Source organism: Elephas maximus, chromosome 1, assembly GCF_024166365.1.
Source record: "Elephas maximus indicus isolate mEleMax1 chromosome 1, mEleMax1 primary haplotype, whole genome shotgun sequence".
Lineage (NCBI taxonomy): Eukaryota > Metazoa > Chordata > Mammalia > Proboscidea > Elephantidae > Elephas > Elephas maximus.
This window is the reverse complement of record NC_064819.1, coordinates 136,488,553-136,560,641: the sequence shown is the minus strand read 5'-3', so window position 1 is coordinate 136,560,641 and position 72,089 is coordinate 136,488,553. Positions and strand designations below refer to the sequence as shown.

Below are 72,089 nucleotides of genomic sequence, written 5' to 3'. Positions count from 1 at the left end.
CTGACCTCGAAGAAAAATGGCATGGGGAGGCACCTGACCTCCTTTAACTTCACAAGGGGGAAGGAGAGTCATTATCAGCATCAACGGCCCAAGGCTGATTGCTATGTAACGAGGTCAGACATCCTTCCATCTTCCAACGTTTTTACCAATTCTGACACCATCTGACCCTTCCATGGCACTCTTTACTTCTCTGCTGGGTTCAATAATTCGTTGCAATGGTCACGCAAAACTCACAGACGGTGTACTCCAGTTATGGGGTTTATTAGGGAAGTAACAGGTTACAATTCAGGATCAGGAACACTTAGGGTACAGTTGTTCAAACAGGACAGCCTCCTCTCAGCTGTGCCTTCAGTCAGGCCTCTCTCTCTGGCCCTTGGCCCAGCCTCTCCCTGCTCAGGCAAGTGTTACAAAGCTCTTTAGCTCTGCCAATAAATGCTTGGAGTCACCGCACTCTGCCAGGAAGCCTCCTGCACAAAGGCACTTAGCTCTCTCATTCCGTGGATCATTGAGTTTAGCTCCACCAGGTGCCCAGAGGCACCCCATTCCACCAGCAATCCTCCTGCCTGAAGGTGCCCAGCTTTCTCACTCTAGGCGGGTCTCAGCTCAGGGATCCTGTGTCCAAAGGATGTGCTCCGCTCCCATCTCCTATACATGGTGGTCAGGTTCACCACCCCACCACCCTGTGCACTGGCATTGCTCATTTTAAGCTTAGTGGGATGGTAAAACTGACCAATCCCCTTGTTAGGGTTCCATACACCTTATTTCAATGGTCCCACCCCACAAGGGTGCCATATACCTTATTTACTTATTGACAGCTATGCAATCCCCTTGGTGGGCCACAAGTAACTCATTTGCATAGTCCCACTTAGTCATTTGGTGGGAGTCAAGAAGTTCATATCGTTAGGAGGCCCGTATTAAGTCATTCATTGCTCCGCAGACCTTAAAATAACCAAGAAAATTCTGAGTCTATAAAATTCTCTGATTGTCCTGAATCTTGACCTGGGCCCCAGACCCCTTAATCTGTGTAATGTCAAGCAGTTCATAGTTCAGTGCCTTTGGCTCGGGAATGCTCTCCCTTAAAAGTAGCCACTGTAAATACAAGGCAGGTACACGAAGAAGAGGCTGCCTTTGTCCTTCCTGCTCACCACTGGAGGAAACGATTGTGTGTTGGGGGTGGGATGGGGGAAGATACTAGCAATAGTTTATGCCAAACCAACAAACCAGTTACCATTTAGTGGACTCTGACTCACGGTGACTCCACATGTGCAGAGTAGAACTGCACTCCATAGGGTTTTCAAGTCTGTGAACTTTTGGAAGCAGATCTCCAGCCTTTTCTTTCAAGGCGTCTCTGGGTGGGTTCAAACAACCACCCTTCTGGTTAATAGTCAAGAGCTTAACTATTTGTACCACCCAATGACTCCTAGTTTATGCCTAGTAGGCCTCAAATACTTGAACTCTTTTTCTCTAGTTTTTGTAAGGCAAAGATTATTATTTTCCTTTTCAAGCTGGAAAACACAGGCTCCCCCCAAAATAAATAGCCCAAGATCACACAACATGTATATGGCCAAATCAGGACTCAAACCCAGGTGGGCTTGGTACTACCCCTCATAGTACCCCCCTAATTTGTTCTCACTTTCCTGCTAGTACCAGCTCTGGTGAATTGTAAGGGTATTCAGGCACCTGCTGCAGTGCTCTTCACATGTCAGGAGCCATCGAATCCAGAGGTGCAAGTTGGGGGCTGAAAGCGTCCACCGCTAGCTGTAGCTCCAGCTCTTGGGTTACAATGTGTATGGTGTGGATACATACATTTGGTATAGATAAAGAGCTGAAAATTACTGCAAGACTGACACAAGAAATGATATGGTAAGTCAAAGGCTCAAAGAAAGGACTGGGAAAGTGCTGGTGCTTGGAGAAGAGGTATTTTGTCTAAGTAACATCTTTTGGTCTGGAAGGCAGAGTGGGAAGCATGGTGGACATTTATTTTTGTTTGAATGTAATGGACAAAATGAATAATCTGTATTAAGGAGGTCCTCAGAGAGTATTATAGACCCTGAAAAAACTTTCCATCACTTAACCCCATCTGCCGAAATTGTTGTTCTTGTTAGCTGCTGTCAAGTCAATTCCAACTCATTGTAACCCTATGTACAACAGAATGAAACACTGCTTGGTCCTGCGCCATCCTCACAATCGTTATGCTTGAGTCCATTGTTGCAGCCACTGGGTCAGTCCATCTCATTGAGGGTCTTGCTCTTTTTCAATGACCTTCTACTTTACCAAGCGTGTTGTCCTTTTCCAGGGACTGATCCCTCCTGATAACATGTCAAAAGTATGTGAGACGTAGTCTCGCCCTCCTTGCTTCTAAGGAGCGTTCTGGTTGTGCTTCCAAAACAGATTTGTTCGTTTTTCTGGCAGTCCATGGTATATTCAATATTCTTCACCAACACCACAATTCAAAGGTGTCAGTTCTTCTTCAGTCTTCCTTATTCATTGTCCAGCTTTTGCATGCAGTGAGGTGATTGAAAATACCATGGATTGATTCAGGTGTGCCTACTACACAAAGCGACATCTTTGCTGCTTAATACTTTGAAGAAATCTTTTGCAGCAGATTTGGCAGTGCAAATCTAATTGCACATTTGATTTCTTGACTGCTGTTTCCATAGTCTGTTGATAGTGGATCCAAGTGAAATAAAGTCCTTGACCACTTCAGTATTTTCTCCGTTTATCATGATGTTGCTTATTGGGCCAGTTGTGAGGATTTTTTGTTTTCTTTGTGTTGAGATGTAATCCATACTGAAGGCTGTGGTCTTTGAACTTCATCAGTAAGTGCTTCAATTCCTCTTCACTTTCAGCAAGTGAGTTTGTGTCATCTGCATATCGAAGGTTGTCAAAGAGTCTTCCTCTAATCCTGGTGCTGCAGTCTTCTTCATATAGTCCAGCTTCTCGGATTATTTGCTCAGCATACAGATTGAATAAGTGTGGTGAAAGGGTACAACCCTGACACACATCTTTCCTGACTTTAAACCTGCTGTATCCTCTTGTTCTGTTCAAATGACTGCCTCTTGGTCTATGCACAGGTTAAGTGTTTTGAAATTCTCATTATTTGCAATGTTATCCATAATTTGTTATGATCCCCACAGTCAAATGCCTTTGCATAGTCAGTAAAATACAGGTAAACATCTTTCTGGTATTCTCTGCTTTCAGCCAAGATCTACCTGACATCAGCAATGATATCGCTCATTCCATGTCCTGTTCTGAGTCCAGCTTGAATTTCTGACAGTTCCCTGTTGATGTAATTTTGAATTATCTTCAGCAAATTTTACTTGCCTGTGATATTGATGATATTGTCTGATAATTTCTGCATTCTGTTGGATCACCTTTCTTTGGAATGGGCACAAATATGGATCTCTTCCAGTTGGCTGGCCAGGTAGCTGTCTTCCAAGTTTCTTTGCCCAGATGAGTGAGCACATCCATTGTTACATCCATTTGTTGAAACATCTGAATTGGTATCCCATCAATTCCTGGAGCCTTGTTTTTCGCCAGTGCCTTCAGTGCAGCTTGGACTTCTTCCTTCAGAATCGTTGATTCTTGATCCTATGCTACCTTCTGAAATGGTTGAATATCTACCAATCCTTTTTGTTTGTTTTTATTGTACTTTAGGTGAAAGTTTAGAGCTCAAGTTAATTTCTCATACAAAAATTTATACACATATTGTTATGTGTCACTAGTTGCAATTCCTATAATGTGACAGCACACTTCCCCTTTCCACCATGGGTTTCCCATGTCCATGCAACAAGCTCCTTCTCATCCTGCCTCCAGACAGAAGCTGCCCATTTGGTCTCATGTATCTGCTTCAACTAAGAAGCACACTCATCATGAGTATTATTTTATGTTTTAAAGCCCAGTCTAATCTTTGAAGAGTGGGCTTCTGGAATGGTTTTAGTTCTGGATTAACAGAATGTCTGGGGGCCACGGCTTCAAGGGTTCCTTGAGTCTCAGTCAGACCACTGAGCCTGGTCTTTTTACGTGAATTTGAGTTCTGCACCATACTTTTCTCCTGCTCCAGCAGTGACTCTCTGTTGTGTTCCCTGTCAGGGCAGTCATTGGTGGTAGCCAGGCACCACCTAGTTCTTCCGGTCTCAGGCTGATGAAGTCTCTGGTGTGTGTGGTCTTTTTGTCTCTTGGGCTAATGTTTTCCTTGTATCGTTGGTATTCTTCATTCTCCTTTATTTCAGGTGGGTTGGGACCAATTGATGCATCTTAGACAGCTGCTCGAAAGCTTTTAAGACCCCAGATGCCACTCACCAAAATGGGACGCAGAACATTTTCTTAATAAAGTTTGTTATGCCAGTTGACCTAGATGGCCCCTAAACCATGGTCCCCAGACCCCAGCCCCAGGTACTCTGTCCCTCAAAGTGGTTGTATCCAGGGAACTTCGTAGCTTTTGGTTTAGTCCAATTGTGCTGACTTCCCCTTGTATTGTGTGTTGTCCTTCCCTACGCCTAAGATGATTCTTGTCTACTATCCAGTTAGTGAGTTCCCCTCTCCCACCCTCCCTAACCTTGTAACCATCAAATAATGTTTTCTTCTGTGCTTAAACCTTTTCTTGATTTCTTATAATAGTGGTCTCATGTAATATTTGTCCTTTTGCGACTGACTAATTTCACTCAGCATAATGCCTTCCTGATTCATCCATGTTGTGTGAGATGTTTCGTGGATTCATTATTACTCTTTATCATTGTGTAGTATTCCATTGTTTGTATGTTCCATAATTTGTTTATTCATTCTTCTGTTGATGGGCACCTAAGTTGTTTCCATCTTTTTGCTATTGGGGACAGTGCTGCAATGAACATGGGTGTGCATGTATCTATTCATGTGATTTCTCTTATTTCTTTGGGATATATTCCAAGGAGTGGGATTGCTAGATCATATGGTACTTCTATATCTAACTTTTTAAGAAAGCGCCAATTGATTTCCACAGTGATTGTACCATTTTACATTCCCACCAGCAGTGTTCCAGTCTCTCTACAACCTCTCCAACATTTATTATTTTGTGTTTTTTGGATTAGTGCTAGCCTTGTTGAGGTGAGATGGTATCTCGTTGTGGTTTGATTTGCATTTCTCTAATGGAAACCCCGGTGGTGTAGTGGTTGAGTGCTATGGCTGTTAACCAAGAGGTCGGCAGTTTCAATCCACCAGGTGCTCCTTGGAAACTCTATGGTGCAGTTCTACTCTGTCTTATAGGGTCACTATGAGTTAGAATTGACTCAACGGCAGTGGGTTTGGTTTTGGGTTTTAATGGCTAATGATCGTGAGCATTTCCTCACGTATCTGTTAGCTGCCTGAATGTCTTCTTTGATGAAGTATCTGTTCATGTCCTTTGCCCATTTTTTAGTTGAGTTATTTGTCTTTTTGTTGCTGAGGTTTTGCAATATCTTATAGATTTTAGAAATTAGACCCTGATTGTATTCAACCAATTCTTTTGGGTACAGTGAGTCCAGTGAGTCTGTGTATTCCTTCCATCTTTTTTTGATGCTTCCTGCATTATTCAATATTTTGCCCATAGAATCCTTCACTACTGCAATTCGAGGCTTGAATTTTTTCTTCAGTTCTTTCAGCTTGAGAAATGCTGGGCATATTCTTTCCTTTTGGTTTCCTAACTTCATATCTTTGCATATTTTAAGAGTTTGTCTTCTTGAGCCACCCTTTGAAATCTCTGTTCAGCTCTTTTATGTCATCATTTCCTCCATTTACTTTAGCTACTCTACACTCAACGGCAAGTTTCAGAGTCTCTGCTGACACCCATTTTGATCTTTTCTTTCTTTTCTGACTTTTTAATGACCTTTTGCTTTCTTCATGTATGATGTCCTTGATGATATTGCATAACTCATCTGACCTTCAGTCATTAGTCTTCAGTGCGTCAAATGTGTTCTTGAGATGGTCTCTAAATTCAGGTGGGATATTCTCAAGGTTGTACTTTGGTTGTCATGGACTTGTTTTAATTTTCTTCAGCCTCAGCTTGAACTTGCATATGAGCAATTGATGATCTGCTCTGCAATCGGCTCCTGGCCTTGTTCTGACTGATAATATTGAACTTCTCCATTATCTCTTTCCACAGATGTAGTTGATTTGATTCCTGTGTATTACATCCAGTGAAGTCCACATGTATAGTCACTGTTTATGTTGTTGAAAAAGGTATTTGAGATACATAAGTCATTGGTCTTACAAAATTTTATCATACGATACCCAGCGTCGTTTCTATCACCAAGGCCATATTTTCCAACTACCAATCCTTTGTTTGTTTCTAATTTTTGTATTCCAATCGCCAGTAATTGTCAATGCATCTTGATTGCATGCTTGATTAACTTCATACTGTAGAAGTTGGTAAAAATCTTCAATTTCTTCATCCTTTGCATTAGTGGTTGGTGCGTAAATTTGAATAATAGCTGTCTGTCAGTTTGTCATACTGTGTGTTGCTGTGATGCTGGAAGCTATGCCATCAGTATTGCAAATACCAGCAGGGTCACCCGTGGTGGACAGGTTTCAGTGGAGTTTCCACACTAAGACTGACTAGGAAGAAAGACCTGACCATCTACTTCTAAAATAATTGGCCAGTGAAAACCTTATGAATAGCAGCGGAACATTGTCTGATATGGTGCCGGAAGATGAGCCCCTCCCATCAAATTGGAAGGCACTCAAAATACGACTGGGGAAAAGCTGCCTCCTCAAAGTAGAGTTGACCTTAATGATGTGGATGGAGTAAAGTTTTTGGGACCTTCATTTGCTGATGTAGTATGACTCAAAATGAGAAGCAACAGCTGCAAACATCCATTTAATAATTGGAATGTGGTGTGTACAAAATACGAATCTAGGAAAATTGAAAGTCATCCAAAATGAAATGGAATGCATAAACATTGATATACTGGGCATTAGTGAGCTGAAATGGACTGGTATTGGCCATTTTGAATTGGACAATCATATGGCCTGATATGCTGAGAATGACAAATTAAAGAGGAATGGTGTCACATTCATTGTTGAAAAGAACATTTCAAGATGTGTCCTGAAGTACAAAGATGTCAGTGATAGGATAATATCCATACGCCTATAAGAAAGATCAGTTAATACTACTACAATTCTGCCTATAGAGAAGGAATACTGACTCTTATTTATATCTTATTTCTTAATCAATTCAATGATTAAATTAATACTCCTCTAAGTTAAAAAATGCTCCTAAATATTTATGTACTACTTTCATGATCATCCTAAACTAGGAAAGTTCCAAATTAAAACTTACAGCTTAACAAATGTAATTTACTCACATTTTAAAATAACAATTTGAATTAAGGAAATTTCTAAAATTTCATTAAGTCACAAATCTAATATATTAAATGCTAAAGGCTTTTAAAAGTAGCTAGAACATTTTCAAAGTACAATGTTGCTGACATTTGAGAGCTTATTCAAATACCAGGTGCTATTTTGTTTGGGGGCCCTGGTGGTGTAATGGTTAGAGCACTGCTAAGTGAAAGGTCCGTGGTTGGAACCCACCAGTCACTCTGTGGGAGAAAGATGTGGCAGTCTGCTTTCATAAAGGTTTACAGCATTGGAAACACTATGGGGCAGTTGGACTCTGTGCTACAGAGTCAGAATTGACTTGATGGCCGTGGGTTTGGGCTTTTTTTTTTTTTTTTAATTTTGTTTTAGATGTATGATCTTTTCAATATTCAGAGCTTCCCCATGAGATAGCAATGCTTTTAACCTGGTTCAACCCAGTTCAAACCCCTACTGAGAATTTGTATTTCTAATACTTCCCAGGCGATGCTAATGGTTCTACCCCAGATATACTGAATTAGAATCTACATTTTAAAAGATCCCCAGGTGATTCTTATGTATAATAAATTTTGAGAATCACAGCTCTGCCGGTGGGTCTTAGAAATGGTTCCTAACCATGCCTGGGAACTTGTTAGATATGCAGATTCTCAGCAGGAGTTCGGACCAGAATGAACCAGTTCAGTGCTGCGTGAGATCTGTCCTCTGATTATTTCCTTGAAACTCAGACACAGAGAAGCTAAGCAACTTGCCTATGGCCACACAGCCAGTGAATGGCAAAGTTGGGATTGCAATGAATGTAGGCTCTTATGCTATCTTGCCCCTTTGTTATTATAGTGAATACAAAACTGATAATTATAATTTCATTTAAAATCAGTTACAGAAATGCTAATATCGTAACTTTAAATTTGTTTCTTCATTGTCTCTGTAGTTATTTTAATACTCGAATGGGATAAAATTCATTTTATATACATTTCTACAGTTGCAGTAATATCACTAGGAAATATTTTTATACTTTCTTTGGGTTGCAGCAATTTTATAAGGCTCCAAAAAGAAAAACAAAACCATCACAGTACAGCCATGTTAGTGGCTAATGCGTTCTGGAAGGAAACTGGACCATTTTTAATAGTTCACGTCTGTGAAACCTGAGCCAGTCATCATTAGGTCAACAGCCTATTTATAGTTAAGTGTAATAGCCTACTCATTGTGTCTCCAACTTTCATATAGATTTAACATAAAATTTTGATTTTAATAATAGATAATTACATGCACATGGTAGAATATTCGGAAGCTACAAAAAGATTTGTAGAGAAAGGTAAATCCACCATTCCCGTCTCAGCCATCTAATTTCTGTGTTGTTGTTAGCTGCCATCAAGTTGGCTCTGATCATGGCAGCCTTATGTATAACAGAACGAAGTGTTGCCCGGTCCTGCACTATCTTCTTGATTGTTGGTATGTTTGAGTCTATTGTTGTGGCTGTTTGTCAGTCTATCTCATTGAAGGCTTCCCTTGTTTTTGCTGGCACATGCTTTATGAACCATGATGTCCTTTTTTTTTTTTAACATACAATATAAATGCTTTATCTAACAGTTACAGATCATTCCATAAGCTAAGTGGTTGACCAGATATCCAGGACCAGGCGGCCTCTCCTCTGTCTCTTGCAGAGTGAGTGTGTTGCCTTTGTGCGCAGGGCCTTTCATGTTGAGAATGATAGAGTGACTCAGGTCATCCATGAAGTCGACACACACCTGCAACACTGTCCATGCAAGCCAGTCCTGCCCAGCACTTTGGTGACTCTGGCTAGCTTAATGTGCTACACACGACTCGTGTCCCTGATGGTAGCTCAGCAGCAGTAGTGCAGAGAGGAATGGTGTTCTTTTCTACTGATTGGTTTTTCCAGTTTCATTGCCCAAAGAAATATTTTATGGTTGCGCTGGGTGCACAGGTGTGCTGTAATCTCTCTCACCGTCTCCATAGCTACTAATGGACATAATAGCTAGTAAAAAGCAAAGTATGCTCTTTAGGGAGAAACGCTTGCACCATGAAGAAACCCAGAACTCTGTGAAGCTATCTTAGTGGGGTAAAGGGAAGGAAATATTCCTGATGCCAGTAATCTAGAATAGCCATCAGGAGATGATCACACATCATAGGCACGAAACAATGAGTAATGTCCATTGTCAGCAGGGGCCTTCTCCTGGTCCCTTTTATTACCCGTTTCCCCTACTCTCTTTCTGTACATGCCATTTGGCAGGTAGACATTGTAGCTTGCTAGTATTTTGACCCTAGGAAAAAGAGACTCTGACATTCTTCTCCCATGGTGTGCAGTGGTGCAGGCATGGATGCAATATAACATCACACCCTGGGACAGGAGTCTAACCTCAGGAAACCTTGGCCGATGATGATGTATGATATCTTGTTTATTCTCTGAGTAATAAACACCTGTTGATCACGCCATTAGAACAGTGTCTGGTCTGTGCTCTGCTCCAAATGGTCTTCACTAAAACTTGTGACTACAGTACAATGTAGTCTGTCTGTATGTGTATTTTTTTTTATATGTGTGCATTTTAAGGGGTGGCTGGATATTTTTGCATTGTTTTGTACCTTTTATTTATTTATTTATTTGGCCAATCTGATCAGCAAGACATGGTTCTCAGGGGAATTTGCATTTCTATTAGCGAGTTTAAGTGTCTTTCCATATAGTTCTAGGGCACTTTTCCTTTTCTGTAAACTGTTTGTATTTTTAGTGCATTTTTTCTATCAGATTGTAGTCTATTTTTAAAAGAAGATTTAGGTTTACAGAAAAATTGTGCAGAGTACAGAGAGCTCCTACATAGCCATCTTCCCCCTGCACACTGTTTCTCTTAACATCTTACATTCCTCTGCTATATTTGTTACAATTGATAAATCAGTACTAACACGTTATTATTATTCATTAAAGTCCACAGTTTATATTGGGGTTCACTCTTTGTGTTGTACAGTCCTGTGGGTTTTGACAAATGTATAATGTCATGAGTCCACCATTACCGTATCATACAGGATAGTTTCATTGCCCTAAAGATTCTCTGTACATCATTTCCCACTCCCTGGCAATCACTGATATTTTTATTTTCTCTGTAGGTTTTCCTTTTCCAGAATACCATAGAGTTGGAATCATACAGTATGTAGCTTCTTCAGACTGCCTTCTTTCACTTAGTAATATGTATTAAAGGTTCCTCCATGGGTTTTTTTGTAGCTAGATAACTCATTTCTTTTTATTGCTGAATAACATTCAATTTTATGAATGTACCATAGTTTATCGGTTCGCCTATTGAAGGACATATTGATTACTTCCAAGTTTTAGCAATTATGAATAAAGCTGCTATAAACACTCATGTGCAGGTTTTTGTGTGGGTATATGTGGACTTTTTTTTTTTTTATTATTCTTCAGTGAAGACAGTGAAAGAGATGATTTGTTGTACACGTGTTACACTCAGCCACAACTGAGAACAAAACTAGTCCAAATGCCATAGGTTCAGGCAAAGGATCAAAAGGATTTATCTGGTACGAGCATGATGACTCTCACGGAAGTGTTCACAGTGATCGGATAGTGATGGAAGTCCTAGATTCATTGAGAGAGTTCTAGACTGCAGCATGCAGTCACCAACTTGTACTAGTGTCCCCAGCCCCCAGCATTCCATATTCCTGCTACTATGGACTCCACAGGTATACAGGCTAGTGGTTTATTTGGGCCTCTGACTCATCTTTCCTCTTTTGCATTTCAGCCTGTGCATTTGCTTCTTTTTTCACTTGGCTGTCATGGTTTGGAGGTTTCTAAAAAGTGGCACTAAGGCCAAGCATGGACATACATTTTAATCTTATTTTTAATTTTTAGATAATTTTAGACTTAAAAGAGAACTGCAAAAATAGTAGAGTTCTGAGTAGATATGTAAGCTCAACAAGGGTGGGAGGGAGTATGGAAGTACACCCATGTACATATATATGTGTACATGTTGCAAATATACGCATGTATGCAATAGTGAGCGCAGGGGACACAGTCATGAAAATTTCCCAGGACTGAGATACTGGGCTTGAGGGCTAGGGACCGCAGTCTCAAGGGGACATCTCGGTCAACTGGCATATCATATCCATATAGACAATGTTCTATACCCTACCTTGATGAGTAGTGACCGGGGTCTTAAAAGCTTGTGAGTGGCCATTTAGGATGCAACAATTGGTCTATACCCATCTGGAGCAATGAAGAGTGAAGAAAGCCAAAGACTCAAGGAAACAAGTAGTCCAAAGGACTAATGGACCACATGAACTATGGCCTCCACTAGCCTGAGACCAGAAGAACTAGATGGTGCCCAAGTGCTCTGACTGGGATCACAATAATAGGTCCTGGACAGAGTAGGAGAGAAATGTAGAACAAAATTTAAACTCATAAATAAGACCAGACTTACTGGTCTGAAAGAGACTGGTGGAACCCCCAAGACTGTGGCCCTTAGACACCTTTCAAACTTGGAGCTGAATTCACTCCCAGAGACTAATTATAGCCATACAGTAGACAGGCCTATAAAATGAACAATAACATTAGTGAAGAATGTACACCTCAGAACAATCAACTATATGAGACCTGAAGGGCAGCATTTGCCCAAAAACAAAGTTCAGAAGGACAGTAGGAGCAGGGAAGTGGGCAAATGGACATGGGCAACCCAGGCAAGAAGAGGGGAGAGTGCTCACACATTCAGGGTTTGCAACCAATGTCACAACAAGCTGTATATAAATTGTTGAATGGGAAACTAATTTGTTCTGTAACCTTTCACCTAAACAACAAAAAAATTAAAAAAAAAAAAAAGCTCCATTACACTCTTCATCCTGCTTCCACTCATGTTAACATCTTACATAACCATAGAACATTTTTCAAAACTTAGAAACTTGAATTTCATCAGTTTTCTCACTAATGGGGTGTTTATATTCCAGAATCTAATTTGGAATCCCATATCATACTTAGTTGTTGTGTCTCCTTAGTCTCTTCCCCTCTGAGACAGCACTTCAGACTTTGTCTTTCATGACCTTGACACTTTTGAATAGTATTGTTCAGTTGTTTTGGAAAGTGTCCCTCAGTTGGGTTTGTCTGTTTTCTTATGATTAGATTGAGGTTATGTGTTTTTGGGAAAGATGCTACAGGGGTGATGCGATCACGTGCCTTTCTTGGCACATCATATCAGGGAGACAGGATGTAGAATGTGCTACTGGTGATGTTAACCTCCATCGCCTGGCTAAGGAATCATTTGCCTTGATTTTCCACTGTAAGCTTACTCTTTTTCCATTTGCAATTAGCTGTTATAGATTGAACTGTGTCCCCCCAAAATGTGTCTCAACTTGGCTAGTCCATGATTTTCAGTATTGTGTGATTGTTTACCATTTTGTCATCTGATGTGATTTTCCTATGTGTTGTATATCCTGCCTCTATAATGTTAATGATGTGGGATTAGCTGCAGCTGTGTTAATGAGGTAGGCCTCAATCTACAAGATTAGTTTGTGTCTTAAATCAATCTCTTTTGAGATATAAAAGAGAGAAGTGAGCAGAGCGACAGGGGTACATCTTACCACCAAGAATGCAGTGTTGGGAGCAGAGCACATCCTTTGGACCTGGGGTTCCTGCGTCAGAAAACTCCTAGACAAGGGAAAATTGATGACAAGGACAGGCAGTAAAACTCCCCCTGGAGCTGGCACCCTGAATGCGGACTTCTAGCCTCCTAAACTGTGAGAGAATAAACTTCTGTTTGTTAAAGCCATCCACTTGTGGTATTTCTGTTATAGCAGCACTAGATAACTAAGACATTTATCAAAAATTTTGGGATAGATAATTCTGAGACTATGCAAATAATCTTGTTTCTGCTTAAACCTGCGCCCACTCATTTTAACACCCATTGGTGAATCTTGCCTACAGCAATAATTACTGTGGTGTTCTCTTAGTGATTTTCTATTTCACTCATTCCTTCATTGGAATCCTTCTATAGAGAAGAGTTGTCACTTTTTCCCAATTTACTTATTTATTCAGTTATTTATATCAGTATGGATTTGTGGATACATTAAAAAAATTCTGGGTATAACTGAATACTATCATGGTTATTTTTTGCTCAAGTTGTCCCAACGTTGGCTATTTCTTTCAGGTTCTGAGAGCGCAATATGCTCTCAAAAAAAATTTTTTTTTTTGAGCAACTCCTTACTTTCTGGCACCACTAGATGCCAAAATCATCCAATGAGATATTCTATATCTATATATGCGTACTTTTATATGCGTACATATATATTTATTTTAATATATGGCAATATATTTCATACATTGTTCTGTATATTTTTTAACCTAACTCTATCTTGGAGATTATTCCATAAAAGTACATATAGAATTGGACCATTGAAAAATGTAAAATAGTATTCTAGTACATAGATGTGTATGACTTATTTGACTGATCTCAGTTGATGGGCATTTAGGTGATTTCTATTGCTAATGTTGTTTATAATCTTTTGCTATTATAACATTGTTATGCATGTGATGGGGCATTTGTTGGAAGAATTCCTAGCATAATGGGTTTTTTTTTTTGATAACCTGATTATTCCCAGAAATGATATATTTTTAAAACTTTTATCATGAAATATAATATACAAGTAGAAAAGTACACAAAACATGAATATACAGCTCAATGCATTATCACAACATGATAACCTGTATGTAACAACCATCTAAAAATCTTGTTGCTGTCAAATCGATTCCGACTTATAGCAACATTTCAGTTAGCAGCCGAGAGCTTAATCACTGCTCCACCAGGACTCTACCATCTAGGTAAAAAAAAAAAAAAGGCCATTGTCAACAAGTACCCCAGAAATCCTCCTTGTACTTCTCAGTCACTTCCTCTCCCTCTTTAACTAAAGTTCTTTTATGGTAATCACTTCCTTGCTTTTCTTTGTAGTTTTATCATCTAAGCATACATTCTTAAACACTATAGTTATATTTTGCTTATTAATGAACTCTATTAGTAAAAGAATACGTATTGTATGATTTCATGTGAAATCACTTATTGTATGAATTTATCCATTTTAATACTGATGGACTTTTGGGTTGTTTTTAGTTTTTGGCTATTTCCATTAGTGCTATAACAAATATTCCTGTACATGTCTCCTAGGGGAGCTAAGGGTATATACTTAGGAGTAGTAAGGGTATATACCTAACTAGGGGTATACACCTAGCAGTAGAATTGCTGATCCATAAAGTATACATATTTTCAACCTTAAAAATGATGCCAGTGGTGATGGTTGTACAACATGGTAAATATAACTGATGTCACCAAACTGTACATATAAAAATGGCTGAAATGTTAAATGTTTTTTATTTATATTTTACCACAATAAAGTAAAAAAAAAAAAAAAATGCTAAAGTACCTTCTAAAGTTAATTTGTCTTTACCCTTTTTCTAATATAGCATATAAGGGTTCCAGTTGCACCCCATTCTTGCCAAAACTTGGTATTAGTCTTAAATTTAGCTATTCTAGTGGGTAAGTAATAGTATCTTGCAATGGTTTAATTTACATTTTCTAAAATAAAATTGAATATACTTTCATATTTTTATTCTTCGTGAAGTGTCTGTCTCTTGCTACTTTTCTATTGGGTTGTCTGTCTTATTCTTATTGTTTTGTTAGAGCTCTTTATACATTTTGGATAAAAGTCTTCATCATATATGTTGTAAATATCTTCTCTGCTCCATGACTTGCCAAAACAATAAAGTTGCAAAACAACTTTGTTGTTTTGTATTAGATCTATAATTTATCTGGAATTGATTTTTCTTATTGAATTCTTCACTGAAATAATTTTAGATTCATTTCAGTTGTAAGAAGTAATATAGAGGTCACTGAATGATTTGCATAGAAAATGTCAAATGGGAACCTAATTTACTGTGAAAATTTTCACCAAGAACACAATAAAATATTATTCGTCTCTTACTCTCTCTCCTACTCACTTACTTTTACTCATTTACTCACTGACTCTCACTCTCACTCACCCTCTTACACACTCTTTCACTCACTCACTCTCACTCACACTGTCATTCTCTTTCACTGTCTCACTTTCCCACTCTCTAAACTTTCTTTTACTCTCTTACTCTCACTTTCACTCTCTCTCTCACTATTACTCACCGATTCTCTCTCATGCTTTCTCTCGCTCTCTTACTCACTCTCTCTGTCAGAACAAGGCCAGGGGCTGACTGCAGAACATACCATTAATTGCTCATATGCAAGTTCAAATTGAGGCTGAAGAAAATTAAAACAAGTTCATGAAAGCCAAAGTATGACCTTGAGTATATTCCACCTGAATTTAGAGACTATCTCAAGAATAGATTTGACGCATTGAACACTAATGACTGAAGACCAGATGAGCTGTGGGATGACATCAAGGACATTATACATGAAGAAAGCAAAAGGTCATTAAAAAGAGGAAAGAAAGAAAAGGCCAAAATGGATGTCAGAAGAGACTCTGAAACTTGATCTTGAACATAGAGTAACTAGAGCAAATGGAAGAAATGGTGAAGTAAAAGAGCTGAACAGAAGATTTCAAAGGGTGGCTTGAGAAGACAAAGTATTATAATGAAATGGGCAAAGACCTGAAGTTAGAAAACCAAAAGGGAAGAACGTGCTCAGCATTTCTCAAGCTGAAAGAACTGAAGAAAAAACTCAAGCCTCAAGTTGCAACATTGAAGGATTCTATGGGCAAAACATCCAGCGATGCAGGAGGCATCAAAAGAATATGGAAGGAATACAGAGTCACTGTGCCAAAAAAGTGGTCAACTATTTTAAGAGGTAGCATATGATGAAGAACTGACGTTATTGAAGGAAGAAGTCCAAGCTGCACTGAAAGCACTGGTGAAAAACAAGGCTCCAGGAATTGATGGAATACCAGTTGAGATGTTTCAACAAATGGATGCAACGCTGGAAGCACTCACTCATCTATGCCGAGAAATTTGTAAGACAGTTACCTGGCCAACCCACTGGAAGAGGTCCATATTTGTGCCTATTCCAAAAAAAGTTGATCGAACATAATGTGGAAATTAATTTCCACAATATCATTAATATCACACACAAGTAAAATTTTGCTGAAGGTAATTAAAAAACAATGGCAGCAGTACATTGCAGGGACCAAATCTGTCTTGGAAGAAGTACAGCCAGAATGTTCCTTAGAAAAAAGCATGGCGAAACTTTGTCTCACATATTTGGGACATGCTGTCAGGGAGGATCAGTCCCTGGAGAAGGACATTGTGCTTGGTAAAGTAGAAGGTCAGCAAAAAAGAGGAAGACCCTCAATGGGATGAACTGATGCAGTAGCTGCAACAATGGGCTCAAACACAGCAACAATTGTGATGAAGGTGTAGGACCAGGCAGTGTTTCGTTCTGTTGTACCTACAGTTGCTGTGAGTCAGAACTAACTCATTGGCATCTAACGACAACAACAGTTGTAGCTGCATGGTCATTTTGGTGTCCTTTGGTCATTGCTCTGTCTCTATCAGGGCCCAATAGCATGCCAGGAATGTTTTTCAAAAGATGTGTAATTCTCCACTGCAGATGGCTTGGCCTTGCTTCAGAACCCTAGGATCTGCATTGTGATTCTCCCATTGGGGCTTGCCATAAACTTTACATTGCATCATTTCCCACCACTGATACCTCTGGGTCATATGGTCCAGGAGACAGGGCTGCCAGCACCACAGCCTGGACCTGCCACAGTGTCTTCTTCTGGCTTCCATGAAAATCTGGCAGTTTGGGTCACCCAATTTATGGGTCAGAACGTATTCCATGTGTGGACTGTGCTGTCTCCAGAACCCAAAGGGTTCTGGTTACCAGATATTGGACTTTCTTCTTAGTTGTAGGAGGTGTAAGATACAATTATTTGTCTTTTACTTTGATGGGAATGAATGGCCCATCATGTCTCAGACCACCACACACCTATGATTTCTTGCTATAGTGAGCTCCTGAGTCTATGGAGGGTTTATGTTTCACCCTCTGAAATATGTGTGTCTTATCAAGGCCTTCAGTGTACTGGCTACTTCCTGCTTATATGCTTAAAGTAGACCAATGTGATAGTCTGTATGATGTCCAGCTGGTCCAAGTCTCTGCACTATATTATGACAGAGAGTCGGAGAGTTTACATAGCCCTGAGTCAAGACTATAAATGTATACTGTTGCTTGTTCCAAGTGAATCTTTTCTGATAGAGATGAAAAAGAACACATTCCCAGATCAATGGTTTCATATCTTGTATCCAAGAATGTGTTAATCAGCTCTAGCAAAGATACCATATCTGGCATAGCAGCTGCAGCTGGGGCTACTATTTGGTTGAATTTGTGGCAGTTCATTACCATCTTCCAGGTTTCATCTGATTTTTGCAGGGGCCAGAGTGGTAAATTAAATGGAGGTACGATGAGAACCACCTCAATTCTTTAGGTCTTTAAGGCTGGCACTAACTTCTGCTATTCCTTCCCCTGGATGTAATATTGATTTGGTCTTGGCCAGGGAGGTGATAGAGGCAGTTTCAAAGGTTTTAACAGCCTTTACGCCACAGACTAAGGAACTACTGTTGGGATTGTACCAGCTACCAAGTATGTCCATTCCAAGTATATATTTGGGAGCTGGAGAAATGACCACCAGGTGGGTCTATGGACCCAGGCAACACATTGTGAGCTGGATGTTGGCCAGGGCTCTATTTATTATCTGGCCCCCCAGATGTCCTCACTCTAAAAGGGGGACTGTGATGAATGATGATGTGTTTCCAGGTATCAGTGTCAACTGGAACCTTGTGTCCAATTCTCTACAATGTTTGGGTATTTACCTTTTCCAAGTGTACATTACTTGAGTAAACAAGTGTAGATTTCTTTGGGGAACAACTGGGGGAATAATCATTATGCACATTTGCCATAGTATTGCCAGGTCCTTTCTCCTGGGGACCTGGCCTCTCCTTTAGTCAATGAGTTTCACATCTGAAAACTGGCTTACATCTGGAAACTGGAAAAGGAAACATAAGTTGTTATTGGGGCTACTCCCCTCAGCCTCCTGATCATCTATCCTTGATTTCTTTTGATGCATAGACTGAGTAGTATCCTTGTTGGCTGCTCAGGTATTTTTCCCCATGCTCTAATAACCATCTCCATAACTCTCTAGGGGTCAGGTCTCCTGTGAGTCTGACTCTCTGACCTCGCCACTCATTATGGTGACTGCATCTTCCTGGCTTCCAAGAGCTCAAGGGTGTCACCTGGACTGTGTTGTTGGGGCAGAGTGGCTATCACTCCAATTACTATCAGTGAACTGTTTTATAATAGCATCTCCTACCATAAGCCCTGTCCCACAGTGAAGAGCTATCCCTGAATTTCTTAGTGGTGCTGGTGACTAGCTAGCACATTTCTTATTGCTTTGATGTATGATGTATTCTCTGAGTCTTCCTGGTGAATATTGCTTCTCTTGGGTTTTCCAGCCTTACCTATTCATAGCGTATTATCCTTTGTAGCACGCACACTCCTCTGAACCTTTTAGTTCATTCTTCTACCTTCTGTTAACAGCAATTCTGGTCTTTCTACCTCAATTAGTGTGGGCCATTGTTTCTTTCACAGTTTTGGGTGCCATCCTAGATCACACCGTCTCCCAGATACTTGTTCCGTATTCCAAAAGGGTGCTCCCCAATTGATAAAGTCTCCCTTAACTAACCTTCTGTTCCACCCATTCTTAATCAAGCATCACTGGCATCCATTCATACGCGTGCTCTCCATGTCCTACTGCTACATGCTGGCTAGATTCTGCACCACCTTAAAGGTTCAGCACATCCCTAGCCAGTCTGTGATGTTATTGGCCTAAAGGCCTGTAGAAGAGGCGGGAAGGCCCAGGGGGCAGGGGTACCTGTTGCTTCTGTATTGTCTTCAAGCAAGGGTAGGGGGGCACAGTAGCTCTTAATAGGAAGGAGTCCCTTCTGTAGGCTCAGAAGGTTTAGAGGAATCTGGGAGTGTTTTTTCAGGGGCATCAACTGGGATATCTCATCTCATTCTTCTCCAACAAGGGCCTTGACCTTGGCAAAGCAGTTCTCCTAGTTGGAAGTTTAACCTTCTCTGAGCTCAGCTACTCTTTTGATTAAGGGCTGGGCCTCAGCTTTCTTCACTCTCCTGCTGCAGGAGATAAAGGTCTCTTTGCTGCCAAGGAGGCCTTCTGGCTTTCATATTTGACATTCAATTGTGTTAATTGCTCTCAATATTTCATTCAATTATTCTGGAGCACTGGTCTCAAAGTGTGGTCCCAATAAGCAGCACCAGCATCATCAGAGAACTTGTTAGAAATGCAAATTCTCAGAAAACACCCCCAACCTACTGACCACAAGATTCTGGGGATGGACACAGTAATCTGTGGCTATAACAATGGGCTCAGGCATAACAATGATTGTGAAGATGGCACAGGACCAGGCAATGTTTCGTTCTGTTGTACAAAGAGGGTGGCTGTGAGTCAGAACTGACTCTACGGCACCTAATGACAACAACAATCAAGTGGTTCTGATGCATATACCAGAGTTTAAGAACCACTGTTCTAGATAAGAGCATTAATCAAGCTTAGCAATAACCACCCAATTCTATTGTCCTCATATTTCCTCAATATTTTACTTTTCCATTGGTATCGATGGCACTAGTTTTTTTTTTTTTTTACACTATTCAAACTCACCAGTGATGAAAATTTTAATAATTGGATCACAACCTGTGTCAGAGGCCATCTGTGCTCCATCTATGGCAGTGATGGGGTTCTCATTCCCTGCCAGGCAGTAGTGATCCAGCTTCAAAACTCCATCTTACTGCCTGTTTTCCTGGGCCATTCCTGACACAAATTATTGCAGGTTGAGTTTGGCTGGAAGAAGATTTTGAGATGGAGATTAGCATGCAGGATGTTCATTAGGGAGTGCTCTTGGGATTAGCACCTGTGGAGGAAACAGGACTGGGCAGAGGGAGAAGCGGAGCTGTGATGCTGGCCCAGTGAAGGCCTCAGCTGATCCTACAGGGCTCTCTGGGACTAGGACAGCTGTTTGTAGTTAGAAATTCTGAGTTGTGGTGAGGAATCCAGGCCTTACACCCTTACACAGGTCAGGCATTGGATGTAGGATCCTTGGGAAGGAGGCGTTACCTCAGTGAGGCAGTTCTCTTCAGTGGAGGCTGGGCGCATACTGTTGACAGCTGAGGGCTTGCTGCCTCAAGCTCTGCCTTCAGTTGGGGCCTCATTCTTGAAGATGATTGGAGTGCCACATTCCAGAGGTCACCACACTACGGGATGTTTCTTTCTTCATCTGCGACAAAGACAAGCTTAATAAAATGTCACTAATAGAGCCTAGAGAAGCTAGATTTATGCTGGGCCATTCTTGAGAGTCTGTTTAGACAAGTTTCAACAAGGAGAGGAGTATGGCAAGGTGAAAGCACCATATGGTTCTTCAAAATATTTATATAGTGCTGTTTTTCATTAAAAATTCTGGATGATTGTCTTTGTAGTATTTCTTTAGAGAATAAAAAAATACATTAAGCTGTATTAAAATGAAAAGACAGCATATCAAAGTTTGGGGGACACAGCTAAAGCAGTGCTGAGAGGGAGTTGAACAGCACCAAATGCTTATATTCTGTATTGGAGAAGAGGAAAAGTCTAAAATAATAACCTAAACTCTCAAGAACCTAGAAAAACAAGATGAAAATAAATCCAAAGCAAGCAAAGAGAAGGAGATAATAAAGATAAAAGCAGAAATTAATGAAATTGAAAACAGGAAAAGAAAGAAATCAATGAAACAAAGAACTGGTTCTCAGTACCTTAATTGACCATGGAAAGTTGATGTTGTTTGTGACACTGTCTATTATCTCAGGTATAATTGAGAGAAACAGGGCTCTTCATCACTAGCCTCTCTTCTTCTTCATAGTTCTGCATTTTGATGTAGTTCAAAGAAAGAAACCCTAAAAGCAGAGAGCTGAGAAATGAGTGTGGGTAACATCAATTACCAACATCTTCAATCGCAGCCCCATGTGTGATAGAGTAGAACTGCTTCACAGGGTTTTCTTGGCTGTAATCTTTACAGAGGAGCCCTGGTGGTACAGTGGTTAAGACCTTTGCTGCTAACCAAATGGTTGGCAGTTTGAACCCACCAGCTGCTCTGCAAGAAAAAGATGTAGCGTTCTGCTTCTGTCAAGATTTACATCCTTGGAAACCCTAAGGGGCAGTCCCACTGAGTCCTATAGGGTCGCTATGAGTGAGAGTCGACTTGACAGCAACAGGAATCTTTACGGAGCCAGATTTTCAGGTCTTTCTTCTGCAGCATCAGTGTTATATAAAATATACAAGGGACTTTTTTGGAAACCCCCTTTCATGTATTTCTGTCAGAGTTCTCAATGTTTCCTTCACTGCCTTTAAAAACAACCTAGTGAATTCATTTAGGACCGAGCAAGGAAAAGTGTCCCTTATTCCCTGAGATAGTCTGTTATCGTCTAGCTGCAGGATAAGGCTGGGAGTGGGTGCAGACTTTGTACTGGCTGATCCGATGGGTTGTAAGTCATGCCTTCTTGAGTAGACAATTTTGCTGAATCATGTGGCTAGATAAGCTTAGTAGTTTTTTCCTTTCCCTTTTTCTTTCTGAATGTGGTTATCTACAAGAAAATCTGGAGTGCTGTGGAGAAGTAGCCTAAAAATTCTGAGGCAAAAGCCTTTCATTTTATCTTCTAAAAAGGTAGCTGGCAGTGTAATTCATTGGCATAAGATTGATCCACCTAGTGGCTAGCCTTAGGAATCAGCTTTGGAACTTGGAATTGACCAAATCTGGAAATGCCATAATTCTTTAAAAAATAATAATAGAAAAAAAAATCATTAATAAGCATGCAAAAGGGTACAGAGTCCAAGCCAGCAGAGTAAATGTACAGTTTTTGTCAGAGCATGTGGGATTCTTGGCAGGGCTTTAAAAGAAGATCAATAAAATGTAACTGTCTTTCAATGGCAAAACAAGCCCTATGGCAATGTAAAGAGAGTGGGATAATTATAATGCAAAGTAACAGAAACAGTCCTTTACTGATAGTGCTTGAAAAGAGGACTGTCTGGGGTGGTAAAGAAGCCTGATATCCCAAGAGAAAAGGCAGCTCTGAGAAAAGATCTGGAGCCTGGCAGATGAGGCTGCTATCAGCCCTCTAAAATTTCCAGAATGCCAGGAGGGATGCCTGGTGTGGGCTGGGGACAGTTGTTGACCAGGTTTGTTCCAGCCCACACTCTTCCTCCCTTCTTCTCCCCAGGCTTCTGCAGGAAAACCACAGGGATTTGGGCCTCCTTTGTAAACCTCCTCAGACTTGCATAATAACCATCACAGAGCTGAAGAGGAGCCTTGCAGGAAACTACCAGACAGTTAACAAGTTGTTGAAAGGGCTGGCACTATGCCTCACAAGAGGTCCAGGCTGCAGGTGTGATATGCAGGGGGACTTCTCTTGGTGCACCATACAGGACAGATTGTCTTGGCTATTGACTGTAGTGTAAAGGCAGGGGGTGGTCAACTTCAAAACCAAAACCCACTGCCATGAGCTGATTCTGATTCATAGAGACCCTATAAGACAGAGTAAAATTGTCCCACAGGGTTTCCAAGGCTGTAAATCTTTATGGAAGCCGACTGTCACACCTTTCTTCTGCACAGTGGCTAGTGGGTTTGAATTGCCGCCCTTTTGGTTAGCAGCTGAATGCTTTAACCACTGTGCCACCAAGGCTCCATGGTCAACTTAGGCCATGCTGAACTGGAGAAAATTGGAAACCTTGGGGAGTGTACGTCCCTAAATGTGACTTTACAATAGGGCACAATTCAATGGATATCACAGTGACCTCCATTTGAGGATGACAGTCAGGGGGCATGAAGGAGTCAGTGGTATTAGGAATGAAGACCTTTTTTCTTACAGGGTTACATACTAAAGTCTTTACAGACAAAATGATATAATGTTTCGGATTTGGTTCAAAATCATCTAGCTGTGGAGAGGGGTAGTGGTGGTGGTGAGAGAGGGTATAGAGAAGAAACCACACTGGCCTTGTTTTAGTAATTGTTAAAGACGGAAGATAGCAGAGAAACATGATATTTGGTGGAATTTTTCTATTAAAAAACATAAAATGCTGAAAAAAGAGGATGGGCTCTATGCATGTGCCTTCCCTCTGGTTCAGCCAAGGGTAAATGTCTCCAGACGATTTACAACCATGTGAAATGTTGGTTAACTTGCTTCTTAAGTCTCCTCCAGAAGATTTCTATCTTACTGTCTGAACAGCTGCAGTGGAGGCAGGGCTCCTGCAGGAGAACTGGCTACTGAGAAGGATTAAAGATTTCAAGTTCTTAGTCCTGCCTGGATGGAGAGAGAGTGTATAGTCATGGATTTCTGAGACACAAATACCCACATCTGTAATAGGCTCCTAGGTGGATTAAAAATTACGTACAAAAGAGAATGATATAACACCCATGAGAAAGCCTTAATTTGAAAGGTAACAGGTTATTGATTCAAGAGAGATGAGAACAGAGACAAATGAGGGAACAAAGAGATGAAGACCTCAGAAATCTTAAGGGTGATTTCCTCTCAGCATCTAAAGAGCAAGAGAGCACTTCCAAAGAAAGTTCTGTGGCTTATCCAGATCTTTCTGAATTTAGAGGGCCTTGTCTCAAAGACAAGGATGGGTTCTCACAAGGGGAAAGGAGAAGTAGCTCTTGTGCTCTTTTCCTCCTGGTCCATTCCTATAACACATCTGTTAGGAAAGACCCTAAACTGAATGCTAAAGTCCTGTGCTTTGAATAAAACACAACATGCAAGAATCAGAGGCTTTTAGAATCATTATCAGAATTAGTCCTCATCACAGTAATCTGTGGAGAGGAACTCTTTTCATCACTGGGGGATAGACCAAACCCAAACTGATTCCAACTCATAGGACTATAGGACAGGGTAGAACTGCCTCAAAGGGTTTCCAAAACTGTAAATCTTTACAGAAGCAGACTGCAACATCTTTCTCCCATGGAGGGCTGGTGGGTTCGAACCGCCAACCCTTCCATTAGCAGCTGAGCACTTAACCACTGTGCCACCAGGGCTCCTTCCATAGAGAGGGTATAATTTTCCTTTCCTGAATAATTACATTGAAAGTCCCTTAGTCATTAAAGAAGTTATTAATATCAATAACTGGGATCCAGGGGTTTCTATGTCCCAGGGGTTTCTGACTTTTAAAATACTAACTTGACAGATCCATGAATCTCCCTCTTGCTTATCTTCATGGCTGAAATCAAGGGAGGGAATTCTAGCTCTTGCTAGCATATCATCCATGCATCAGTGGGTTACTAAGATAAGATAAGGTGGTCCTGGAAGGGATAGAGTGAAAATAATATAGAGAAAACTACATGGTGGATGAAAAAAGTGTTATCATCTTTAAAATAGAACCCAAAAAGAACAGGAAAGAGGGAAGGGACTATTTGAAGAGATAATAAAAATTTCCCAGAATTAGAGAAAGACGTAAGATCTCAAATTGGAAAGACTCATTGAGTACCAAACAATAAGGAGGGAAAAACCCACAGGTATATTATAGTGAAATTTAGGAACATATATATAAAAAAAAACAAACTAAAAGCTTTAGAGAGAGCAAGGAAATCAGTTATAATTAATAAGAATTAGATTGACTAGATTTGTCAAGAGCAATACCTATTCCCTATCGATTTGATTCCGACTCATGGGGACCCTATAGGGCAGAGTAGAGCTGCCTTACATAGTATTCCAAGGAGGTGGGTTTGAACTGCCAACCTTTTGGTTAGCATCCATAGCTCTTAACCACTGTGCCACCAGGGCTCCTCAAGAGCAATATTTTTGTGCAGAAAGTCAATGTTCGAAGTATTGAAAGGAAAGAACTTTGAAGCTAGAATATTACATCCAGCCAAACTATGATTTAAATGGGTATAAAATAAGGATATTTTCTGGGATACAGAGCCTAGAAAATTCACCACAAAAAGATATTCTCTGAAAACATGCTTGAAAGAAACACTTCAGTAATTAGCAAATAATAAATTCAGGAGAAAATGGAGATACGGGAATTAAGCATGATTAAACAGTTTTTTAAAACAGCAATGTGAAGTTTTCTGTTGTCTAAATAAGCTAGGACCAAAATAAAAAGTGTATCTCCATCCAAAACTAAAATTCTAGAAAATCCAACATGGAAAGGGGTGATATGTGGGTGGGAAGTTGAGAGGGAGATGAGTGTATTAGGGTACTTGTACTGTATAGGAAGTTATAGATATAATTTTTTAGGGGACAAAAGAAGTACGGGTCTTCAGAAATTAGGGTAGCATGCGGAAGAATAAAATTTCATCCACCAAGTGAAGAGCAGATAGGAGAAAAAGGGGAAAAAAAGATGTTGTTGTTTTTGTTAGGTGCCAACAAGTCGGTTCTGACTCATAGTGACCCTGTATACAACAGAACAAAACACTGCCTTGTCCTGCTCCATCCTCACCATCATTGCTGTGTTTGAGCCCACTGTGGCAGCCACAGTGTCAGTCCATCTGATTGAGGGTCTTGCTCTTTTTTGCTTGCTGACCTTCTACTTTACCAAGCTTTATGTCCTTCTCTAGGAACTGGCCCCACCTGATAACACGTCCAAAGTACATGAGATGAAGTTGTGCCATCCTTGCTTCTAAGGAGCATTCTGGCTGTACTTCTTCCAAGACAGATTTGTTCCTTCTGGCAGTCCATGGTATATTCAATATTCATCGCCAACACTGTAATTTCAGTGCATTAATTCTTCTTTGGTCTTCCTTATTCATTGTCCAGATTTGCATGCATATGAGGCGCCCGAACATACCATGGCTTGGCTCAGGAGCACTTTAGTCTTCAAGGTCACATCTTGGCTTTTTAACACTTTAAAGAGGCATTTGGCAGCAGATTTGCCCAATAAAATATGTCATTTGATTTCTTGACTTCTGCTTCCAGGGGTGTTGATTGTGGACCCAAGTAAAATGAAATCCTTTACAACTTCAGTCTTTTCTCTGTTTATCATGATGTTGCTTATTGGTCCATTTGTGAGGATTTTTGTTTTCTTTATGTTGAGGTGTAATCCATAGTGAAGGGTGTAGTCTTTGAACTTCTTCAGTAAGTTCTTCAATTCCTCTTCACTTTCAGCAAGCAAGGTTGTCACCTGCGTATTGCAGGTTGTTAATGAGTCATTCTCTAATCCTGATGCCACATTTTTCTTCATATAGTCCAGCTTCTTCGATTATTTGCTTAGCATACAGATTGAATAAATATGGTGACAGGATACAACCCTGACGCACATCTTTCCTGATTTTAAACCTTGCAGCATCCCTTTGTTCCGTTCAAACAACTGCCTCTTGGTCTATGTACAGGTTCCTCATGGGCACGGTTAAGTGTTCTGGAATTCCTATTGTTTGCAATGTTATCTGGAAACCCTGGTGTTGTAGTGGTTAAGTGCTACAGCTGCTAACCAAGAGGTCAGCAGTTCGAATCCACCAGGCGCTCCTTGGAAACTCTATGGGGCAGTTCTACTCTATCTGATAGGGTTGCTATGAGTCAGAATCGACTTGATGGCAGTGTGTTTGGTTTGAGTTTTGGCTTACAATATTATCCATAATTTGTTATGATCCACACAGTTGAATGCCTTTGCATAGCCAATAAAACACAGGTAAATATCTTTCTGGTATTCTCTGTTTCTCAGCCTGACTGATTCTCAGCCAGGACCATCTGACATCAGCAAAGACATCCCTAGTTTCATGTCCTCTTCTGAATCTGGCTAGAATTTCTGGCAGTTACCTGTCGATATACTGCTACCGTTTTTTAATTATCTTCAGCAAAATTTTACTTGCATGTTATATTAATGATATTATTAGATAATTTCCACATTCTGTGGGATGACTTTTTTTAGAATGGACACAAATATGGATCGCTTCCAGTTGGTTGACCAGGTAGCTGTCTTCTAAATTTCTTGGACTAGACGAGTGAGCACTCCAGGGTTGCACCTGTTTATTGAAACATCTCAATTGGTATTCCGTTTATTCCTGGAGCCTTGTTTTTTGCCAATGACTTCAGTGCAGCAGGGACTTCTTCCTTCAATACCATCGGTTCTTGATCATATGCTACCTCCTGAAATGGTTGAATGTCGACCAATTCTTTTCGGTAAAATGACTCTGTATATTCCTTCCATTTTCTTTTGATTCTTCCTGTTTCGTTCAATATTTTGCCCATAGCATCCTTCGGTGTTGCAACTTGAGGCTTGAATTTTTTCTTCAGTTCTTTCTGCTTGAGAAATGCTGAGCATGTTTTTCCCTTTTGTTTTTCTAACTCCAGGTCTTTGCACATTTCACTGTAATACTTTGTCTTCTCAAGCTGCCCTTTGAAATCTTCTGCTCAGCTCTTTTACTTCATCATTTTTTCCATTTGCTTTAGCTACTCTATGTTGAATAACAAGTTTCATTTTTTTCTGACATCCATTTTGGTCTCTTCTTTCTTTCCTGTTTTCTTAATGACCTTTTGCTTTCTTCATGTTTGATGTCCTTGATGTCAACCCATAACTCATCTGGTCTTTGGTCATTAGTGTTCAATGAGTCAAATCTACTCTTGAGATGGTCTCTAAATTCAGGTGGGATATACTCAAGGTTGTACTTTGGCTCTCATGGACTTGTTTTAATTTTCTTCAGCTTCAACATAAACATGCATACGAGCAATCGATAGTCTGTTCTGCAAATGGCCCCTGGCCTTGTTCTGACTGCTAATATTGAGCTTCTCCATCATCTGTTTCCACAGATGTAGTTGATTTGATTCCTGTGTATTCTGTCTGGCGAGGTCCATGTGTATAGTCAGCGTTTATGTTGCTGAAAAGCGTGTTTGTAATGAAGAAGTCACTGGTTTTGCAAAATTCTATCGTGCAATCTCCAGTGGTATTTCTATCACCAAGGCCATATTTTCCAACTACTGAACTGTCTTTATACAAAGATAAAGTATAGTAAATACAAAACATTAAATAAGATGGCTGAAATAAGTATTTATAATCAATGTAAAAAAAAAATTTAATTGGTTAAATTCACCAAAACAGGATAGAGACTTGTGTGCAAAAATAAGATGCAGCACTATGTTAGCTCTAAGAAATACACCTAGAAAAAAAAATATAAATTTTGAAAATAAAGGGATGGAGAAAGATATAGCTGGCAAATAAGAACAAAAAGATATCCAGATTAATAATGTTAATATTAGAAAGATAGATTTTTAAGGTGAAAAATATTAAAAAAACATGACAAAAAAGAGCACTACATACTGGTAAAAGAAACAATAAATCAAATGAATAAGCTTGATCTTTTGACAAGGAATTTTCCACCTAACAAGTAGAGAATACATATCCTTTTCAAGCACACATGGAATATTCACCAAAGTTTACTTCAAATTGGTCACAATGGAATCCTCAGTAAATTCCAAAAAATCGTGAATACAATATGTTCTGTAAATAAAAATTCAATTACAAAAGGAGATCTGGAAATTAAACATTTTATTATAAAACTTTAAAAGTAATAAATTTCCCTCTTTGTAGTGTAATTATCAAAAACAAGAAAGAAGGAAAAGAAATGAGGTAAACATTTAACTCAAAAAATTAGAAAAATCAGAATAATCCTATCTTAGTCATCTAATGCTGCTAAACAGAAATACCACGAGTGTAGATTGAGTCCTGCCTTACTAACACAACTGCTGCCTACCCTCCCTCATAAACATCATAGAGACAGGATTTACAACATTTAGAAAAATCACACAATACTGGGAATCACAGCCCAGCCAAACTGATATACACATTTTGAGGGGGGACATGATTCAATCCATGACATTCCACCCTTTGGGCCCCCAAAAATCACATCCTTGCAATATGCAAAACATATTCACCCCATCATATCATAGCAAAAGTCTTAACTCCAAGTCCCAAATCCAAAAATTCCTCTTAATCTATGAAATCTAGAATACAAGTTATCTGCTTCTAAGGGTACAATGGCAGAACAGGCACAAGCCAGACACTGCCATTGCAAATGGGAGAAACTGGAGGAAAAGAAGGGGTCACAGGCACCAAGCAGGTTAGCAGACCACATTACATTAGCTGTCAAGGCTTGAAAATAATCCTCTGTTCTCTAAGGCAATTTACACAATAGCCCTGCCATCCAGACTCTAGGTATTGGCCACACTCTCCAGATTCTAAGTGAAGGCCCCTGGGCCCTGGACTTCAGCTCTGCCTTCCAGGCCGGCTGGGACAGCAACTCTTTAGGTGCACCATTCTCCTAGACCATCTGAATGGTGACTCCACCCTTAGAAATACCAGAGGCCATGGCTCCACCCTTTGAAACCCCTGAGGTCATGGGCATACCTTTTGAGACTGAGGCATCTTGGCTTCTTGTGTTCCTTGTCTCTTCAGCTTCTGTTTCCTGGTTTCTTGGCCTCTCAGCTCCTGGGGCCTCACACCCGCATCTGCCTTGCTAGGGCAAGTGTTCCAAGGCTCCCTGGCTCTAGCTCCACCGATAAGTGCCTGGAGGCACCCCACTGCTCCAGGAGGCCTCTTGTGTACAGGCACTCAGTTCTCTCGCTCCGTGGATCAGCTCTAGTGCTGTCTCTTGCTGGTCTCCCGGTTCTGCTGTTAACTGGTTCTCTGCTGTTGTCGCTTCTCTGCTGCTGCAGGTTCTCTGCTGTGCTGGTCCTCGGCCACTGTCTCAACTCTATCCATTCACAGTTTCAAAACTGCGTCCACATTTTAGGTATCTGTTAGAGCAGCACCCCACTCTTTCGATACCAAATTCTGTCTTAGTCATCTAGCGCTGCTATAACAGAAATACCACAAGTGTAGATTGAATCCTACCTCACTAACACAACTGCTGCGCGTCCACCCTCATTAACATCATAGAGGCAGGATTCATTCACAACACAAAGGAAAATCACACAGTACCGGGAATTATGGCCCAGCCAAACTGATAAACACATTTTTTGGGGGACATAATTCAATTCATGACAAATCCCAAAGAAACAAAAAATTAAGAAATAAAATGGTTAAAGCAGAAACCAATGGAATATGAAATACACAGACAAAATTATGAGAGGGTTATGCATTGAGTTGTGTTCCCCAAAAAGATATACTGAAGTCCTAATCCTGTACCTGTGAACATGACTGCTTGGAAATAGGGTTTTTCTTTTGTGAACAATTAAGTTAAAGGAGGTCACGCCAGAGAAGGGTGGGTGGAAATCCTTCTGAGTGGTGTCTTATAAAAGGGGAGAACAGGGAGTCGCACATGAGGAAGAAGGGCCATGTAACAGACCAGATGTAGCTGCAAGCAAAGGAACATCAAGGGTTGCCCACAGCCACCAAAAACTAGGAGAGATTTGTGGAACAACACTTTGTTTCTCTGTCCTCAGAAGGAATCAGCACAGCTAATACCCTGACTTGGACTTTTAGCCTCCAGAACTGGAAAAAAAAAAAAAAAGCTTCTGTTATTTTGTTACAGCAGCCCTAGGAAACTAAGACAGGATGAACAAAACCAAAATCTGGTTTTTGAACAGATTATTAGCACATGAGTCCATAGTGATAGAAATAAAAGACAGAATTGCGAAAGTGTCTTAATTTCCTAGGGCTGGTGTAACAAATTTCCACAAACTGAATAGTTTAGAACAATAGAAATTTATTCTTTTACAGCTGTGGTAGCTAGAGGTTCAAAGTCAAGGTGGGGCAGAGCCATGCTCCTTCAGAAGACTCTAGGAAAGAATCCTTCCTTGCCTTTTCCAGCTCTCGGTGGTTGCCAGCAATCCGTGATATTCCTTGGCTTGTAGACGCATCACTCCAATCTCTGCCTCCATCTTCACATCATGGCCTTCTCCCCTGTGTGTCTGTGACTCTGTGTCCAAATTTTCCTTTTCTTATAAAGGATATCAGTCATATTGGATTTAGGGTCTATCCTAATCCAGCATGACCTCATCTTAGCTAGATTACATCCACAAAAAAGCAATATTTTTGTGCAAAAAGTCAATGAAGTGATGTTCTAAATAAGGTCACATTCACAGGTTCTGGGTAGACATGAATTTTTGGTGGACATGACACTACTTAACTCAGCACAGGGACAATATACAAATTTCCCATGCAGAAAAATTCTAAGTAATTTATGTAGCTACTTTGCCTTCAAGGAGGTGGAAAATAAGTCTTTACTTTCTTAAGTATGAGCTGTACTTAGTGACTTGCTTTCAAAGAATACAGTAGGATAGAGTGATGGGAGTAACAAAACCTTACAGTGGAGACACCTGACAAAGACTACCTCGGCCAGGTGATCAAGGTCAACATGAGCAGTGAAGTTATGTTGATAGTATGTACCCTTGATATGATGTGATGAAAAGGACACTTTACCTCTAGCATTTTCCTCTCCAAAATCCAAAACTCCAGTCTAATCCTGAGAAAAACATTAGACAAATGCCACCTAAGGGGCATTCTGTAAAATACCTGACCAGAGCTCCTCAAAACTATCGAGGTTATCAAAAACAAGGAAAAATTTAAGAAATTGTCACAGCCAAGAAAAGTGTAAAAAGATACCATTAAATGTAACCTGGTATCCTGGATGGGGTCTTGGAACAGAAAAAGGAAATTAGGTTAAAAATGAAGGAAATTTGAATATAGACTTTAGTTAATAACGTTATATACATTTATGTGTATACATGTATACTACATATAAACATATACCATATTCTCATACAAATAACACACACTGTCTACTTGTTTTTTGCCAACTGTGCCCTCCCCCTGCAAGTTATTTGCATAAGTGCACAATGCTAATTTTTTCTACAGCAACATGTAGAAAAGAATTGGCATAGCGGTGCTTATGAAAATACCTCAAGAGGGGAGGGCATATTTGGCAAACATAGGTGTCTGGTATTTGTGTAAGAATACAGTATGTTATTAATAATTATCAGTTCATCAATTGCAACAGATGTACCATACTAATGTAAGATGTTAAGGGCACTGGGTATTCTGAGTGCCTTCCAAACTAGGAGGTCCCTTTTTTTTTAGGCGGTACAAATGGTTTGCACTCGAATATTAACCTAAAGGCTGGCAGTTTGAGCCACTGTAGAAGAAAAGTCTGGCCATCTGCTTCTGTAAAGATTATAGCAAAGCAAACCCTGTGGGGTAGTTCTACTCTGTAACACATGGGGTTGCCATGTGTTTTCAGTTTTCCAAATCTAGGGGGCTCATTTTCCAGCACTATTGTGATCCAGCAATGTTGTGATCCAGATGGTTTTAATTGGCTAATTTCCAGAAGCAGGTTGCCAGGTCTTTCTTCCTAGTCTGTTTTAGTCTAGATGTTCCACTGAAACCTGTCCACCATGGCATAGGACTGGGCAATGTTTTGTTCTGTTGTACATAGGTTCATCATGAGTCGGAGTCAACTTGATGGCAACTAACAACACTGTAAGATGTTAACAATAGGGAAAACTGAGTGTGGGGTAATATGGGGACTCTCTGTACTATCTTCACAATTTTCTGTAAATCTAAAAGTTTTAAAAAATTTCAAAGTTTATTTAAAAAAGGCAGATTTGCAGCTCTAGACAGAGATGAAGCACTGCTCCTCTGAGCCTAAGTGTGGCAGATCCCCAAGGTCGTTGTCAGTGACAATCAGGCAGCACAGAATCAACGCCCCCTGCAGCAGACCAGTCCCAGAGGCCTCAGGCCCCAGCTGACCAGAGTCCTCAAGCATCTGACCACTGCCCTGGCCTGAAAGAGCCTTAAGTTAGAATCCCTACAAGAATCCGGTCTGATCACGGCCAAGCTGAATGATGTGGAAGATTACAAAGAAGCTTTAGACATCGGTGCCCTTCAGTGTTTGCTGCTGACCATCGGTCCACCTTGCCTTGCTCTTGCAGGCTGTGGGTAACTGGGAAGACTAAGCTACCGAAGGTGAGGTCTGGGCTTTTTCTCCTTGGAGAAGTCTCCAGTGTTACATGGTCTGGAGCCATTGGAGACTCTCTGGAGCTTCCTGTTTACCCTGTGCTTTGGCTGGTGACTAACACCAGAAACTCCTGCACGTACTGCAAGTAATTTCAAGGCCAGCAGCAAGTTGTTTCCTCAGAGCTGAGGCTGAAAAGAATCTGGGGCCCCATCTTATCAGTGAGGGAAATGGGAAAAAAAAAAAAACATTTCAGTAAATTTTCCTGATAATATACAACTTAAAAGGAGCTGTGGTGGCGCAATAGTTAAATGCTCAGCTGCTAACTGAAAGGTCAGTTGTTGGAACCTGCCAGTGACTCTGCAGGAGAAAACACATGGAGACCAGCACCTATAAAGATTACAGCCCAGGAAACCCTATAGGGCAGTTCTACTCTGTCCTACAGGGTTGCTGAGTCGGAATTCACTCAATGGCACACAAAAACAACTTAAGCAGCAAGTTTTCTTGATAATTAAGATCCTCTACAGCATATATGGAACCCTGGTGGTACACTGGTTAAGAGCTCAGGCTGCTAACTGAAAGGCTGGCAGTTCAAATCCACCAGCCATTCCTTGGAAACGATATGGGGCAGTTGTACTCTGCCCTTTAGGGTCACTGTGAGTCAGAATCGACTTGACAGGCAACAGGTTTACAGCTTACACAGGGGCTCAAATGGTCCCCTGGCCACATGGTACAGTGGGTTTTTATTCATTTATAACACATCTGCATTAAGGCTAATGGTTAATACATATGGTAGTTAGTAACCATCCAAGGATTAACTGTACCTAGCTAGGGCCTCAGGGGTAGAAGAAAGTATAAATATCTCAGCTACCATAAAGGTGTTTATAGTCTAGTGTGAGAGAATGTATTCATATGAGAAGAAAAATGGCAAAAGGTAGGTGTTATGGATTGCATTGTGCCCCCAAAATATGTATTGGAATCTTGTAACCCTGATGGAAAATAGATGTTTCTTTGTTATGCTAATAAGGTCACACCAGCATAGGATGTGTCCTAAACTCAATCATAGAAGGTATAAAGAGCAGATTAGACACAGAGGCACATCTAAACTGGGGAAGATAGATACCATGTGAGGATTACCAAAGAACCAATAAACACCCCAGGCTACTGACAAGAAAGGAATTCATATGACTGAGACTCTGATTTGGGCTTTTAGCCTCCAGAACTTTAATAAATTTCTGTTCTCCAGAGCCACCGACTTGTGATGTTTCTGTTATAGCAACACTAGGAAACTAAGAATACAGGCAGCCCTTTTATTTGTAAAATGGGGTATGATCACATTTACTTCACAGATTAGGAAAAGCAGGTTAAATAATACACTTAATGAAGAACGTGGCACATCTTAAATGCTCAACAAATGATATTTTAAAATTAAAAAAAGGGGGGGAGCAGGTTTGGTCAACAGGTCTTGGGATGTGATCTAGAAGTAATTGGTCAGTGACCCGGAATATGCAGCATCATTTGGTGTGAGATGAAATCCTTTGTTTTTAAAATTCATAATAATACTCTAAAATGTACAGAAATAAGTGACAGTAAAATTGTTGAATTCAAGAAGCTATTCTGTACAGAATAACTTCACACTGATGCTTTCGCTACAGCTGGGTAGTAAGTTGTGCACTCACTGATAGTATGTGTTGTGCCACCGAAGTTATTAAAGAAAGACATGATAGACTTGTTCTTTTTAATGAAAAGTTAAGCAGAATGAAGTCAGTTTGTTATTGATGCTTCAACACTTAGGTACTTCACTTACAACCCAAGACTATTGCCCGGAGATACTTTTCAAACCTTGAATCAAAACTAGCCCCTGAGGTTACCTTGTAGCTAAATAACAAATTGGCTCACAAAATAATGAATATCACTCACAAGTACTACGCTTCTTTAAAAATCACCTCTGCGAGACCAAACAGTCAGCAGGTACTTTAAAACAAAAATGAGAATGTAAGCGGAGCAGGAAACTAGATTAATGGAAATGGAATAACCAGAGTGGAAATAAAAGAGATTGTTCTGGCATTGTGAAGAAGGTAACCAATGTCACTGAACAACTTGTGCAGAAATTGTTGAATGTGCTAAGCTGCTGTGTAAACCTTCACTGAGAACACAATAAAGTATTAAAAAAAAAAGAATCTGACTTGTAAAGTTGTAAAAGTTGTAAAGTTGAAAACAATTTTTCTAGATTAGCGTTAATGAAAGAGTAAACAGGAATATTCCTCTTCTCCCACCTGGGGCATGACAACTCCTAGTCACAGCTACCTAGTACAGAAAACTGTGAAAAGCAGAACCAATCCTTGGTAATTCCTAGCCTTTTCTGATCTCACAACAAAGCAAGGAAGCCTTTTTCTCCCATCAACACTAATCCAGATATGTTGTTTTTTCATTTTTTATTAGAATTCATGTTTGAATCTTTAAACAAGTCTCTGCGTAGGAGTAGGGAGGGTGAAAAAACATTTGTTTCCCCTCAGCCATAGGGGCAAAAAAGCAGAATTCAGACAAGGCTGCAGAAGCCAAGGCTCCTGACACAGCCCCACTCCATGCACTGAGGTTCTGATCAAAAAGATCACAATGCTTTGGTAACAGGTTTCCCGACAGTCTCCCGACCTATTTCCAGGGACTGCATTGCTTTATCCAGGCTGCTCATCGCTTCAGCTGAGAGGAAAGCACTGGACTGAGCATCCTCGGTTTCAAGTGACTTCATGGATTCCAGACCGAGCATCACTGTGCCTGGAAGGAGAGCATGGAATTGAGTATGTAGCATGTACACTGCTCAGAACATACAGGATATAAAGGGAATGTGATCCCACCGAAAACACTGCTGAGGCTACCCTACTGGTCGCCCTTAGAGCAGACTACCTGCACTAGCAACAGCCAGGACACCCAATAAAATAATAGTTAATATAGTTAATATTTATCAAGTACTTCCTATGTGTTCTAAGTGCTTTAGCATATTCATTCATTTAATTCTTTGGAAAAACCTATAAGTAGGCCAGTTAAAAAGCACAGCCCATTTTACAGAGGAGGAAACCAAGGAACAGAGAGGTTAAGTAGTTTTGCCAGCATGCCAATTCCAGAGGTGGTGGGGAAGCCATGCTGGGCAATTTGCATTTTTACAGCTCTCCTGGGTTTTTTCTTAACTGGGTTTAATTCTGTGCCTGCGAATCACTGAATGCAAAACCTTCCATTCTGGAGTTTTATCTTAGAAAGTGGGAGCCACTTGACCCCTTCCCCATCCCTGAAAAGGGAAACTGACCTGCACAGACGGGTGGGAAGGAGCTGGGCTTCCCTAGATTTCCCAGCTGCCTCCCACAGTGACTCAGTTCTGGGCTTCCATGATTACGCTAGAAACCAAGGAATCCTAGCATCCCAGGATGTGAAGGGCTCCCAGTACAGCGGAGGAGTGGTGGGAAGTGAAGATCCCTTAGCAGGGCCTAGGTCTGCAACACCTGGAGCCTGGGCGCAATGACGCTCCTCACCTCCAGACTGCTTCCTTCGGGACCTCGCCGCCAAGATGTGAATAAGCCTTTTAGCGCGTTTCCGGTACCAGTGTGTCCCGGAGATGAGGATCTCAACCATGCCATCAGAGTCTGGCTCTCCCACCTGGAGCACGACTTTGAACTCGCGCTCGAACCCCGGGAGGAGGACTCTGCTTGGGCCTGTGTAGAAAAGAGGGTTCTTGAAGGACTAGGCGGGATGGGGAAAGGCTAGGAGGAGCCTGGGGAAGAGAGGGGAAGTTAGCCATTGGGATCCTGGCCCTGCCTTGGGTCTGCTATGGGTGGCTTAGGGTGGGTCCTGGAAGACCAAGGTGGGGAGGGGTGGTAAATACTCCAGCGCACTTACCGAATATCTTTTCCAGCAGACACGCCTCAACGTGAAGCACCAATGGTTTCATAAAGTGCTTAAACCTGCACCAGTGCTGCAAGTGTACAAAAGGCATCCCTTCCCGGAGTGGAAACCCTTCCCGTCGGCTTCGGCGCTGTATAGCGCCGCCCTGCTGCACTGCATCACCCGGCTGCACAGGGCCGCCCTGCTGCACGGGATCGCCCTGCTGCATGGGGTCGCCCTCTGGCCGGGCGCCATCGCTCGCACCCAGGATAGGATCTGTAAGCGAAAACCCCATATGAACTAGCGGCGGAGGCGAGAATGCGTGCGCGGCCCACAGCGCCTGGATAGTTCCTTTCATAAGCCCCGCCCCCTCCAAGAGCGCCCGCTCATTGGCACCCTCGGACTGGGGCCAGCCAATGAAGGGTCTCAGCAGCAACTAGTGCTAACCTCCAGCCAGCCCACCGGGAGAGAGAAACCTGGATTGGAATGTAAGCTTTCCATGAGTTCCATTGTTTCCCCCGTAATAAATGTTATAAAATTGTGGGGTTATCAAAGGTGCAATGGTCACCAACGCTAGATATGGCTCAGAGATTCATGTCTCTGAGCACTGGACACACTAGTATGAGGATCATTTCTGCAGTGACACGCAGCTAATACCGTTTCCATACAGTAGACTGGTATTTATGGCGACCTCACGTGTCTCAGAGTAGAACTGCATGTCACGGGGTTTTCAATGGCTGCAGTTGGAATTGAGGAGTCGCTGGGTGGCATTATTGGGTCGCTATGATTCTGAACTGACTCTAAGGCAACGGTTTTTTTTTTTTTGGTGGGTGGCACAGTTAACCGCTCGACTCTTAACCCAAAGGGTGGGAGAGTTCAGACTCACCCAGAGGCACTTTCAGAAACGAGACTGGCAATTTGCCTTCAGAAAGGTCACAACTTTGAAAACCCTGTGGAGCAGCTCTACTATGCACACATAGGGTCAGCATGGATTAGATGGCAGCAACTGGTTTGTTTTTTGTTTTTAATCTTAAAGGGAAGCAGCCTGCCAGGTCTTTCTTCCATGGTGCTGCTGGGTGGATTCAAACTGCCAACTTTTCTGTTAGTAGATGAGTACAAACCATTTTTGCAAACAGTCTGCCAACACCCAGGGGCCTAACTATAATAATAACTAATGTTTATTGTGGGTTAAGCACTTTACAACAACTTTTTGAGGAAGATTTGGTAATGGAAGTGGTGGGATTAGGATGAATGCAGGAAATAAGGAGGCTGTGAAAGCTTTGCTGTACTATAATGCTGATGTTACTATAGCTTTGCTTGTCCACAACATATCAAACACAATTGTCTCTTAGGATTCAAAACATCAGCTACCAAAAAAAATTTACAGTGATCCCAAATCCCTTGCTGATATTATGGAATTCAAAAACCTAACACCTACTTTGATGGAATGCCTTTATAATGCACACTGATTATAAGCCTCTTCTCTAAGGTTGTCACTTAAAGAGTAGTTTTAGCAATCATTTAGCACATGCCCTAATACAGTGGTTCTCAAAGTGTGTGGTCTCAGGGATCCCTGGGAGTCTATGAGAAGGAATGGACTCTATAGCACACAATAACAATGAGGTCAAACTATTTTGATAATAATACCTTATTAGCCTTTTTCACTCTCATTCTTTCACAAATGTACAGTGGAGTTTTCCAGAGGCTATGTGGTGTGTGATATGTGGTATTACAGCAGACTGAATGCAAAGCAGATATGAAAACCCAGCTGTTTTCTAAGGCAGGCATTAAAGATGTGAAAAAATGTAGAATGTTACGCTTTTCAATAAAACTCTTTTGTTTTGGAAAGTAGTTACTTTTCATAAAAATGTTATTTACTTTAATATGTAATTCATTGATATTTCTAAATGAATAAAGAAATATTTTTAGGTTTCTGTTTTAATTTCTAATACAGTAAATATCACACAAAGAAAAGCTCTTTGAGGTCATCAATATAAAAAAAAAAAATTTTTTTTTTTTAATATAAAGGAGTCCTGAAATCAGAAAGTTTGACAACTACTCCCTAGTAGAAAGGCGTTCTTAGGTGGTACAAATGGTTAAGTGCTTGCTGCTAACTGAAAGGCTGGAGTTCAAGACTACCCAGAGGTGCCTCAAAAAGAAGGCCTGGCGATCTACTTCTGAAAAATCAAGCTACTGAAAACCCTATGGAGCACAGTTCTACTCTGACACACATGGAATTGTCATGAATCAAAATCGATTTGACAGCAACTAGTTTTTACCCTAGTAGAAAAAACCTATGACATGATGTCAGGAGGCTTTGTATACAGCTTTGACTTCTCCACTTACTATCTGAATGCAATTTTATTTGCCTCTCTCAGCTTTAGATTTATTCACTATAAATTTAGGAGATTAATATTTTATTATATGGAAATGTTATACAGATGAGAAAAAAAACAAATTATCAAGCACTAAACAAATGTCAGTAATTAATCTACGTTTGACCAAAAGCCTGGGTGGTGGGTAGTAGACTTCTAAAGCCCTGATCCGTTTGTCACTGCAGAACCCAGATCACACTTAGAAGTTTAGATGCTTGACTACTTAAGACCTTATGAGAATAATTTAAAAAATACACACCTTATTCTTAAGAGCTACATGCTCAAGTATTTAGGCATGAAATAACATGACGTTGACAACTTACTTTCAAATTGTTTAGCAAAAAAAAAAAAAAAAAACCCCAAAAAACCCTCTCTATAAACATATCTACATAGATATAAAGTAAGTAGTGCAAAAAGATAATAAAATTGTTGAACCAAGATGGAAGGCTTGTGGGTGGGCATTGTACAATTCTTTCCAATCTGCAAGTTCTTAAGTTTTCACATTAAAAAGCTGGAAAGTAACAACAGTTTCAATGGCATTAGAAAGTCAACAAGCATACTCTTTTTTGTAGGAACTATTAAAAAAGGATAATTATTAATTTTTAAAAAATGCAAGGGCAGGGTAAAGAGCTTATAAAGGTATGTGGCAGATAGCGGATATTCTTCCCACTCCAAAATCCCATTCCCTTCTCTAGAGGCAACACTGTTTAGTTTATTATTTGTCCTTTCAGAAAGATTATATATATATATATAAAAAATATATGTATAAAATATATAAACATATATGTTGGTATAAAGTGCACTTACATCATATTTACATTTAAACTTACCAGAATTTAACTATAGGACAAGAGTAAAGGGCGGAACGGAAAGGAGGCAGGTAGTTCAAGAAATAATAATTTAAATTGTACAAGTGATTCTTCCTGTCATTCCACTCAATGAACAAGTGTGACTGTTGTTCCCTTGGTCAATCTTGGTGTCTGAAGGCCACCTGGTATGTGAGCATCTCATCATGATGCGTGTGATTATACAATAAACTGGAACCTGTGTAAGGTGGAAACCTGTTAGAGAAGGAAAACTAAGTATTTTCCACTAATCAAAAGCAACAGAAAAGTGGTAAGCTGCACTTCAACAGCAGAAAGCTTGAGAGATCTGGAAAAATAAGGCAGTCCCATCCATCGAGTTCCGGCTCTTGCAGGTTTCACTCTAATGGTTCAATATTCCAATTCACCTCTTGCTAAACCACAAACTATAAGCTAACAAAGTAACCACCTTAGAAGGTTAACTTTAGAACCTAATGCCCCACAAAGATGCCACTCTATACTGGATACCGTAGCAGCACACTACATGCACTGTTAAAATAGTTCTAATGCTTAGAAACCTCTTCTCCATTTTAAGCCACAATCTACCTCCCAAACCTCTGACCATGGGACTTCTTAAATAATGATATTCATTCAATGAGGTAAAGTTAGCTCTATCATGTGTCTTTTCCCACTCCCAGTGGAAATTTCTTTTATGGCTGAACTAGTTCTGATTTCTTTAATCATTTCCTTTATGACCCTGTCTAGTTAAAATAATTACATTTATTTATTGTTGAAGATACTCTGAGTAATTAAACTATTTTAATTAAAAAACAAAAACAAAACATTCTAGCTAAAGAAATAAATTGTGTGTGTGTGTGTAGGTGAAGGAAAGGACCCTTCTGGGTAGATACACGTTTCAAGCAAGACAACCACTTCACATCTGAATTCCAGAGAGTCTAGTTTTCTCATGGAGTGACATTTGTCAACAAAACATTTACTTAAATAATATATAGTGACCACAGATTCCAAACATGGAACTTAGAGGATCCTTTATCTTTCATCACGCTAATGCTCCTTGAGGAATGAGCAACTTAAAAATCATGGTTTTGACTGAATAGGGCCCCTCTCTCTCCCAGGTACTTCATCCCTCCCAGGTACTTCAAGTGGATTCTATGTCTTATTCGGAAGCTACACACACACACACACACACACACCATCCTTTCATTCTTACCTCCAAGATGGCTTTTACTTTACAGAAGAAATATGGAGAGAGTGTCTCTCCTCCATCAAGCTCTGAATTTGGCTGGGTGGACTCTGGTAGTCTCTGACACGTATCTTCTCTGTCTTGAAAACAAAAACAAAAAAGATAAGTGGCCGGAGAATCACAATTAAGGGAGAAAAAAATAAAACCTTACAATTTTATAGTTATTTCTTAATTAATGTCTCAAATTTGTTGCTTTCTCTTATGTACGGTACATCACATTATTTTAATGAGTGCATCTTTTGCTAAAAATGAAAAAAAAAAAACTCAGCAAATTTTCCTTCAAGAATGAAAATTTATATGCAAGAATTGAATGTTCAAATAAATATTCCGTCTTTTCAAAGCCACCATTTTTATCTCTAAGCCTTGATCTTTTCAGGATGGTAGCATAGCACATCAGGCCAGCATAGGAGCTGGCAGAAAGGGTGAGCCACATGAGAGGAAGAGGGCTGAGACTCCTGAGTGCAGAGCTGAGCTCTCACCAAAGTGCTGTAAGGGTTTCTGCTTGGGAAACCCAAGTCCCAGATACCAAAGTATTCTGCATAGAAGCAGCACAGGTAATGGGCCTGAAGCCAAAGGTTCCTGGAGGAAGTCCACAGGCTGTGAACTTTGAGGTGATGTGAAAATGGGAGGTGTGGGGAAGAGTGGTGGAGCAGGAATGCAACCAAGTAGGATTCAGAACAAAGAAGAAATAGAGGGGCCAGGCAACAGGGGACTAATCATTCCCTGCTTCCCACTGAGCGCTTTAGCCACTGCGCTCCCAGGGCTCCTTCCAACCCTTATGGCCCACCCTAAATAACCACCCAAAAAAGAAAGAAAAGGAGAATCTGATGCTTACAGACGTTGAAACATCTACTATCAGAATCACTACATGATCAGGACAAATGAAGTGGCAGTGTAGATCTGGACTGAGCATGTCCCCCAGAAGGTAATAGTCTATCTTCCGGCTTAGGCTCAATAATGACGAAAGGGGATCTGAGAACTGAAAGTGATGTACTTTCCTGTTTGTGTGGTAAACTATTCTGGGACCAAGCATACGTTCCTGTTTCTATGCTACATAATACTGGGTCCACGCATAATAAATTAACTACTTGCTCCAGGAAATATCTGCTCTTGAAAGATAAGACTGTGAATCAACTAAAATGGCTAATTTATCAGGACTAACTTTTTTTAACAGCTTGCCAGGTTAAGACTGGTTTCAAGATTCTCACTTTACTGCGCCCACCAATTTAAAACTATTATGTTACAGTTTCTGCCCAATCTGAACCAGCTCCCAACTATTCAAGACCTGACTTAAAAATCACCAAGCTGAGGCCCTAAAGCCCTATAAAGGCCTTCCCTAATTTTCTTCTTCTTTTTTTTTAAGACTGTAGTAAGAGTCTGTCAAGGTGGTGTAGGAATTCTAACAAACTCAGCTTTGCATGATCAAGGGTTTTTTCTGGTGAGCTTTTGGGGAGTCAACAGCCAACATATATAAAAGCATATTTTGTAAACTGCCTTTTTTTTTTTTTTTAAAGGGGTCACACTATAAAGAGTGTTGTGTTACTTTTTTTTTTTAGCCCACATGTGGCAAGGACACCCTGTCAGTACATATAGATCTACCTCAGTCTTCTTAATGTATATTTATTATTACAATGTATGAATGTCCCATACATGTTTCTCAAGCTTTTTTCACATGGACACATAGTGAAAAACAGACTTTTTTTTTAATCACAAATATATATCTGGAAAAAAAAAAAAAAACTTTATTCCATTCTACCCACTGAACTGATTTCTCCACCCTGTAATGGGTCACTGTCTGCAGTGTGGAAAATATTACCATTTATTAACTATTTCCCTAAAAAAAAAAAGTGTCTCATTTATTCATTTCAGTTATAAATAATGCTCCCACATTATTATAAATTGATCCTTCTGCAAATATTTTAAATGGGACAGACTCCATAGGATGCTGATAGTGGTTATCACAATGCGAGATCCTTTACGACTTAGGAAAAAGAGGGGCAGTTCCAGGTTCCCTAGGCTCCAGTCCTTTTTCTTTCTGCCACATCTCAGGGTCCCTGACTCTGCACTTTGGCTGCTCCTAGAACCATTCCCAATTTTCCCCTGCCCTAGTAAGGCCCTGGGCTCTCTCCTTATGCCTGGGCTCTGCCCAGCAATCCCAAAAGCTGAGGGAAGGGGACCATTAAACTAATTATCATAGTTTCTGGCCCAATTGGGTTTACAAACGGGCTTCCAGGTGAGGCCTCTATGCTGTGAGCATTTGAATACACTATGATCACCAAGGTTCTAGACCCAGCTCTTGAATTACCAGCCTACAGATTTAGGTAAAGCTTCTTATCTGCTACTAAATAAGCATATATACACTTTAAAAACTATCATGTTTTTACACAAATAACACACACCCTCTGTGTTTGCTGGGTGTGCCACCCCACGCCCACTTTGATGCCACCATGCCAATCCTCTTCCACATGTTGCTGTTAAAAAAAAAAAAATTATCACAGCGCGCTTACAAAATTACCTGGGGCGGGGGAGGTGGTGTCACCTGCAAACAAATGCACAAAGCTTGTGTTATGTGTGTAAAAATACTGTATACTGGGGTTTTGGTTAAGAGCTCGACCGCTAACCAAAGGTTGGCAGTTTGAATCCACCAGCTGCTCCTTGGAAACCCTGTGAGGCAGTTCTATCCCATATCACATATGGTCGCTGTGAGTTGGAATCGACTCAATGGCAATGGGTTTGGTTTTGGTTTGGGGTGTTGGTGGTATAACTGATTGTGCTTAAATACTCATCACATTATTTTACTTCACTAGGTTGTTCTTACTGTTTTGTTGTATCAGTTAGTCCAGCTGTTCTAATACTGTGCTCTAATCACACCTCATTTTTAAATCTCCCTAGTCACATATCTCACTCTTCCTTAAGGGGCTCATATATCTCCCTGACACTACACTGTAATTTTTCATGACTATCACCTGTGCTCTATGCAGAAACTGTGGTCATCTTTCTATCACAAAATAGAAAATCTCTTAGCTCCACCACCAGAATAATGTAGTCATATGTTTCTTACCAGTATATGTTCTACAGATTTCCATGTATATATGAATATATATTCGGAAACCCTGGTGGAGTAGTGGTTAAGTGCTATGGCTGCTAACCAAAAGGTCAGCAGTTCGAATCTGCCAGGCACCCTTGGAAACACTATAGGGCAGTTCTACTCTGCCCTATAGAGTCACTGTGAGTCAGAATCGACTCGACGGCAACAGGTTTAGTTTTTTTTTTTTTTTAATGAATATATGTAAGAATATAGGTTTTTATGTTTACTATTTAGTCATGTTCAATGCAGTGGATTTTAGTTAGGCATGTTTCAGCCTCATTGTACAAATAAAAACAGATGTATGCCTTTACCCCGTAAACTGTTTTCTACCTTTAGGATCATCTCTTTTAGAACCTTAAGTGAAGAGGGTCTTGATACATATTGTCAAACTGTACATAGTTGAGGTTGTGAGCTCATTCTAAAATCCTTCATGCTCACTCAGAGGCCAGATACTGCTGGCTGCCTAGATCAGTAAACAGCTTCCAGTCTGGTAAGTGGACCATTCCAGTCCATCCTCTGGCCAATGTCAGCCAAAGTAGCTCCTCTCCCTGCCCTGCCCCTGGCTGGTCCTGGTTCCACTCTGGCTCATTTGCTCCTAGCCCTGGGTGTAGGATCCTGTTAGTTGCCTTTCAGCTTGCTCTAGCTCACGGTAACCCCATATACAACATAAGAAAATGTTGTCCAGTTCTGCATCAATGCTCAAGTCCATTGTTGCAGCCACTATATATTTTGAGTGTCTTCCAACGTAGGGGGGCTTATCTTCCAGCACTGTATCAGTTAATATTGTGTTGTGATCCATAGGGTTTTCACAGGCTAATTTTTGGAAGCAGATCACCAGGCCTTTCTTCCTAGTCTTAGTCTGGAAGATCCATTGAAACCTGTCTACCATGGGTGACCCTGCTGGTATTTCAAATACTGGTACCATAGCTTCCAGCATCATAGCAACATGTCAGGCACTATAGTATGACAAACTAGGTCTAGGATAACTCATGTTTAATCCCTAACAACATGTCTCTGGCCTGGGTTGTTAGGCAGTGTCCCCAGAGCAGCTCTACCTATTCCTGTCCTGGAGGGCACGTCAAGTTTCTGGTTGAGCACTGGCACTGGGTACATCTTTCCACAGAATCTTCACAGCGGCAGGTCTCAGTCAATTCACAGGTCCTGGATTCCTGCAGGCCCTTTTCACCCAGGGTGGGAGCACAGCTTTGCCCCAACATGCCAGTTAACCTCCTTGCATCTGCTCTGACTTAAGACTCTTAGGCTTTTGTCTCAATTGGCTGATAGGTCAGAAGCCTAGGCTAAAAACAATCAGTCAAGCCCTAAAGCCGGAACTTTTGTAGGTACCTGTTTCCCCTCACTACTGAGCCCTCCCTCCCTACAATAGTGATACCACTGAAAAAGACACGAACTTAGAGGAGGCTGCGGGCCCCATGGCACTGGGGGACAGAGCGGACCTTTTGTCAATATTCTTAACTCACTGTCCACCCGGAGCTGAACAAAGTACCTCCCTCTCAATATCGTCGGGGGCGGGGCGGGGGGGGAAGGGGGAGGAACACAGAAAAAAAAAATCTAAAAAAAAATTTTTTTCATTCTATTCTTCAAATTCATACTTGAGACCATAAGCCAAAAGGGATAAAAAACGGGATTCAAAGGAAGGAATGGCAAAGATCCAGGCGTGCCTTCTCCTCTAGCCCGAGGGGTAAAGACGGCCAGCGGGATCCTACAGACGCTGCACGTGACGCTTAAGAGGCTGTTCACTAGGAATGTGGAGCATTTCAAGTGCCTCCCTGAGGATGAGCCCAGGTCACACCTCAGTCCCTGGAGCGTGTAAGGCACCCTCTCCCCAGGCGACATTCCTCGGAACGTGGAGCTCCCTGGAGGCCCCAGCCCCGCAGCCTACGTCCCCAGGCCTCGGCCCGACTCAAACGCAAGACGTTGCCGGGAGGCCACTCACCGCGCAGCTTCGCCGGCTCAGTCTGCGGGTGCGTCCATGCCTGGATCATCGCCGCAGACCCCCCCCTGCACCTGCGGCCCTGGACGCGACCCGCGGACCCGAGCTGCCCCGACTCCCCGGGCTCAGATGCGCCTCGGCCCGCGGCGCGTTGAGTGTGGAACCGCAGGCGGGTAGGCTGACGCGCCCTCGCCAGCCCGGCTCCCGCGGAACCACACGCGAAAAGCGCCCGAGGGGGCCCTGGCGGCTCCCCGCGCGGCCTCAGCGCGCTTCCGGCGGGGCCGCCTCTACTTCCGCCCGGGTACGCCTCGCACCCGGCGAGCCGGGAGCACGGAGAAGGGGCAGCCGGTTGGCACTGCTCTCAGCTTTCCGTCCGGCCGCCGACGCGGAGCCCCCGCTTAGAGGGCTGGCGGGGCACAGCCCGTGGCACGACGCCCCACGTTCACGTATGCCGGCCAAGCGCCGCCTTGGCCACCGATCCCCTGTGTGGTCTCCCACACGGCTAGTCCCCTGAAGGGACTGAGAAGCCAGGTCCCCGATGGCATCAGGGAGATGCTCAGTCCTGAATTCTGCCCTTCCCACCAGCTGCTCCTTGCTACCCTAGGGGCCAGTTCCACTGTGTCCTGTAGGGTCGCTCTGATTTGGAATTGACGGCGACCGGTTTTGAACTCTCTAAAAGGAGTCCCAGTAGTGCAGTGGTTTAAGCGCTCAGCTGATAATCAGAGTCGGCGGTTGGAACCCAGCAGCCCCTTCCAGGGAGGATGATGTGGCAGTCTGCTCGGAAGATTAACACCCTTGGAAACCCTATGGGACAATTCTGCTATGTCCTATACAGTCACTATGAGTCAGAATTGATTCTTTGGCCGTGGGTTTTGGTTTGGACTATCTACTTTGTGGGCTAATTTCCTTATTGCTTTATTCAGGTCCAGCTATGAGTTCTGTTACTTTATAGCAGAAAACATCCAAACTTGTGAGTCTTCATGTAGATTTTGCATATTTCTTTTTAAATTCATCTCTAAAGATATCTCGCTGATGAGACCCAAAGAAGTAAAGAAACAGTGGAAACAGAAGATAGCAACATTAAGAGAAAACTAACCCAGACATCCTGGCTTCTACTCGACTGTCAAGTGATTTGGGGCCATTCTAAACTAAGAAATAGAAGCATGTTTTTCTGTTGACACATTTCAGAACAAAATGGACCTAATGCCTTCAGTATGCAAACCATTATACTTTGATATATTTGTATTATTTGGAAGCCATTTGAAACAATGGCAAGAATGTTTACTGGTTCTTTAAAGGCCAATATTCAAGCAAAAGCCTTAGTGTGCAATAAAAAAAGGGAGAAGGAATATTGTAACAGGAAACAGGAGGGACAGATGAAAAGGACAGTAAGAGTTAACATTTACATAGGACTTATGTGCCATTTGCTCTTGGCTACTATTTTTTTTTTTTACTAATAGAAAAGTTGGGGGTTAGAGTCCCCCCAGTGGTGCTGTGGAAAAAGGGCCTGGAACTCTGCTTCTACAGTTTATAGCCAAAAAAAACCCTATGGTGCAGTTCTACTCTGAAGCACTTGGGATCACTATGAGCTGAAACTAGTTAGGTAAGTGTCTTAGGCCAGGTTCTCTAGAGAAGCAAAACCAGTGAAGCATATATATACGAAGCTCTGGTGGTGCAGTGGTTAAGAGCTCAGCTGCTAACCAAAAGGTGGGCAGTTCGAATCCACCAACTGCTCCTTGGAAACCTTGTGGGTCAGTTCTACTCTGTCCTATAGGGTTGATATGAGTTGGAATTGACTCGACAGCAACGGGTGCAGTGGTTAAGAGCTCAGGCTGCTAACCAAAAGATCAGGAGTTCAAAGTTACTAGCTGCTCTTTGGAAACCCTATGGGGCAGTTCTACTCTGTCCTAACAATAACAACGCCATTTTACAGGTAAGGAAAGTGAGGTTCAGAGGGATTACCACCTGTTATGGATGGAATTGTACCTTTTTTTTTTTTTTTTAAAACATATGTTGTGAATCCTAACCACTATACCTGTGGTTATAATCCCATCTGAGAATGGGTTTTCTTTGTTATGTTAATGAGGCAGTATTAGTGTAGGGTGTGTCTTAAATCAATCTCTTTTGAGATATAAAACCAGATTAAGCAGGCAAGCAGAGATGAGGAAGATAGATGCCATGCCACACGAAGATCACCAAGGAGCCAAGAAACAGAAGCTGAAAAGAGACAAAGACCTTCCTCCAGAGCCGACTTCTACAGGGAGAAAGCCTTCCTCTAGAGCAGGTACCCTGAATTCAGACTTCTAGCCTCCTAAACTGTAAGAAAATAAATTTCCATTTGTTAAAGCCACCCTTTTGTGGAATTTCTGTTACAGTAGCACTAAATAAGACAGTATCTTTTCTGAGATCACACAGAACAGCTTTTTGAATTTAGGTCTTTATGGTTTCAAAGTTCACACCTCCCCTTCTCTACCTCCTGCCCATACCCATTGGATTCCCAATAAGAAATTTTCTGTTGTGTGCTGTTGAGTTAATTTCGACTCATAGCAATCCCATGTGACAGAGTAGAACTGCCCTATAGGGTTTTCTAGACTGTAATCTTTACAGGAGCAGATTACCAGGTCTTTTTTCCTGCAGAGTTGCTGGGTGGATTTGACTGCCAACCTTTTGGTTAGCAGCTGTGATGGTTAAGGTTATGTGTCAACCTGGCTGGGCCATGATTCTCAGTGGTTTGGCAGTTATGTGATAATGTAATTTGGCAGTTGTGTAATGATGTAATCACTTTGTTTTGTGATCTGATATAGTCATCCCCCATTTTTGATCTGATATGAGCAGCCAATCCGTTGAAAAGGGAGTTTCTTTGAGGGGTTTGGCCTGCATCCAGTATATATGTTCTGGCAGAGCTCACTTGCTCTGCATTTGGCTAGTCATCTTCTGACCTCTGGTTCTTGAGACGCAAGCCAGGAGCCTACCGTCTGACCTGCAGATCTTGAGATTCACAGGTCCTGCAACCCATGAGCCAGCAGCCTTCCACTTGACCAGCTGATTTTGAGTCAGCCCCTGCAACCACACAAGTCAGGAGGAGCCTCCAACCTGATGCCTGATCCACCGATTTGAGACTTGCCAGCATCCACAACTGTGTGAGCTATTTCCTTGAGAAAAATCTCTCTCTCTCTATAAATGTATATATATATATATGCCTCACTGGTTTTACTTCTCTAGAGAACCCAGCCTAAGATGTTGGTATTCAAAGTGGTTCTAGAGAAACAAAATCATAAGGATAGGTTTTCTGAATTGGTTCCCAAGTCTAGCTAGTCTTAAAGGCACTGACGACTCTACCTATGGTAGTAAAGAGGTCACTGCCAATGCATGGTGTGAGGTGGCAATAGAAATACACAAAATATCACCACCAGTAGACCAAAAGCTTGTGAGAAACAAGGCTCTAGGTGATTGTATATTTGATACTTTTCTACAATTTTGTCAGAATGAGAAGTATAAGGAAGCTGGTTGGTTGGTCCTACTTTTGCTAGACAAAGTGGTAAAAGGAAGAAGTGAGTTCAGGGTCTCACAGTCATAGCTCAAGCACCACATGAAAGTTACCATTTGTGCCCTGAAAGAGAGCCTTATTTCTTGTAGTAACAAAGGAGATATTGCCAGAAACCAAACCCAGAGTCTTGCCATAAGAGTGGCTGAATTACAATGCCAATTGAATTCCCCAACTTTGAATGGTGTCTGATGCTAAAGTGAGGGCATCGAATGGGAAGAAATGGAATCATGAAACTTGGGATCTTGGGATGGGGACGTATGGGCAGATAATCAGGGAGCTGGGAACACTGAGCCCCTAAACTCCAGTGAATCACTCTTGCGAACAGAACCAACCATCTCACTCCCATTTAAAGAGATTACTCCATCTTTGTTTGATAAGCCACCCTCCCTAGTAAAAATACTATCCTTTCCACATCTGTACAATGAAGTTAACCCAGCTGTGCCTGAAGAGTTCTTTGAGACATCATTGCCTGGCGTGGTGCCTGAAGCATTGCTTGGGGGCAACATCTGAGATAGATGCCTTACAAAACATTGCTAAATATCCCCAGGATCTATAGCCACCACACATTTTTGCTTCTAGACCTATAACTAGACTTACAAAGGCAAAGACAAGGTGGATGTGGTTACCATCATGGACAGCAGAGTCAAACCAGTAATCAGAATAGTTGGGCTCATATGAACTTATGATGTTGGCTACTTAGTCATGGTGTCCCTAGGAGTGAAATAGATGAGAAATCTACTAAACATTTACCCCTTGATTTGTACAAGCAGAAAAATTCTAGGTCAAGTGAATGGTACTATATCTCAAATCACCAGAATAAAGAGTCGTGGCCCCTCAGTCAACTCCCAGACTTGAGCCAGTTTACAGACCCACAATCCCTTGAATGAAGGAGAGGCCAGGTCCCCTTGAGAAAGGTCCTCATTACACTGCCAAAAATTTATACTGTTAGTCTTTCTCCCACCTTTCCCTAAAGGGATCTACAGTCTTTTACAAGAATGACTGTTCATAGGGGAAAAGTAAATAATCAGACTTTTCAGGGATTGTTCTGAACTAACACTAATTCCAGGAGACCCAAAATGTCACAGTGGCCCACCAGTCAGAGTGGGAGTGTATGGAAATCAGGATATTAATGGAGTCTTAGCTCATGTTCATCTCACAGCAGGTCCAATGGGTCCTTGAACCCTTCCTGTAATGATTTCCCCAGTTCCAGAATTCATAATTGGAATAGAGATATTCAATAACTGGCAGAACCCCCACATTGGTTCCCTGGCATGTGGAGTAAGGCTATTGTGGCGGGAAAAGACAAATGGAAGACATTAAGCCTTCCCCTATCTAGGAAAATAGTAAACCAAAAGCAATACTGCATTCCTAGAGGGATTGCAGGGATTACTGCCACCATCAGGGACTTGAAGGCTGCAGGGGTGGTGATTCCCACCACATCCCCATTTAACTCACTTATGTGGCCTGTCCAAAAAACAGATGGATCTTAGAGAATGACAATGGATGATTTTAAACTTAACCAGGCAGTGACTCCAATTGTAGCTGCTGTTCCAGATGTGGTTTCATTGCTCGAGCAAATTAATACATCTCCTGGTATCTAGTATGCAGCTACTCATATGGTCAATGCCTTTTTCTCAATTCTGGTTTTGAAGGAACACCTGAAGCTGTTTGCCTTTAGTTGGCAAGGCCAGCAATACATCTTCACTGTCCTACCTCAGAGGTATATCAACTCTCCAGCCCTATGCCATAATTTAGTTAGCAGGGATGTTGATCACCTTTCCTTCCACAAGACGTCACACTATCCATTAAATTGATCACATTATACTGATTGGACCTAGTAAGGAAGAAGTATCAGTGACTCTAGACTTATTGGTAAAACATTTCAAACTGCTGACCTTTTGGTTAGCAGCCATAGCTCTTAACCACTATGCCACCAGGGTTTCCATTTGTGTGCTAGAGGGTGGGAAATTCATCTCACAGAAATTCAGGCGCCTTCCACCTTAGTGATATTTCTAGGAGTCCAGTCGTGTGGGGCATGATCAAATGTGGAATGATCAAATGCACATTTCTCACCAACAGCATCAGTTATTCCTTCTAAAGTGAAGGATAAGTTGTTGCAACTGGCCACTCCCACAACTGCAAAGGAGGCACAGTGCCTAGTGGGTCTCTTTGGATTTTGGAGGCAACATATCCCTCATTTGGGTGTGGTACTCTGGCCTATTCATAAAGTGACCCAAAAAGCTATTAGTTTTGAGTGGGGCCCAGAACAAGAGAAGGCTCTGCAACAAGTTCAAGCTGCCGGGCAAACCACTGTGCCACTTGGGCCATATAATCCGGTTGATCCAATGGTGCTTGAAGTGTCAGTGGCAGATAGAAATGCCGTTTAGAGTTTTTGTCAGGTCCGTATTGGTGAATCCCAGCATAGAACCTTAGGATTTTGATGTAAAGCCCTGCCATCCTTTGCAGATTACTGCTTTCCTGTTGGGTAACTACAGCTTTTGACTTGTTACTGGGCCTTAGTTGAGACTGAACACTTATCCACGGACCACCAAGTCACCATGCGGCCTGAGCTGCCCATCATGAACTGGATGTTGCCTGACCCACAGAGTCATAAAGTCAGATATGCACAACAGCACTCCGTTATTAAATGGAAGTGGTATATACGAGATCAGGCCAGAGCAGGACCTGAAGGCACAAGTAAGTTACATGAGGATGTGGCCCAAATGCCCATGGTCTCCTGTCGCATTACCTTCCTCTTCCAGTCTTCACCTGTGGCCTCGTGGAGAGTTCCATATGATCAGTTGACTGAGGAAGAGAAAACTCTTGCCTGGTTTATAGATGGTTCTATGCAATATGCAGGCACCACTAGAAAGTGGACAGGGGCAGCACTGCAGCCCCTTTCTGGGACCTCCCTGAAGGATAGTGGCTAAGAGAAATCGTCCCAATGAGCAGAACTTCGAGCAGTGTATCTGGTTGTTCACTTTTCTTGGAAGGAGACATGTTCAGATGTGTGAATGTATACTGACTCATGGCTATTGCCAGTGGTTTGGCTGGATGATGAGGGACTTGGAGGGAAGGTGATTGGAAAATTGGTGACAAGGGGGTATGGGGAAGAGGTATGTGGATATACCTCTGTAAATGGGCCAAAGAGTGAAAATATTTGTGTCTCATGTGAGTGCTCAACAAAGGGTCACCTCGGCAGAGGAGGATTTTAACAATCAAGTATATAGGATGGTGTGCTCTGTGGAAACCACTGGTCTTCTTTCCCCAGCCACTCCTGTCATTGCCCAAGAGGTCATGAACAAAGTGGCCATGATGGCAGGGACGGAGGTTATGCATGGGCTCAGCAACATGGACTTTCACTCACCAGGACCGACTTGGTTAGAGCCACTGCTAAGAACCCAACCTGCTAGGAGCATAGACCAACACTGTGTTCCCGATATGGCACCATTCCTAGGGGCAGTCAGCAATGTGGTGTCAGGTTGATTGCATTGGACCACTTTCATCACAGAAAGGGCAGCATTTTGTTCTTACTGGGATAGACACTCTGGATACAGATTTGTCTTCTCTGCATACAATGCTTCTGCCAAAGTCACCACCCTGCACTCACAGAATGCCTTATCCACTGTCATGGTATTCCACATGCCATTGCTGGAGATCAAGGGACTCACTTCTCAGCAAATGAAATGCAACAATGGGCCCATGTTCATGGAATTCACTGGTCTTACCATGTTCTCCATCATCCTGAAGCAATTTGATTGATAGAATGATGGAATGGCTTTCTGAAGACACAATTACAGTGCCAGCTAAGTGGCAATACCTTGTATGGTTGAGCAATGTTTTCCAAGAGGCTGTGTATACTCTAATTCTGCCTCCAATTTATGGTACTGTTTCTCCATAGCCAGGATTCATGGGTCCAGGAATCAAGGGGTGGAAATGAGAGTGCCACCACTCACTATTACCCTTAGTGACCCACTCACAAAATTTTTGCTTCTTATCCCTCTGACCCTATGCTGTGTGGGTCTAGGGATCTTAGTTCCAAAGAGATGAATACTCCCACCAGGAGACCCAACATGAATTCCATTGAGCTGGAAGTTAAGAATGCCACCTGGCCACTTTGGGCTCTTCATGCCTCTGGATCAACAGGCAAAAAACGTAGTTAATATTTTGGCTGGTGTGATTGATCCTGATTACCAAGGGGAAATTGGACTGGTATTACATAATGGAGGTAAAGAAAAGTATTCTGGAATATAGGACATCTCTTAGTACTACCATGCCATGTGATTAAAGTCACTGGAAAACTACAGCAACCCAATTCTGACATGACTAATAATAGCCCAGACTCTTCAGGAATAAAGACTTGGGTCACCCCACCAGGCAAAGAACCATGACCTGCTGAGGTGCTTGCTGAAGGCAAAGGGAAAATGGAATGGGTGGTGGAAGAAAGTAGTTCTAAATACCAGCTACAACCACATGACTAGTTGCAAAAATGGGGACTGTATTTTTAGTATTTCTTCCTTGTTTTGTTATACATGTATGTGTGCATATATGTGTGTGTTTGTGTGTGTCTCTGTGTGTATCCCCACATGCTTGTCAGGTTGTTGTACTGTGGTGGCTTGTTCATTGCTGTGATGTTGGAAGCTATGCTGCTGGTATTTCAAATACTGGCATGGTCACCCATGGTGGACAGGTTTCAGCTGAGCTTCCGGACTATGACAGACTGGGAAGAAGGACCTAGCATTTTACTTCTGAAAAAAAAATTAGCCATTGAAAACCTTATGAATAGCAGCAGAACATTGTCTGATATAGTGCTGAAAGATGAACCCCTTAGTTTGGAAGACACTCAACATATGACTGGAGAAGAGCTGCCTTCTCAAAGGAGAGTCAACTTCAATGACATGGATGGAGTCAAACATTCAGGACCTTCATTTGCTGATGTGGCATGATTCAACGTGAGAAGAAGCAGCTGTAAACATCCACTAATTGGAATGTGGAATGTACAAAGTATGAACATAGGAAAATTGGAAATAAAAAATGAAATGGAATGCATAAACATCAATATTGTAGGCATTAGTGAACTGAAATGGATTCGTATTGAGCATTGTGAATTGGACAATCATATTGTCTTTTATGCCAGGAGTGACAAATTGAAGAGGAATGGCGTTGCATTCATTGTCAAAAAGAACATTTCAAGATCTATCCTGAAGTACGTTGCTGTCACTGATGGGATAATATCCATATGCCTACAAGGAAAACCAATTAATATGACTATTATTCAAATTTATGCACCAACCACTAAGGCCAAAGATGAAGAAATTGAAAATTTTTACCAACTTCTGCGGTTTGAAATTCATCAAACACACAATCAAGATGCATTGATAATTACCAGTGATTGGAATTCAAAAGAAGGCAAATATTCTTCTTTGTAGTGCCAACGGCAGTTGGAAAATCAAGGACATCATGCTTTGTAAAGAACAGGGTCAGTGAAAAAGAGGAGGATCCTCAAGGAGATGAACTGATACAGGGGCTGCAACGATGGGCTCAAGCATGACAATGATTGTGAGGATAGTGCAGGACCAGGCAGTGTTTCGTTCTGTTGTACATAGGGTTGCTATGAGTCAGATTTGACTCGACAGTAATGGGTTTGGGTATGTATATATATAAGTATATATAAATATATAAATTTATATAATAAATATAAAATTTAATAATAATAAATATTTAAAAATATAATAAAATTTATATAATAAATATAAAATTTATATAATAAACACATAAATAAATGTATAACTATATAAATAACATCTTTGTTTCCTTCCCTTCTTTATTCCATTACTATAAAATATAAAATGTAAATGGAGCTAGTGCATTTTTGGTTGTATGTGTATTGTATCATATTAGGTGCAAGTATGACTTTATTTAGAGATTATGTATGGTTTAAGGAGATGTGATGGTTACAGTTGCATGTCAACTTGGCTGAGCCATGATTCTCAGTGGTTTGGTAGTTTTGTAATGATGTAGTTCGGCAGTTACGTAATAATGTAATTTGGCCATTACGTGGTGATGTAATCATCCTCTTTTTTTGTTATCTAACGTAGTCATCTCTCAATTTGTGATCTGATGTGAACAGGCGATCAGTTGAAAAAGGAGTTTCTTTGGGGGTGTGGCCTACCTCCAATATGTATATAAATGTTTTGGCAAAGTTCGCTTGCTCTGGATCCTGCATCTGACTCATTATCCTCCTACCTCCGCTTCTTGGGATGTGAGCCAGTAGCTTGCTGCTTGACCTGCAGGTCTTGGGATTTGCAAGCTCCTGTAACCCCATGAGCATGCAACCTAATGCCTGACCTGACGATTTTGGGTCTGTCATCCCCTGCAACCACGTGAGTCAAGAGAAACCTCCATCCTGACATCTGACCCACCAATTTGGAATTTGCCAGCCTCCATAGCTGCATGAGCCATTTTCTTGAGATAAATCTCTCTATATATACTTCCATAAAACAAACAAACAAACAAAAACCCATTGCCGCTGAGTCGATTCCAACTCATAGCAACCCTATAGGACAGAGAACTGCCTCAGAGGATTTCCAAGGAGTGGCTGGTGGATTCAAACTGCTGACCTTTTGGGCTGTGGAATGATCAAATGCACACTGCTCACCAACAGCACTGGTTAGAATCTAAAGGCGGAACATTCATTGTACTGAACTAACACTTATGTTCGACACCCTGTGTCAGTTTGTTGTACTGTGAGGGCTTGTGTGTTGCTATCCTTCTGGAAGCTATGCAGCTGGTATTTCAAATACCAACAGGGTCACCCATGCTGGACAGGTTTCAGTGAAGCTTCTAGACTAAGACAGACTAGGAAGAAAGGCCCACTAACAGCAGCACTTATGTGGCTCTTCCTTATAGGCCAAGCAGTAGTTTGAGAGACTTTTTGTTGCTATGTTAGGATGAAATTCAACCATCACTTATTACCGTGGACGCAGAACCTTTGAGAGTCAAAGAATTTTACTTGGGCACAAATATCAAACACAACAAATTATTAGATAACTGCTTGACATTGTTACTGAATCCACAAACCAAATGCCTGCAAAAAGCCATGCTTTTATAACGCTTATTAGTCATTAGCTTCTTTGAGGAATTTTTTCCAAGGATAAATTGGCATTTTTAATTGTTATCTCAGGTGTACCTGTAGAAAATTTGCTTAAAGCATATTGTTCTGTATGTTTCTATAATGCTCTCAAATCCCATAAGATATGTCACTATTATGCTGTCAAAATATATATGTATAATCACTCATAATATGAATTTAGAAATAGAAATATTTCTACTTTTGTGAGGCTCTCTAATATTAACTATAAGTCAATTAGAAACTGTAAGTCATAAGAAAGTTATTTAGAAAATTTCTGAGCTTCGGCATAGAAAAATAGAAGCAATGTGAAGTATGTAAAACATAAACAACCTTTAAGTTTCCTTTGATCCAGCATGCTGTGACACAAGAAAATATAACATAAATCTAAACAGCCTCCCTAATCTCTAACCTTTAAGAAAAGATGCATCCTTCAGCTGCTCTCTAAAGCTGCAGAAAGACATAACATACTACTCTTTGATGTCACACTGGCCTTTGTGTAGAACTGAGGTGACAAATTCACATACAAATCTTAAATTTCTTCTCACTCACTGAGAGGAGGCAGAGATGGAACTGAGATTTTGTCTGCTGTCACTGGCCTTGGATCCTAGCTATGAGGGACCTCTGCAGAGTTTGAGCCATTTAACCTCTTATGAGTTAGTATTGCTTTCTCTATCTTATATTATTTTGAAAAGATGTAATGTTTTAACCTTGCCACACTTTTACCAACTCCTGCCTTGACTCAGGCCTGTTTTGGCCATGGTTTATCAAATAGCTTCTGGAAAAAGTGCTAATATTTATACAAAGAACCTATTATGAGAACAGAGGAAAGTTTTTTTTTTATTTCAAATGGTGAAAGTATTAAAAATACATCACAAATGAATGAATTGCTTTCAAGACTGTTGCTATAATAAAATGGAGGCAGCATTAAATCAGAATTTAGTTATATATGCTGCTCATAAAATATAAAATAAAATATGTTCATTTAAATCCTCATCAACTAACTAGTTGAGACTTGTCAACCGCCACCATCAAACTGTCCATTTGAACACCTTTAGATGGATTTTATTCAGTTTTCCCCAGCTATGAGATTTTCCTATGTGTTGTTTACTATCTGCATAAAAGTTTTTCCTTGACAAAAGGTGGATACCATCACAGTAACAAAAAAATTATTAAAACATAATTTCCCATTTTGGTAATTCCTCTTTATATAGTAAATGACTAAGATACTCATCTTTACAGAGCAAGTAATTGAAATAACTAGTCAAAGGTATAGGACATTATAGCACCCTCAATCTTCTAATAAAATGAAAGAGTAAATAGATTACTTAAATTTAAAACATCAAAGATTGCTGAAAGGACAGGACTTTCATAGTCTAAGATATTACTTCTTGTCCTATATTGTAAATTAACTCCTTATGACATTATCATTGAAATGCCCTTGCCATTTATTTATTAATCTTCTTGGAGTTTCTCTATTGGAAATCATGATTGTAAATCTCTAATGACATATGCAAGAAGATACCTTTCGCAGGTTCAAGACATTTTTGCTGAGTGATTTAAAATTGGGACTAACTAAAATAGATAATATTGTTCAGAAATGTTATTTTTGCTGTTTTTCTTGTGTGTATACCTACTTATTTTACTTCACTGCTAAATACTTTTGTTTCTTTAACTTACTATGTGGCTAAGCAAACAAATCAAAGTGATTGTTGGGGATATGCTAAGACTCCTCTTAGTTCCAGAACTAGAATTTCTTTGTTAGTTGTTACCTGGACATTAGAAGAAATGGTGATTACTGTACAATATATTCATTCAGATGGGCTCCGTGCTTCCCCTTTTTGGAATAAAGCTTCTATTAAACTCAGGGATCCTAATGATTGAGATTATGACAAAGCTAAACCCACTCAAGGACACTGGTGTTTTGTCAATGTCAGACTAGGGATATAAAATGGGACTAGTCAAGGTCTAATTAAAATGTAGAAAAATGGTTACTGTTTTCATAATACAAGCACTATTTGTTGACTTTTATTTTTTTCTTAAAGATACTTATCTAATTCCTAGCTTAATAACACTAAAATTGATAAAATATCTAAAAATTTAGGTGGCTACACAGCCCCATTTGGGATATAGTCTTAATTGTGGTATCAAGCTAATTTTCTTCTATAAAAAAAACCCCATTGCTGTTCAGTCAATTCTGATGACTCATAGTGACCCTATAGGACAGGATAGGATTGTCCCCATAGGGTTTCCAAGGCTGTAATCTTTATGGAAGCAGATTGCCACATCTCTCCCCTGAGGAGTAGCTGGTGGAATCTATCTGCTGGCCTTTCAGTTAGCAGCCAAGTGCTTGACCACTGCATCACCAAAACTCTTTATTTTCTTCTATAGGCTATAACATTAAGCAAAAAGGACATTATCTTGTCTATAACTTTGGCCCATAGGGCTGAAGGGCCCTTAACCAAACAAATCCTATTTTGATGCTCAATTGTAGGATCCATTTCCTTTTTATCTGGTATTGGTATGTCATGCATTTAAAGAATTAATATTAGGCTTCAAATGGTTTTTAAAAGAATTGGTTTAGAATTACAGGATTTGGTACAGTATTTAGGGTTTGCTAATGGTCATTATAATGACCATTTCCTGAGAATTGAAAATTTACATGAAATAATTTTATAAAACAGGCTAGCTTTAGATTATATGTTAGTCTCAGGGTGGTGTATGGGCTTTAGTTGGTAAACAATGTTGTGTGTATATCAATGTGCAAAGGGGCGTGGCAAGTGAAGCTTTTGATTGTTAGGTGGTTACTTTGGTTGTTATCTGTAATGGTTGAAAGGAAAGTAAGAAATGTTATGTTTGCAGCTGAGGGGAGAAAAGCCCCATCTGGAGTGGCTCCAGGCAAGAGCCAGACCAGTTAAACAGGATGATTAATAGGGGGCCAGGGTCTTGCGGTTCTACCCAGCCAAAGGCCCAAGGCCATATGCTTATAAATGGGAAGATAGTCAAAGAATGGAGAAGATGAAACTCGAATGTTTTAAAAAGGGTTATATGTTTAAATTATGTATTAATTTGAATGTACTATGGGTATTGAATTTTTCCCTTGTTTAGTGTTGTAAAACAGACCTAAATGTACGATAGAAATGAATATTGGGTATTATAGATTACAGAGAATATGTAACTCTGTCTTCATCCAGTATTTGATTGGATATGCTAAAAGGGGAACTAGGATTTGCCCAGTGAGACTGTGAGAGGCTGTCTGAAGTGCCAGGAGGTATGTGTGAACTCTTGAGCCTAAGGCTGCTACCTATTGTGACCTGGCTTGGATGGCTAGGGATGAGCTGACCAGAATCCAACTGAATGAAGAGAAAGATGTTTGATAGTGTGAGCTGGTGTAGATTGCTGCAATTTGTCGGCTTGCTCTGGACTGGACTTTGCTTAAGAATGCAGATGCTCAAAGTTCCAACCAGAATAGAAGATTCTTAAGATAAAAGAACATGCTTATCTCCTCAGAGTACTGGTTTGATAGGGATGGACAGTTTAAAATTGGCTACCTAAATGGGGGGAGATAAAGGCATGAAGTGGCTGGGTTACGTGTTTTTGTGGGTGTGCTTACACTCAAAATGAGGGGAACAAGGGAGGATCCCCAATGAACAGATTTTCTCTTTTCCTGATGGGCCTGGGGAAGAGAGGGTAGAGGAAGATGCTGATAGGATTGTATGATTCAGTTGTGTGTTTTAATTGTTAACAGGGTTAATTGTGATTGTTAAAACTGTAATTGTAGAAGCTGTAACTATGAAAGAGTGGACTAAGGGGGAGGAACTGCTGGCGTGCAGTACAGTGGCTGAACCTAAAATCCCTTAAAGGTTGTGCTATGCTGATACCTCATGAGGCTCAGAGTAAGGGAATGCTTTTCTCTCAGTTAAATTTTTTCAGACACCGTGGCATGGATGGAATTGTTTCCCCCCAAAATATGTGTCAGCTTGGTTAGGCCATGATTCCCAGTATTGTGTGGTTGTCCTCCACTTTGTGATTGATGAAATTTTCCTATGTGTTGTAAATCCTGGTCTCTGACTGTGGTTAATGAGACAATAGGTTTCCCTGGGGTATAGCCTCTGTCACCTTTTATAAGAGATAAAAGGAAAGGGAAGAGCACCAAGAAAGTAGTGCCAGGAGAAGAGCTCGTCCTTTGGACGCGAGGTTCCTATGCAGAGAAGCTCCTAGACCACAGAAAGATTGATGACAAGGACCTTCCTCCAGAGTTGACGGAGGAAGCCTTCCCCTGGAGCTAGTGCCCTGAATTTGGACTTCTAGCCTCCTAGTCTGTGAGAGAATAAACTTCTGTTTGTTGAAGCCATCCACCTGTGGTATTTCTGTTGTAGTAGCACTAGATAACTAACACACCAGAAAGGATGAAGCTGAGATGACTTTTGGAGAACCTGACCAGATCAGATGGACACCTGCAGCAGACCTGAATAACTGGTACCTGAGTAACCTCATCCTTAAGAATCTTTGCCCTACTGAAGGATTAATTGTTGATGACTGTTTTGGACTGGTAAAGTAATTGGAATGGGGAAGTTATTCTCCAAATATGAACCATAGCTAGAAAAGCCAGGGTGTGGCCTGCGGTGAAATTATCGCTTTTGTATGGCTTTTCTTGCCATGGTCTTGTAACTCCCACCCAAGTGATTAGGTGAGACTGCGAATAAGGTAATTGTGGCCCACCAAGGGGATTGGTCAGTTTTGCCATCCCACTAGACTTAAAAGAGAGCCATTTCCAGGAGAGAACAGCAGGAAAGACCGACTTTCAGGCCGGTGGAGTGAGAAAGCTGAGTGCCTTTAGGCAGGAGGATTGTTGGTGGAGTAGAGTGCTTCCAGCACCTGGTTTAGCTAAGTCTGCATACCTATGAAGCTAAAGCTGAGTGCCTTCAGGCTAAGGCTTACTGGCAGAATGGGATGCAGAGCTAAAAGAGCTTTGTAACATTTGCCCCAAGGACCAGAGAGACATGCCTGCTGGCACGGCTGAGAAGGGGAGGTTCTAAAGGAAGAACTGTATCCTGAGCTTTCGTGCATCTCAATTGTAGACTGTTACTTCCCTAATAAACTGCATAATCGTAAGTATTGTCCGTGACTTCTTTGTGATCATTGCAATGAGTTGTTGAACTCATCAGAGAAGTAGAGACTGCTGTGGGAGGGATAGGAGGTGTTAGAATTGGTTAGAATTGGTGGAGAGAGGAGGCATGTCTGACCTCCACCTCATAGGAATGAGCCTTGGGCTGTTGATCTTAATTCTTCTTCTCCCTTGTGAAGTTAGAGGAGGTCAGACACCACCCCCATGCCATTTTTACACAATGCCACTCAAAGTGAAGTTGCTCAAAGAGAGACAACTGCCAAGGTGCATGCTAGGGACGTGGTTGAGACAACGCACACTGAATAAGATGCCTTGGGACCTTTTCTATTGGCTTTCAATTCTTAATCCTGTAATCAACAAATTGTTACAGCTATTAACCCCCACCTCCAAAGAAGAAGTACAAAAATTTATGTTTATTTGGATATTGGAGACAACATATACCATATTTAGGAATAATTCTTAAACCCGTTTCTGAAACAACTAGAAAGAGTAAGACATTCACTTGGTGGCTTCCACAGGAACATTCTCTAACACTTTTAAAAGAGCAGTCCAAACATATCAGACTCTTGCATCTATGCATTCTGCATCAAAACTCAGATTAGAATGTTTGTATTCACAAGGTTTTGCCACATGGTTCTTATGGATTAAAAATCCTGCAGGCTGTAAATTTAACCTGATTGGCTTTTGTTCTAAAAAATTTCCTTGGTGGAACACAAATGCTCCCCTATGGAAAAGTTTACATGTGCTTTGGGGTGCTACAACACCCAGAGTCACTAACTGAATAAAGGAGTATTCAGCTCTGCATACTTCAACCAGTCCTGGCATGGGTCCAGCAGATACCTGACAAACAAAAAACTGTAACATCTGACCAAAGAGTTCTCAGTTGGAAATAGTATATTTCTGAGTGGGACACGGTGAGCCTCTGTGTTAACTGAGGAAATCTCAGCATTGCCAATAGGTGGCTTGCTGGAATTTCTGAGGGGTGAGCCAATCCGAGGACAATGGGAATTACCCTAGTCCTTTGGCATTAATTAACACATGGTTTATAGATGGTGGAGCCACCATGACCCCATCCGGAGTATGCTATAACGTAGTAGCCTTGAGAGCTTCAGATGGCATGACCCTAACCAAAAAAGGTGTAGGTAAATTGGTGCAGTATACAAAATTGATGGCTGTGAACTTATTAATTAGATAAGCCCTAAAGACAGAAAAAATATATATTATATATGGATTTGTGGGCAGTTGCTAATAGCTTGGCCATATGGTCCAGCGCTTGACAACAAAATAACTGGAAAAGTGGCAACCAAAAGACTTGGGGAAAGGACATTTGGCAAAATATTGTAAACACTAACAATAAAATTTAAATCGCACACATTTCTAACATCAATCAGATGATAGCAAGGAAACACAATACAGTCATGCAGTAGGTGAGGTAAGTTCAATGCATCCACCAAAATGACACTAAGAACCAGGACACGTGGGAAATTAGACAGAGGATATCTAAGATTAAGCTAGAATGAAACGTTACTGATAGTTGGCAAATAGATAGATCTCCATCAATATTTTTTAGCAATGGGTATAAATGGGTACAAGAACTATGTGGACATGCAGGATTTCATGCTACCAAAAATTGGGCATTTGGACAAAATTTGCACATATCATAGAAAACTTTACAATATGTAGTTATACACTGTGAACCTTGTAGGACATTAAGACATGAAAACACCCTAAGGAATACACTGTTAAGAGAAAGCCTAACAGGCCTTTTCAAATTATTTAAATAAGACGGCATTGGTCCTTTATTTACTTCTGAAAATAAGAAATATTCTTGCAGCATAGTAGATATACGGTCTGTTTTAGGATTATCATATCCTTGTAAAACTTGTAATTAGCTCTCCATCATAAAAACATCAGTTTGTGGAGAGACAGGAACATTTATGCACTGCTGGTGGGGATGTAAAATGGTACGATCACTTTGGGAATGGATTTGGTGCTTCCTTCAAAAGCTAGAAATAGAAGTTCCATACGATCCAGCAACCCCACTCCTTGAAATATATCTTGGAGAAATAAGAGCCGTCACACAAATGCAGACCTATGTTCACTGCAGCACTGTTCACAATAGCAAAGAGATGGAATCAGCCTAGGTGCCCATCAACAGAAGAATGGATAAACAAATTATGGTACATACACACAATGGAATACTACAAAACGATAAAGGACAATGATGAATTGGCAAAACATCTCACAATATGGATGAATCTGGAGGGCATTATGCTGAGAGAAATTAGTTGCAAAAGGACAAGTATTATCTGAGACCACTATTATGAGAGCTGAAGAAAAGGTTTAAACACAGAAGAAAACATTTTTTGATGGTTATGAGGGTGGGGAGGGAGGGAGAGGGAAAACTCACTAACTAGATTTTTTTTTTTTTTTTTTTTTAGATAGTAGACAAGAATTATCTTAGGTGAAGGGAAGGATGGGCAACACACAATACAGGGGAAGTCAACACAACTGGGCTAAAGCAAAAGCTAAGAAGTTTCCTCAACACTATCAAACACTTTGAGGGACGGAGTAGCTGGGGCTGGGGTCTGGTGACCATGGTTTTGGGGGACATCTAGGTCAATTGGCACAACAAAGTTTATTAAGAAAATGTTTTACACCCCACGTTGGTGTGTGGTGTCTGGGGTCTTAAGAGCTTGCGAGTGGCCCTCTAAGATGCATCATTTGATCCCAACTCACTTGGAGCAAAGGAGAATGAACACCAAAGACACAAGGAAAATTCTAGCCCAAGAGACAAAAGGGTCACATAAACCAGAGACTCCATCAGCCTGAGATGAAAAGAACAAGGTGTTGCCTGGCCACCAACAATGACCACCCTGATAGGGAACACAACAGAGTCCCTGACTGAGCAGGAGAAAAGTGCAGAGCAAAACTCAAATTTGCTTGAAAAGATCAGACTTAATGGTCTGGCTGAGGCTGGAGGAACCCCTGAAGCCATGGCCCTTGGGTGCTTTGTTAACCTAGAACTAAAACCATTTTCAAAGCCCGCTCTTCAGACAAAGATTAAGCTGGACTATAAAATAATGCTCATGAAGAGTGTGCTTCTTATTTCAATCAGATATACAAGACCAAATGGGCAGCTCCTGTCCGGAGGCAGAATGAGAAGGCAGAAGGGACAAGAACTGGTTGAATGGACACAAGAAAGCTGGGGTGTAAAGGGGGAGTGTGCTGTCACATTATAGGGATTGCAACCAATGTCACGTAATGATATGTTAATAAACTTTTGTATGTGAAATTAACTTGAGCTGTAAACTTTTACCTAAAGCACAATAAAAAAAAAGAGAGACACACACAGAGAGGGACAGATAAAAACAGAGATACAGAGACACAGAGAGAGACAGAGACAGACACACAAACAGAGAAAGACAACAGAGGGGAGAATATTGAATTCCAAGTTCTGCATATTCTTTCAAGCCATTTCTTGACTAAAACATACACACAAAGCCAACTAATTACTGGGCAACTGTCCAAAAGAAAACACAAAAACTTCATTCTAGTAAATTATTTTAAAATGCTACTAACTGGCTTTTGCAGGTGTGTGACGGGGAAAGGCATTAGCAAACAGCCCATTTCCTGCCTGAGAAAGGCCAGTGGAGGTCGCCCCATAAATCAGGGAGAGCCTAGCCCCGGGGAGGGTTGATCACCCGCATCTCCCTAACATCACCTCGTGTTCCTGCCAGCCTCACCCCAGGAAAGCCCAGTACAAACTACACTTCAATTCCTTTCTCCTTAGGGGCTTTCTAGTTTAAAGCTTGCCACCCTCCCTATCCCTGCTGGGTAAATGATTGACTGGCTCAAGCTTTCCAGCTGCCAGGGCAGCCTACCAGTTCCTGCAGGGAGCATCAGCTGCCTCCAGCTTTGGGGAGGTCTGGGTTTTTTTTCCAGTCATCCCAGGCATTTTTCCAAAAGAAATTATTTGCATAAGTTTCCCATCAGCATAATAAAGAGCAAGAAGGCAGGATTTAATAGCCGTAAAGCACAGGAGAGTTTTGGTCTGGTGGCTTCAACAGGTGTCTGGGAAGCTGGTGCCTGCTTTGGGGAGGAGTTTGCTGTGACCTTGCTAAACCCGAGTTGGAGGCACAAGTTGGGGGCCCAGGATGGGTAAAAAGGTCGTGGGAATGGGGAGATCCAGTGCTATGCACCCAGGAGTCCTTCAGCCTGCACAGGACCTGATTTCCAGCCCTCTTTTTTTTTTATGAGAAAGCTGGATAATGAAAAAGGAAGACAGAAGAATTGATGCATTTCAATTGCGGTGCTGGTGAAGAATATTAAATAAACCTCAGACTACAAGAAGAACAAACGAATCAGTCTTAGAAGTAATACAACCAGAATGCTCCTTAGAAGTGAGGTTGGCTAGACTTCTACTCGTTTACTTTGGACACGTCATCAGGAAAGACCAGTAACAAGAAAAGGACATCCTGTTTGGTAAAGTAGAGGGTTAGCAAAAATGAAGAAAACCCCCCAATGAGATAGATTGACACAATAACTGCAATGATTGACTCAAACAGGAAAATGGCACAGGACAGGGCAATGTTTTGTTATGTTGTACATAAAGTCACTGTGAGTCAGAATCAACTCAATGGCAACTAACAACAACAACCACCTGCTGTACGCACACAGTGGTGGTGTCCTAGACAGCCCTCTTGGGATATCTTCTTTTTTCCTTCCATAGCTCCACATATACCTCTGTTATAAAATCATCATTCACCTGTGTAATATTTATGAATTACTCCCTAATACCCACGTCTAAGAACATCACACGTATTTATTTTTCTAAAATCATATCTGGTTCTGATTAAAACCACAATAATACTAAACACCAAAAAAAAAAAAAAAAAAAAATTAGACCTATAGGTCTCTTGCTTTGACATAGCTCATATTATAGAATCAGATCAAAGCACACATTTCACTGGACATCAAGTGCAAAAATGGGCTGAAGACGAAGGAGTCTCATGAAATTTAGATTTACCTTCTTAAAACCCTACAGCATATTGAAGTTGGAAGATATAATGGCTTATTTAAACAGAAATTAAGACTCCTTACCAATGATCAGAAACTTAGAAGATGGTCTAAACAATTATGGGCAGCAGCTGAATCACTTACAGAGAAAACATTAACACCCCCAGTCCTGCAGATATGATGCTTACTTCTCCTACTGATATTTCGTTAATACCATAAATAATAAACAGTGTAATAATCTTTATGGAAAAGCCATTATAAAATCTAATAATAACACATTTAGCAAAGGGGAAATTATTGCCCCAGCCACTAGAAAGACATATTAGGTAACTTCAGGGAAATCTGGACTCCTACAGATTCAGGACACTTCTCTAGTTCTCATTTGGTTCTTTTTATGTGTGACCTAAAGCTACGCTGTCTTCTTAGAACCCTATTGCTCACATTTACTGCTCTCAGCATTAAAAAAAAAAAAAAAAATTATTATGATTTAGGTAAAAGTTTCCACAGCAAATTAGATTCCTATTCAACAATTCATTCACAGATTGTTCCGTGACATTGGTTACAATTCCTGCAATGTGTCAGCACTCGTAATGTTTGCACCCCACCTGCCCCGTTTCCATCCATCCATTCTATTCCTGCCCCTACTTGTCTTCTTATCTTTGCTTTTGGGTAAACGCTGACTGCTTGGTCTCATATAGTTGACTGTTTAAAGGAGCACATTCCTCACGGTGTTATTGTTTATTTTATAAGCTAGTCTATTATTTGGCTGAAAGGTGACTTCAGGAGTGGTTTCAGTTCCAAGTTAAAAGGGTGTCTTTGGGTGATAGTCTTGGGGGTTCCTCTAGTCTCTATCAGTCCAGTAAGTCTGGCCTTTTCTTATGAATTTGAGTTTTGTTCTACCTTTTCCTCCCATTCTAACCAGGAACTTCTATTGTGTCCTTGGTCAGAATGGTTGGTAGTAGGAGCTGGGCACTATCTAGTTCTTCTGGTCTCAGGCTAGAAGAGGCTGTGTGTTATGGATTGAATCTTGTCCCACAAAAATGTGTGTCAACTTGGCTAGGCCATGATTCCCAGTATTAAGTGGTTGCCCTCCATTTTGTTATTTGATATAATTATCCTATGTGTTGTAAATTCTAAGTTCCTAAGCCAGGGGAAGATTGATGATAAGGACCTTCCCCAAAGCTGACAGAGAGAGAAAACCTTTCTCTAGAGCTGACACTCTAAATTTAGACTTCTAGCCTCCAAGGCTGTGAGAGAATAAATTTCTCTTTGTTAAAGCCATCCATTTGTGGTATTTCTGTTATAGCAGAACTAGAAAACTAAAACACTGTGGTTTGCGTGAGCCATTAGTCCTGTGGACTAATTTCTTCCTTGAGTCTTTGGTTTCCTTATTTCTTTTCTGCTACAGATGAGTAGAGACCAATACTTGTATTTTACGTGGTTGCTCTTAAGCTTTTAAGAACGCAGATGCTGCTTAGCACAATGTTGTGCCGATTGACCTAGTTGCCCCTGTGACCATGATCCTAAGCCTTCAAACCCAGCAAACCAATCTTGCAAGGTGTTTGGTTGTGTCTGGAAAGTATCACTAACTGTGTCCCCTATGTGCTGCATTGTACATATGAATATACATACATGAATATATACATATGAATGTATATACATATGCCCACAAATATACCTATATATGCACACATATGTACTCTCATGCACCTTCACACACCCGTATAGCATGCATGTCTACCTATCAAACCTTTCACATATTTTTTGCTTGTTATTACTGTTGTTGTCAAATTACATATGCTACAGCATTTGTCCCAGTTGTTCTCTATTCTTGTTTACCTCTCAGAGTCTTCATTTACCTTGGTCAAGTTGTGCTGACTTCCCCCATAGTGTGCACTCCCTTTCCCTTCACCAGAATTAACATTTATCAACTGTCTAGTAAGTGATAGCCCCTCCCTCTGCCTCCTATCTCTGGTAACCATCAAAGAATTTTGCTTTCTGTGTGTATACCTATTCTTGACTTTTTATAAAAGTAGTACCAGATAATATTTGTCCTTTTGTGTTTGAGTTATTTCACTCAGTGTAATGTCCTCCAGATTCATCCATTTTATAGGATGTTCCATGGGTTCATCATTGTTCTTTATCATTGCGTAGTATTCCATCCTAGGTATGTACCACAATTTGTGTATCCATTTATCCATTGATGGACACTTAGGTTGTTTTCATCTTTTTGCTATTGTGAATAATGCTGCAATGAACATGGGTGTGCATATGTCTATTCACATCACTGCTCTTATATCTCTAGGATGCTCTCAGCCTTTTTGTCTTAGCAGGCTAACTCATTGCAGCAGATCCCAAATGAACAGCATGGATTTCTCCACTTCCTTCAAATATTACAATCTGCCGTGTGCACTGTCTGATACTGAATCACCAACATGTTCCAACTCAACTGAACATTGCACATCTGTCGTTACTGTTATTATTACCTATTGTTACTGACCCAGGTGTATTGGAAGTCGTGTTTAATTCTAGACTATTCTGTTTTAATTAATCCTACTATTGTATCTTATACCTTAGTTTCTAATCAGTTCAACTTCTTGGCAAATAGAAGAGCACCTACTTGCTTTGAACAGTCTGTTGAATCTTATGCTTCAACTTTAATAAGTCAATAAAAAACTCCTTAAAGCTAAAAAAAGCCCTGACAATGTTAGGTAGTCTTGTAGGAAGCCTGATAAAAACTTTACTATCAAATTCCAGATTAATGATCTGACAGACTGAAATATTTTTAGAAATAGTAACAGAATTTTAATTCTCATGCTGTGTCTGCTTTGTCACATTTAGGCCCACAAATCACGGATAGTTTTTAAAATAATTGATATCACTAATAAACATAGTGCTAGAAAAAATAGGGACATCTTAAGCAAAGATATTGAACAGGGATGAAAAATCAAGTGATTAAAAAGCAACTTGAAAATCTATAAATTAAGACACAATGTGGTAGCCTACAAACTAAATTAACTGCAGTGTGTAATACTTTAAGACAAACTGTCCTACTTATCTACTAATGATAACAAGTAGGTATTGGAGCCCTGCTAAATGGACAATCCCACTAAGTCTAAAGTCGCAATAGATGTGATACCACTGGACATATGAAGTTAAAATCTTAGCTCTAAAAGACAATGTTGTGAAATCAGGTTATCACACCAGGTGATACCCCGAATCCAAAAGGGAAAATGGGTGCTTGGAGCTGAGCAAGCACCTCTGTACATAGAAGGAATACATGCCCCACATGATCAGTGATTAGAATGGAACCCTGATACCAGAATAATTCCTGATAACATTAATGTTCTGGATGTCCAAATTCCTATGACTATGGTCTTGATGCCTCAACAAACAGTTGTCTATAACTTGGGAAACTGGGCCTTTATACCATGCTCCAAAATTTTGAATACATGGTAATAATGAAGAGTTTCTCCTTCAAGATTGCATTAAATTAATTCATACTCTGAATATTATTATGGAGACAAAACATACTATTACAGGTCCATACAAGACAAAGGAATAATAAAAATTACTAATGAAATTTATCATCTAACTAAAACAAATATTTCTCTGGTTGATGTAAAATCAACCCTGGATAAATATGAACAGGTAAGCAACAATCTGAAGCAGAAAATGAAGCATATACAATCCATAATCCGAAATAAAGACCAGGATGATAAATTTCCAAAAATAATGGCAGCCTTAAACACAGCATTTATGGCATCTGCACATGCCTTAAAGCATGCTACTAATACCAAAAAAACCAAACCTATTGTTGGCGAGTCGGTTCCAGCTCATAGCGGCCCTGTATGGCAGAGTAGAGCTTCCCCATAGTTTCCAAGGAGCGGCTGGTGGAGTTGAACTGTCGACATTTTGATTAGCAGCTGAGCTCTTAACGACTGTGCCACCAGGGCTTCTGTACCCCCATAAGTGTGATAAAAATGATGTTTACCTGGACAAAGAATTGTCAAGGAAGTTTGTTTTGATGATTAAATAAACTAACGTTTTGGAATTTTGGGGATTGGATTTTAAGCCGTGTAAAAGCAGCTCTAATTTTTTTTATCATACTAACTGTATGGGGAATATTTCTGTTAAAACTTGTTTTAAAAAGATTGTGTGCTAAGATTTGAAATCTAAAATGTGACTTGAGATCCATGGGTGCATTGTTCTGTATATTTCTATAATGCCCTCAAATCCCATAAGATATAAGTCACTACTATGCTTTCAAAAGATATACGTATAATCATTTATAATATGAATTTAGAAAGAGGAATTTGTCTACCTTTGTGAGGCTTTCTAACATTAACTACAAATCATTAGAAACCTGTAAGTCATAAGAGAGCTATTTAGGAAATTTCTGAACTTAGATATAAACAACCTTTAAGTTCACTTTGACCCGGCATGCTGTGACACAAGAAAACATAACATAAATCTAAACGACCTCCCTAATATCTAACCTTGAAGAAAAGATGCGTCATTTGGCTACCCTCTAACTCTGCAGAAAAGATATAACATACTAGTTGTTGACGTCATACTGGCCCTGTTGTGTGGAACCAAGGTGACAAATTCACATATAAATCTTAAATTTCCGCT

The 72,089-nt window shown here is 40.8% G+C and overlaps 1 protein-coding gene across 1 annotated transcript; it reads right to left on the bottom strand.

Annotated features, from left to right (window-relative positions):
• Positions 1-35,547: 35,547 nt before the first annotated feature.
• Positions 35,548-56,503, bottom strand: LOC126070030 (uncharacterized). Its single transcript, XM_049873793.1, has 5 exons — positions 56,351-56,503; positions 46,635-46,986; positions 41,560-41,672; positions 36,802-36,981; positions 35,548-36,052 (listed from the first exon to the last, which is right to left on the bottom strand). Exons 1-5 carry the CDS (start codon positions 56,501-56,503, stop codon positions 36,044-36,046), a joined length of 807 nt encoding a protein of 268 aa, XP_049729750.1. The 3' UTR covers positions 35,548-36,043.
• Between the last annotated feature and the right edge of the window lie 15,586 nt (positions 56,504-72,089).

Coding starts and splice junctions, on each gene's coding strand:
- LOC126070030 (XM_049873793.1), bottom strand. CDS start 56,503: ATGGGGTTACAGGAGCTTGCAAATCCCAAGACCTGCAGGTCAAGCAGC. Junction 41,673..46,634: donor TGAGCCGGCGAAGCTGCGCG/GTGAGTGGCCTC, acceptor TTTGTTTTCAAG/ACAGAGAAGATACGTGTCAG. Junction 36,982..41,559: donor AAGTAAAAGCCATCTTGGAG/GTAAGAATGAAA, acceptor TTTTCTACACAG/GCCCAAGCAGAGTCCTCCTC.